Consider the following 72,089-nt stretch of genomic DNA (forward strand, 5'->3'; position numbering starts at 1 on the left):
GAATGAGAACATATAATGTTTGTCCTTCTCCGACTGACTTACTTCGCTCAGCATAATACCCTCCAGTTCCATCCACGTTGAAGCAAATGGTGGGTATTTGTCATTTCTAATAGCTGAGTAATATTCCATTGTATACATAAACCACATCTTCTTTATCCATTCATCTTTCGTTGGACACCGAGGCTCCTTCCACAGTTTGGCTATCGTGGCCATTGCTGCTATAAACATCGGGGTGCAGGTGTCCCGGCGTTTCATTGCATTTGTATCTTTGGGGTAAATCCCCAACAGTGCAATTGCTGGGTCGTAGGGCAGGTATATTTTTAACTGTTTGAGGAACCTCCACACAGTTTTCCAGAGTGGCTGCACCAGTTCACATTCCCACCAACAGTGTAAGAGGGTTCCCTTTTCTCCGCATCCTCTCCAACATTTGTTGTTTCCTGCCTTGTTAATTTTCCCCATTCTCACTGGCGTGAGGTGGTATCTCATTGTGGTTTTGATTTGTATTTCCCTGATGGCAAGTGATGCAGAGCATTTTCTCATATGCATGTTGGCCATGTCTATGTCTTCCTCTGTGAGATTTCTGTTCATGTCTTTTGCCCATTTCATGATTGGATTGTTTGTTTCTTTGGTGTTGAGTTTAAATGGTTTTCTTTTTCAATATTCCGCTGGCTATTCGGGGTCTTTTCTGATTCCACACAAATCTTTTTTTTTTATTTTTATTTATTTATGATAGAGAGAGAGAGAGAGAGAGAGAGAGGCAGAGACATAGGCAGAGGGAGAAGCAGATTCCATGCACCGGGAGCCCGACGTGGGATTCGATCCCGGGTCTCCAGGATCGCACCCTGGGCCAAAGGCAGGCGCCAAACCGCTGCGCCACCCAGGGATCCCCCACACAAATCTTAAGATGATTTGTTCCAACTCTCTGAAGAAAGTCCATGGTATTTTGATAGGGATTGCACTGAACATGTAAATTGCCCTATGGTAGCACTGACATTTTCACAATATTAATTCTTCCATAGAATGGAGTATTCCAGAGCATGGAATGTTTTTCCATCTCTTTGTGTCTTCCTCCATTTCTTTCAGAAGTGTTCTGTAGTTTTTAGGGTATAGATCCTTTACCTCTTTGGTTAGGTTTATTCCTAGGTATCTTATGCTTTTGGGTACAATTGTAAATGGGATTGATACCTTAATTTCTCTTTGTTAGAGTCTCAGTGTATAGAAATGCTACTGACTTCTGGGCATTGATTTTGTATCCTGCCACATTGCCGAATTGCTGTATGAGTTCCAGCAATCTTGGGGGATAGTGAATTGGTAAAAAGATTCCCAACATTTTGAGAAAACTTGCAATAGACATTGAATAGAAAAATATATTGGAAAAATGTACTTGAATATGCCTACCAATCTGCTTTATCTGTCTTGCTTTATCAAAATTGGTGATACCTTGTCAAGAAATAATACGGGATTATCAGAAATCACAGCTTCACTTAGTTCACTGTAGGGTAATGATGTCAAAACATAGAATGGTGGTGTCAATCACCCTGATTCTATGCCAGCTACGAAAAATTGGTCCCTATAAGGGTTACTAGACTGTCTTTCAGCTTTAATTGGCAACTCTAGTAATCAGTAACTTTTATTTATTTTCTATTTTTTCTCCTGAACTGCCAACTATTCATATATAATTGAGCCTTTATAATTTCTTAAGTAAATTGTACTTGTCCGTCATTTTAGTTCTCTCAATCATATGAAAAATCCTGTACCCACTCTGTCTGTACACCACGTGTCCTGGATCAAGTTTTACAAAAGCCATCTTTAGCTTACTTTTGCTTCCACAGGGGGTTTCTATTCTCAACACTGTTCACTGGCACACCATTTTTTTGTTTGTCTGTTTGTCGATTTGTCAATTAAGAAGACTATGTAAGAGTTTCTAAAACCTAATAACTAAAGATCAGGAATTTAAAAGGAATCTGGAGAACAAATGTCAAAGTGGCCAGAGTTTAAAACCACAACAATGCAGCTTTATCCTCTCTTACTTTACCTAGATATATCATTTCCAGGCCTATGACTCTCTGTATTTGATGGTCTTTATCAGTGGGGATTAGCTGCCCTTTTGTACTTTGTTCTGTGATGTACTTTCAGATGACTTGGATAATTGGACTTCTGCCTTTGACTTCTAGGTTCCTAGCAATTTATTTACTATAGTACAGCTGCATAAATCTCTTAAAATGAATTCACAAGAAGGCAGGGGACACTCTTAGTGTTTCTCTGTCTTAGAAGTTGTCTTTTAAGATGTACTTGAAGAGGGAACAACATTTATCTTCATCAGTCAATTAACACATCATCAGAATCTTGGGACTACACCAAGAATTACAGCTCCTAGAAGTGAGACAACATGGCTTAGAACTCCTGAGCCTAGGGATCCCTGGGTGGCGCAGCGGTTTAGCGCCTGCCTTTGGCCCAGGGCACGATCCTGGAGACCCGGGATCGAATCCCACGTCAGGCTCCCGGTGCATGGAGCCTGCTTCTGTCTCTGCCTCTCTCTCTCATTCTCTCTCTCTCTCTCTATCATAAATAAATAAAAATTAAAAAAAAAAAGAACTCCTGAGCCTAGAATACACTGATGTCAAATAAGGTTGACAATGCTGACTAATCATCGCCAATGGCACCAAACTCAGTGATGATTAGAGCCAGCTGAGAGGTGGGTAGGAATGAAACACCATTCACCTGGGCAGCCGGTAATGCATTGAAGGGTAGGGCATAAACTGGTGAATTTTCATCTGCCTAGCAGCTGCTTTGATAACACTGCTTGTAGAAGTTGAGCCCTGAGAGGCCTGAGAAGATGTAGATCATATGTTTCTTGAACACTTGTACACGAATCACTATGGATGCCATTAAACTACAGCCTTTGATTCAGTAGGTCTGAGGAGAGGCCAGGGTTCCGTGCTTCTAGTCAACTCCCCGGTGATTCCAGCCCTGGTGGCATCCTTGGATCACACTTCAAGTAGCAAGGATTAAGAGCACTGGAGATGGAATCTACTGAATAAGGAGACAGGGAGACGAGGGGGGGATGGAACCCACATAGACATGGGACAGATGCGGATCTGCTGAGGCAAGCAAGACATGGAAGGCTTTACCCTCCATAGTGGAACACCGCTTCCTTTTGACTTCTCAAGTAGTCCAAAAGGGTAATAATTCAAAACTATACAGAGCAGTGCTATTTGATGTATTCTTCCTGGAAATGGATGAATACGTTGGCATTTTCACCTAGCTTGGTTAGGGATAGAATTAAGGATCCGTTAGATGTAGAACCAGATACAGAGAAGAACAGAAGCAAGGATTGAGGAAAGGGTTTTGGGTCTAAAAGATCATAAAATTAGAGATTCAAACAAAGTTTGTCTAAATCTCCCAGGGACCAGAGGGTGCTAGCTGACATCTGGATTATAATAATATAATAATTATGATTAGTGCTTACCATATGGCAGACCTTTTACATTATATAAATCACCTCACTAATTCTTACAGCAACTCAATGACATAGGTATCACACCATCTTATAAAAGAGGGAACTGAGGTTAATGGTATATCCAAATCCATACAGTCAGTAGTATCTTAACCTTGGTCTGCCTAAATCAAAAGCAATTCCCATTCTAGTTTGCTGAGGACCAAAAAGCTTAAAAGGAGTGTGTGGGTGGGGGGGGGGGGAGAGAAGGCTGAAAAAGGTAGGCTAAGGAAAAGCTGAAAAAAATGAGTCAGAGAATGACAAAAAAGCAATGATCTTCATATTGTTCTGATATTTCCATCTATATTTGTTTGAACCTGAATGAGCTGACATTTTGAATTTTGACAGACTGCTGACAAATCACGCAGTACTACTCAGTCACTTCAGAGACAAATTTTGAAAGGTGAAATCTAGAGGTGAGAGCTACACTGAAATAAAATTCCTAAGAGAATCTGTTTTCCACTAGCCTCAATCCCCTAGCATTGCTGACATTTAAGACCACCTTTGGGAAATTCCAGAGAGAAATACCTCAGCTGCATTCTTCTTCTTGGAAGTATGAGTATAAATTGCTCCAGGTATCCTTTCTACTTAATCTTTTTTAAATTTCAGCCTTACCTTCAATTAACTTTGAGCCAACGCTAGAGATTTACGAATGTTGGGTTAATTTTTTCCCCCCGATTGCAGATATGAGTTCTTCCAGCCACAGAGAAGAGGATGGATCCATACTTTCTAACGAAAGAGAACTTTCTTATACTATAGATATAGTCTCTATCAGGAGAAGACTTGGGAAGGGCTCCCAGCTACAATTTTGAGACTGCCAATACAAAAAAATAAACACAAGATAAATAATGCAACAGTGCAAATCATCACATCACTGGATGAAACTATTTGTGAGATGAGAAACTGACACTATTGCAGACCAATTTGGGAAGGTGGAGGTCGGGTGGGTTCCTAACCAGGCATTTCTTAGAATTTTCCCATTAGTCTCAACGGTCTTCATTCAAATGTCTAAGGGTAAAAGGCCTCTATGAAAATTCACAAAGAAGTGCACAAAGATGACTTTAGCCTGAAATCTAAAATCACAGAGGAAGATGAGCTAACAAGTTCCAGAGAGCAATGGAAAGGGTGATCAATTTCTCAGGGTGATTCCTGATGTTGATGATTCCATCTCTACTCAACTTCGCACCAAGAGAGATGTAGAATTAATATATCATGCTGGCAGTGGCCAAGGAAAAGTGAAATTCCACCAGGATGGGAATTTGTTGGTAGGCATGCACTTGCTTTAGGGTCACCAAAAGTTTCAACTTGTAGAAACAAAGAGAGAAACAAAAGTATAAAAATGCCGTCATGAGGCACACCTGTCCGTTTATCCACAAAGCTAAAAGTCAATACAAATAAAATATATAGAGGAAGTTTTGTGCCTATAGGTGATTGCTATTAAGGAAATTAATGCTTGAAAAGGATGGAAAAGGCATTTAGAATTAGTCCCACCGGGAGTATTCTAATTTTCCATGTATTCCTACCTCCTGGGCATCTGACTCATGCTTCTTTCATTATAACAAACATTTATTTTAAAACTAATCATCCTTCAACTCCAGTGGCCTCTTGTGTTTTCACTTCCAAGATTTATTTCCTGTATTTGTGGAGGAGTAAATTATTATGGTCACAGGTACCATTATGAAACAACAATTAACTTGAAATCAAAACATCAACACATAATGTGAATAGCCAATGTTCTATTAATGACTTAAATCTAACTGATTCAACAATATCACACATTTTTAAATTGTTAAAGACCTTAGCAAATGATGGTATTTAGGTTTTTGGGATGTGCAATTCCTTATCTTCATCAATGTTCTTTTTTATGAAAGCAGAAATAAGCAATTATTAGTAACAATCTTTTCTGATAACGCTAAGCCAAGAACTTCGCCGCAACGCAAGAAGAAATCTCAGTCATGCAATACAGAATACACCATATAACCTGGAACTCTCTTGGACCTTATTAATTATCATAAAGAGCAGCCGGGCCTCATTATATCATAGTTTCACTCCCAACAGAATCCTTCTGGCATGGAAGTCAAGAATGGATTTAGAGTAAAATGAATAAACCACAGACGCACCCTTTGTTTCTGATTTTTAAAATATTTTGCCAACATTATCATCCGTGACACTGGAAAAACAGTTGGTGTGTATTTTTAATCTTTTAATGATTGCTTCATCACTTTCCCCCTCCTTTCTATTTCTTCTTCTCTAGGAGCAAACAGGTCTAACCAGTAGGCATCTGGATGTGATCCCAGTGCTGAAAGAGCCTTGGTAGCTGCACTTTAGTAGTTGTACATTTCAAATGCCAAGCAAATGCAGAGATGTGCCTTTGCGGATAGACTGTGAGCAGATGACGTGACATTTACTCCTCTTTATTCTCTTAAGACACATTCAAAGTCTGGAATGTGCTCCTCCTCCCCATCTCTTCCATACCCTCTACCTCCCACCACGACACTTTTCTATTTTTCTGATGAACTTCCCAATCTCTTCCATCTGACCTCATCTCTCACATCACTGCCCCATTTTTCTGGCCTGATTCAAGCAAGGGGTTCATCTTTTCTTTTTCTTCAGGGTCCAGGGAACGACTCCTCCCTGCCTTTCCCTGGCTATACATCTCACACAAAGTCACACATTGCAGTTCTGTGACTCCAATTTTCATGGAGTTCTTCCACCGTGGGATAGAGTTAGGGCCTCCAGCCTTGGCCCCCCTGAGGTTGAGGGCGAGGGGTGACTACAGTACCATGGTGTTCCAGGCTAGGCTCAGGTGAAAGAGCAGGCCTCCGGCCTTGGAGTAACACTATATAATACAGGGCCAACAAAGTCATTCTTCTAAGAGATTTCAAATAAATTCTTTTGAGCTAGGAACTCTTTCTTCACTGTTCAGTGTTGGTCCATATCATTTCTCAGATATAAGTTCATTTCAATCTTCATTTCTACCTCTCTCCTACACAAACACACACTCACTCCTTAGTTGTCACCTCCTATCCTACTTCCAGTCAGTTGACTTATTTTTTTTTTTGTAGTTTTCATTTAGTGTTTACTGATTGTTGGAATCCTCCACGAAACTTTTTCCATCTTTAGGGTAAATGTAAGTTCACCATCCCCTAAATAAAATTTTGAAAGAAGTCATATCTGGAGATAATTCATTAAATGGAGTGTTCTTATGAATTTTTCTTTTCCGTTAGGGTAAGATTTTAACCAGATTATAGATATATTACATTATAATCAATGTTGAGGAATTCAGACTTCTTCAGATTTTTTAAGGATACTCTGGTGCATGTGCTGTAAATTTAGACAATACTCAATAGGTTCTGTGGCTGCATATTTATTTATGCTAAGTGGGAATAAACCAAAACCATAAATAGCCTCACATCAGTCTGGAATTGTTTTTTTCCACCAAATGAGTTTGCTACAAACTTATGAAAACAACAAAATACTTTATCTTGAGAGCTTTTCATATTTTAAAAGCGAGGACTAAGGATGGTAGATCTGTATTATGTTGTACAAATTCTAAAAATGATTAACAAAGGAATGGAATATTTCCAGAGAATTTGGGTGTTTGTGGTTAAAATGGCTTATTTTTCTAATTTTGGAGACAGTGCAGAGACAATTTTGTAGGTAGGACAAATTAAGATGTGTTCATTCGAGTAAGCAGTTGAAAACAAGCCAGAAAAACGAAGCAAAATGAGTGTGTGTTGGAGGGGCTGAGCGGAGCAGCTAGGGTAGAGGGAGAGAAGGAAGGAACCTCAAATCACAGGAAACAAAGATAAGAAAAAATAAAACTTACTAAAGGGCAGGTTATAGAATTTGGAGAAAAAAGATGTCTTTATAACTGTGAGGCAAAGTCAGGAAATTTTCTTAGATATTATTTTCAAATGTACATTATAAACCCATGAGCATAAATCCAGGTAAAAGAGGGCACCTGGGTGGCTCAGTCAGTTAAGCGTCTGCCTTCAACTTAGGTCAGGATCCCGGATTCTGGGACCAAGTCCCAGCCAGAGCTCTCTGCTCAGCGAGGAGCCTGCTTCTCCCTCCTCCCTGCTCCTTTCTCTGTCTCAAATAAATAAATAAAATCTTTTCTAAAAAAGTCCAGGTAAAAGAAAAATATCACATCCCTGTTAATCATCCTGGTTTTTAATTTTTCAGTGTTTCATTTGTTTTCATAGAGAAGCTTGAGGCTTCTTTCTGCTTGAAAGGTCGAAGACCAAGAAACTTACTGGAAGTTAGAGGTTAAGGAGCTCAGCCTGGTCTAGCATTCCTTTGTGAGGACGGTACATATCACAATTGAGAGGTAAGGGGAAGTTGCCAATTTCCTAATTTCCAAGTGTAAGAAAACCACGGGTTTTTATTTCACATTGGATTGACTCTTATTCTCAAGTCATTTTGACGCTAACTCGATGGTTTCTTCCATTCAAAATATTGCTTCGGCCAAAATGCCGTCCGCTCTATGGAAAGATGTGCTTACAGGAAAAAAAAAATTGTTATCAACAAAAAGTATGAAATCCCAGAGTGCCGAGGACAATGTTTCAATAGAGGAGCGAAAGCATTTCTTTCATTCTTCCGATCTGAACCACTATTTTGGGTTTCTACCAAATTTTCCAGATGGTGAAAGATCTGGGAACATCCCCATCCCCAATGATCTATTCAATAAATTGCTTCTTTTATAGGAAAAGTGGAAAGTAGTCAGAGTTACAATAGAGAACCCGCCAAGCCCAAGCTGCACTAGTCAATTACAGAACCACAAAGTCAATTTCGAGGGGCGTTTATTCCTCACAGATAAACAAACAAAAGAGCGAGTCTCCTTAAGAACAGAGGCTAGGGGGATCCCTGGGTGGCGCAGCGGTTTGGCACCTGCCTTTGGCCCAGGGCGCGATCCCGATCCCGGAGACCCGGGATCGAATCCCACGTCGGGCTCCCGGTGCATGGAGCCTGCTTCTCCCTCTGCCTATGTCTCTGCCTCTCTCTGTGTGTGACTATCATAAATTAAAAAAAAAAAAAAAAAAAAAAAAAAAAAAAAAAAGGACAGAGGCTAGGTTGTATTGGGCTGATTCCTCAGCTTGGAGCGCACAGTAGGTGCTCCATAAATGTGTGTAGATTAATTACTTAAAAATATGCCACTTTTCCTACGTCAGGCTCTGGGCTAGGTCTTGTGGGGCGCAAGAATAAGTTAATGCCCTGGGAGGAATTCGGATCTCACTTGGCACAGCGTAAAACCGAATGAATAAAGGTTTTAGTCAACGCGCAATCCAAGAACGGAGCCGCAGAGAAGCCAAGGAAGGATTACTTCACATTTTGCAGGAGCTCTCATACCCATTTTAGCGCTTGCGTTCCCTGAGCAATTGCCCTTTATAGGGGGCGCAAAAGGAGGCGAGTCCAGAGAACCGAAGCGATAGCCGGATTGGGGGAAAGTTAGGAAACAGGAAAAACCGCGGGGTTCCAAAGGGCCAAGACTTCAGTGTGTGCTGGGTTTGAAAAGAGGACTATGCCTTTTGTCACTCTTCTTCCTCCAAATCCCCCGGGAGGAGAAACTGGCTGGGGGGGCGGGGGCGGGGTTTACATCAGAGAGACACAGCAGGAGTACCGCTCTTTGCTTTAACGGCCACAGCCCCAGAAACCTATGAATCCACAGCTGACGCCTTCCAGAAAAGGACCCACCCAGGCTCGCTAAGAAAAGGAAGCCCACGTGACCGCGGAGGGTGGGGGTGGGAAGTGAGGCGACCCCGGAGCGCGAGAGGCCAGGGGCGGGGCCGGAGACCAAGCGGTACAAGGAGCCGCCCCGCGCAGACGGTCCGGGGCGAAGGGCTCGCTCTGGGCTAGGCGCTGGTCGGACGCTGTGCAGGAGACAAGTCGTCGGAGCGCCCCGCGCACGGCGATCAGAGCAGAGGGACCCGTTTCGCGCACGGGCACGGGGCGGGGCGCGCGCTAGCCTCTCGCGCCGGGAGCGGGGACCCGAGCTTGGCGCCGCCCGGGTGCGGACCCGCCGCCCCTCCCCGCTCGGCACCGCCTCCCGCAGCCCGGGGCGGGGCCGGGGCGGAGCTAGCTGAGCCGCGCCGGGGCGGAGCGGGCGCCGGCAGAGCGCGGCTCGGGGCTGGCGGCGAAGGTCCGCGGCGGGCTCGGCGTGGCTGCGGCTGCCCAAGCCCCCCCAGCCCGGCCGGGAGCTCCCGCAGACCCACCTTCGCGGCGCGCGCTTCCCTCCAGAGGAGGTCGGGCTCCCGGCTCTGCGGACCCGCCTGGCGACCTCGCCTCCGGCGGCGGGGCGCGCGGCTGCGGCGCCCGGGGCATGGCTTCGGCGGGCAGCGGCATGGAGGAGGTGCGCGTGTCGGTGCTGACGCCGCTGAAGCTGGTGGGGCTGGTGTGCATCTTCCTGGCGCTGTGCCTGGACCTGGGGGCCGTGCTGAGCCCGGCCTGGGTCACGGCCGACCACCAGTACTACCTGTCCCTGTGGGAGTCCTGCCGGAAACCCGCCAGCTTGGACATCTGGCACTGCGAGTCCACGCTCAGCAGCGGTGAGGGCCCGGCGCGCCGCGACCCCTGCCTCCCGGAGCCCGGGACCGCCCCGCGGCCCGGACGGCCACCGCCTCTCGCCCCCACCCACCCACCCACCCACCCCTGCCGCGTCCCCGACCCGCCCGCCCGGGGCCGCCCCGCTCCGCTCCGCTCCGCTCCGTCCTGGCCCTCCGCGGGCCCCTGGGCTACGTGGGGCCGCCTCCCTGACCCGCGCCCCTCCCCACCCGGCCCCCCCCCCGCTCCCCCCCCCCCCCCCCGCTCCTGGCCGCCGACGCCAGTGCCACGGGCGCCCCACGCCCCCACGCCCTCTCCGCCCTCCCGTGGCCGTTCCGTGGGCTCCGGAGTAACGCGTATGCTGTTTGCGGTAATTGATCCCCTTTAAGGCGAGAACCGTGCGGTGGTGTTCAAAATGCAACGCCTTCCACACTCTCGTTAAAAAGGACAAGCAAAACCGCCCCAACTGCACCAGGACGCCCCGCGTTCTCTGCTCCGTCTTCCCCCTCCTCTCTCAAGGAGCAATTTGCCTGACTTTACCTCGTAGTGCCCACGTTTCTGGCAGCTCTACTCCACTTTGTCTCGGTTTTCCCTGGGGAGTTTCGGTTTGGCTTTTATTTCCTTAAATTTTTGAGGGGTATGGAGAATTGGAAGAGACAGGCGTAATTTCCTTTCCTTTTTTGGTGACACGTCGTTGGTTGTGAGTTGCCCTTTCTCTCCTCTCCCGAGATCTCCTCTCTCCTCCGTCAGCTACTTACTCGCAGACGCCGGGAAAGTTGTGGCTTATTCAGCTCGCACTGGAAGCTGCAGATGGACGGGGTGGAGGGTGGAGAAGAAGGTAGTCACTGGGGCTGCCGAGCCCCGGCTGGGGCTTACTCTCTCCTTGACCCCCAGTTGCCTTGCCCTGCGCCCCACTTAACGCCGTTAGCAGAAATCGGCCAACTTCCGATTTCTTGCAGTAGAAACCCCTTTCCTTGCTAATCTTGATTCTTCGGCTGCTGGTGTCAGTGCAGAGAAAGGGGAATAAAGGAAGACGACCTGCCCGTGATTTTACACTTACCCACGCGTTACCCCCTAAGAAACTGATTAAATTCCTTCGTGACAGTTTGTCTTCTCTGGGACTATTTATGAAGCTTTACTGGAGACGTTTCAAGTTCCAAGAAAGTTGAAATAGCACAAATGCCACACAAATCTGATTTACTTTTGTGTTTGGTTTCTTGTTTCAAGAAAGATTAGTTCACTTGGTTAAGTTTCTTCCATAAATTTGATTTTCTGTTTACAAAAGGCTTTTTCTTTGATTTTACTTCAAAATTCCCATTGACGGGGGCTTTGCCTTTGTTGCTTAATTCACTGTGGCGAGGACTGGTTGGCAGCAGGAGGTCAACATTTAGGTCTTTCAATTCTTTCAGGGTTGGTTGTTTACAACTAAAGATAAAATAAATTGGTAAAATGCCTTTCTTCAGTAACCAGGGGATCCAAATAAACTTTGGAGAAAATATCTTTTCTTTCCCCTCTCCAATAGAAATGGAAATTTATGTAGGAATGCCAGCTTCAGCATGTCTCCTTAGCAACGGGAATCTTTTGCCCCTTTCTCCTGTCTCCTGAAATAATAGCCCCCTGATTGCATAAAGACTTTTCAGATTGGTTAGAGAAACCAGCCTCTACCCCTCTTTTCTTTTCAGACCGTATCCTTTTCTCTTGGCCAGGAATGTGGGGAATGGGGAGAAGCCAGCCCCAGTTTGTTGAGCAGTATGCAGTGTTTGCTAATCTTTCATTAATTGCCTGCATACCCATTTATCTCAGTCCCCCCCCCCCTCCAGGCAAGGAAATAGAGAGACTCAAGCTTAATGCAAATGTAGTGATAAGAGGTCTCTATGAGGTAGAAATTGGAGGCAGGTACGGGTTTCTGATTGTCTCCCCCCCCCCCCCCCACCGCAGCCCGTTGTTTTACCCTTCTGCTGGAACTCATACCACAGCATTTATTTCTATTTGGGTTCCTGAAAATCAGCTTCAGTTTTCTTTTGCTTAAAATAGTTTTCATCCCAGAAAAAAAAAAAAAAGTGTAGTTGGTGAGCAAATGATGTGGGAGGCATAGAGATGGTTTTGTTTGAGGCTAACTGGAACAAGTTCTTGACTTTCTTTATGTAGTAGTGGTTCATTTTTCCTCTCCAAGGCGGTGGGTGGGGGGGGGGTGCAGGAGGAAAGGAAACAAAATATGGAAAATTGCTCTATCTCCCCCACTCCACAAAATGTGCTTTCTTAAAACGTTCTGTGAACTTGAAGCTTCTATCCACAAATGTTTTGAAACGAAGAGGGAAGCTTAAACTGAAACGAGCAATGCTTTTCTTGCCTGTTCCAGAGGGCAGGCAGCTTTTCTCAGTCTGTTTGCTGTGTGGAGGAGCAGAAAGCAGGGAGGGAAATGTCTTCTCTGAAGATTTTAAGAGATCCACTTGCTTGTCTCTTGAAATGAATTACCTTGGGAGGAACCACCAAGGACAGTTTTACTGAAGGCCCTGCACCAGGATCTTCGGGGCTTAATTAAAAACCTTTGTCTTAATTAGAATTAAAACTGCTATGAAGAGGCAAGCTTGTGATTTACAGAAGGGAAATTCAGGAATGTTTCTACTGACGGCAGTATGTCCTACTTAGGCCCAGTTCCTACGGAAACTTTCCCCATAGCCATTATTTTTAAAGCTGCATTTTAATTTTGGTATCAAATACGCGTCGTTTGCGGCATATAGCCCGTTCTGTGGTTTTAAGCAAAAGCAGAACCATGCCTTTTGTGTCCTGGTGTATTGAAGGTTGCGTCAGCACTTCTAGTACGAACCAGTAATCCGGGTGTCAGTCAACTGTAATGCTTTTCTCTGGTGTCCCAATTCAGTGTAGGGGGACAGTCCAGGCATTCATCTAAAGCTCTAAGTTTTCCAAAAGGACAAATGGGCAAAACAGCTAATAGACTGCCATTCACGGTGGAAACAAAAAATAATAATAAGGTGTGCTTCTTAGGAAGTTTTGAATAGGTAGTACTCATGGCTGCCGGCCACAGAATTTCTAAGGATAGTTTTCCCCACTACTGATTTTGGCAGCCTTTTAATAAATCTCTAATCATATTTTTAAATGGTAGTAATGTTTTTGGCTTTTGCTTACTCACACTTACTTTTCATAACTTTTGTTTAGAATATAGTTGTTAGGATTTCATAGCCATTACAAAAGAATTCTTAGTGCAAATAGGATTGCTCAAGCAGATACAGAATGCTGATGCCCTAAACTTGACGTCAAATATGTTGTGTAACCTCTAGGGTGGTTTGATGTTTCTTCTTTACAGTTTATCAATATGTAGCTATTTCATGTAAGGCAGATTCCTTTTTTTGATGTCTATGTGATTTATTGACTAAGCGAAAAGCAAGGACATGCAGATGGCCAAATGAACACGTTTAACTAAGAGTCATTTTAGGATATAAAAAGTGCATTTATCCATCTTGCCATCCACAAAATCTATCCATCTTTTCCATCCATGAAATACTTGATCAAATAATGGCTTTTTCAAGGAATTTTGTTAACATCATTCGTGCACTGTCCTAAAAATAGCTTCATTTGTAACATGAGTCACTGGCAGTTTTGAAATGGCAGTGCGCACCGTATGCTAATAACAGGTGAATATTATTATTTTCAGTCGACAAGACGTTCTCTTAAGAGTGCTTTATATGTAGCTTATTTTCCTAGAACTAGCCAAAAATTCCACTTTAAAAGGCATTATAAGAAAACCCACATTAGGTCTTAGTTTAGGATAAACCAAACTACCTAGACAACTGCAAATCTTAGAAAATCTGAGGTTTAGTGCTTCTGAATTGAGATGTATATCCTCTGTGCATATTTTGAATCCATACCTTCATTGAGAAACAGAATTTCTCTGGGAAACCTCACAATGTGATTTACACCGGGAAGGTTCAGCTTGTTGCTTGAAATGAGTTGGTATTGTTGTGTGTTTACAAATAGCTCTGCAAGCCTGGAGGTCATGACAGACCCTCTTTTGGCTTCCTGAAAAAGAACAGAAGTAGAACAAATGCAGTTTTATTTAACCTACACAGCATAGGTGGGTGGAAAAAGTACACAAAGCGTAGCACTCGGCACCAAAACTTTCTCAATAAACCAGAGAAAGCCAAGTATGACTTATTTCACAATCTTCACGATCATTTTCTTTTAGCATCTCCTAAGATTTCCAAGCTCCCAAGATTGACTTTTACAAAGGACGTTTTAATTTGTGGGCAGATATAATTCCTCTTTTGCTCACATTTATAGAATGATTGTAATCTCCAGGGAACCATTTAGATCAGTCTTTGTCAGCAAAGGGATTTGATGGGTGTGTGAGAAGCCTGGCCTTTCATACAACATTTCACAATAAAACCAAGACAAACAAAAGTGTATCTCAAGCAATAGATTTTGCCTGCTGTCAGGAATATATTTTAGGAATTTCTTTCAAGTTTCTGTTAATGATAAGACCATTTAGTGAAACCAAAGATAAATCTAGTAAAACTAGATATTTAGTGAAAAGGATTGTAGATGCTTCAAAATAAGTTCCTGGAAAACATTACCTAAATACCACAGTAATTTTTTATATGGACGATGCTAAATTGTAATGTAATCCTGTAGGAGGGCAGAGTAGTGTGGCGGAGAATACACGAGGCTTTAGATTCAACCTGCCCTGAACTTGGCCACTTACCAATCATGTGACCTCATACAGTTTAATGGCTTCAGATGATTTGGCATTAAGATTAAATATATAAAAGTATCTGCTCCTTAGGGTTGTGCTCCTTCCTTATTATATATTCAGAAAAACAAGCCCAAAGTGAGGTGGTTTTTTTTTTTTTGATAGTTGAGGACTCCCCCCACCCTCCTTAAAAGGTAAACTCTTTGCATTGAGTAATGAGATATGCTGTTGGTTTCAAATTTAAACTTTGCCATGCATCACCAAGCATTTAACAATGCCCTTGGTAGATCATGATCACAAAACTATTACCAAAAGCTACCTTTTTTGTCAGCACTATTACAGGGCAGACATCTCAGTTATTCCCAATGTCACAGTAAACTTGCAAGGTAGCTAACGTTATCCCTATATGTTATTGAAGAGACCAGGCATTTTTGTGAGTTTACCAAGTTTTCAGTCAGCGGTAGAGACAGATTTTAATCAAGAGAGTACCAGTTACTAATACTGGGAAACAGACCACCTCAAAAGTTATTGTTATAAAACAACAGTCATGTTATACTCATGACTTCTGTGGGTCAAGAATTCAGATAGGGCATAATGAGGATGGTATATCTGATGCTCCAGGATGTTTGGGGACACAGCTGAGGGTGGGACATAATGGAATGGTTGAGGACTGGAACATCTGGAACTGCAGGATCTTCCAAGTAGTTTCACTGGGTTTGGCACCTTGGTGGAAATGGCTGGGAGACCAGACTCCGCTGGCCTTACTAGCACGGTGGCCCCAGGATAGTCAAACTTACTACAGGATAAGTGGTTTTCCCCAGAATTAGGGTCCTTAGAGAATCAAGCTCTGTCTTAACTAGCCTGGGAAGTCACAGAGGAGCCATAAGGCAGCCCAGATTCCAGGGGAGGAAAGTTGGAAGCCACCTCTTAATGGAACAGCAGCAAGGTCCCATTATGGAAAGAACATGCAGGATAGGAGATGCTGTTGGGCTACTTTTGAGGCATATAGTCTGATGCTGGAGTCTAACTGCCAATCTGCATTCTTACTTTATTGCCTCTGAAGAACAAAGACAACTGACATAGCTTCTTTCTTAAGAACTTTGAATAATAAAAAAAAAAAGGTGAGGGATGCCTGGGTGGCTCAGTGGTTGGCTCAGGGTGTGACTCCCGGTCAGGACTCCCTGTGAAGAGCCTGCTTCTTCCTCTGCCTGTGTCTCTGCTGCTTTCTCTGTGTGTCTCATGAATAAATACATAAAATCTTTTAAAAAAATAAAAACTTTGAGTCAATTATCAAAGTAAAATTTGGCTAGGGCAAAACTGCCCTCAATACATGGCTTTAACGATTGGTCACTTGTATGGGGTTACCTTGGATTTGGAATCAAATGAACTCAAAAAACTAACCTCTCTACAAAGAGAGACCTTTTACCTCTCTCTTAGCTAGGTGACCTTAAGCCATTTTGGTTTAGAGTCTCAAATGACCAAGGCTCAAACTGATTAAGAATCTGGAGTATAATCTACTTCATGTTGCTGATAAAATTTTATTGTCTTTTTTTTTAAAGAAAGTTTTGTAGGAGTCTGATGCAATAGATGCTTTGTACACGAACCCTAAAATGTTAAAATTTCAGACAGGAGCCAAGTTTTGTAGCACAGAAAGGTGTTGGAGTTGCAGAATTGTTTCTTGTTTGCTTGTTTTTCCCTTGTTTTAATAACATAATTCTTTTTTTAAAGATTTTATTTATTTATTCGTGAGAGATAGAGAGGCAGAGACACAGGCAGAGGGAGAAGCAGGCTCCATGCAGGGAGCCTGATGTGGGACTTGATCCCGGGACTGCGGGATCATGCACGCCCTGAGTCGAAGACAGGCACTCAACTGCTGAGCCACCCAGGGGTCCCTAATAACATAATTCTTTTCCTGACATTTGCTCGTGTGTGTTGAATTGCAGAATAATAGCACATTTGAAGTAGAAAAGATTTTAAAAGTATTCGTGCCCCATCCAATTTCTTACATGGATAGCAAAGAATGAGGAAGATGCAATGGTAGTTACTCAGTAGGGATTGAACTTCGCTGTAGTATTTTTGCAGGGTGCATTTTCAGACTTTCCTGTCATATTGCAGGTAACTAACTATCTTTTGGTGTTTGAAAGTTTGTTGAATACTCTCAGGTATGGAACTTTGGATGCAGAGATAAAGTGCCACACATGAAATAGATGTCTAGTTTTTATAATCATCCAAGATTTGGTTTCACATAGAATTTAAGATCTTCAGATAGACTCCTCTGTCGGTAAGTCCGTGAAATTTTAGATGTTTCTTGTCATCAAATTTACATTGTTGGCATGACTAGTCCTTAAAAATCAACAAAATTTCTTCAAGTTTTGCCGTGAAAGGACGCTTTAAAACATCTGTTTAATTTTAGGTTGAATCATAATTGCAAAAGTATGTGGAAGGCAGCCATGTGAGTTTCTTAAATTGATTAAATGAATATAAATTTCACTAGATCGAGTAATTACTGCATCCTGGCTTTATTTTTAAAAAGATACATTTATTTATCAAAAGAGACTGATTTTTCCCTAAACAGAATTTCATCCTTTTATGTCAAAGACACTGACAGTTAAATCTTACCAGTCTTTTCAGAGTATTAGATCATCTCCCTTAAAAATTAGACAAGAACATCTTTCCTTGCCCTTTTTTATTTATGTGTTTATGTGGGATTTTGAGACACTAGTAGACCATCAATCTTCTATTCTACTGTAGTCTTCTTGCCTTTGCCACCAAAGACTCCCATTAAAAAACAAAACAAAACAAAACAAAAAAATCTACAAAAAAACAAGACAAAAATACCTAGATCATTTCTGTCTCTATCAGCTTATATTGACTGTTGGGAGATTTTTAAAAAAATCTTTTAAAGATTTTATCTATGAGCGTGTGAGAGAGAGAGAGAGAGAGATCATGAGCAGGCGGGAGATGGGCAGAGGGATAAGCAGACACCCGGCTGAGCAGGGAGCCCAATTGGGGACTTGATCCCAGGACCCTGGGATCATGACCTGAGCTGAAGGCAGATGCTTAACCAACTGAGCCACCCAGGCACCTTGTTGGGAGATTCTAAATGATAGCTTAATGAGCCATGTTTCCACATAATGTTACGTATTGATTCTCTTTTCAAAATATATGTTTATTAGCAAAAAGGTGTTAAAACGTAGAATTTGGGGCACATGAGTGCAATATCCTCAATGTGTAAAAGGACATACCCACAAAAGAACTCAAATTTCCATCAAAGGGGGTTTTATTGCTCTCATGTTTTAAGGTCCCTCAACCAAAAGTTCATCAAAATATTGCCCTAGTGCTTTCTGAATGCAACCCGGTGTCTATTTCTAGCACCACTAGGTGACTTAGAGAAATTATCTTTCCCTTTTCCTGTCTTCTTACATGTACCCAAGGAGTTAACTTCATTAAAAACGTTTTCATTACCTTCATAGCAAGGAGTAGGCCTTGTCTTGGGACAGTTAGTTTGTGTGCCAGCACTGTGCTAGGTGGTGACAGCAAGGTGATGAATGAAACACCTGCTTTTAAACAACGAAATAATATAAATGTACAAAGTAATGTAAAGGAGGAAATAGAAGGTTAAATTCTGCAGGGGATGAAAGATATCTAAAGAAGTTTGCTAACGGGACTGCTATCTTACCGGTTTTATCCCTCCCATATTTACTAAGAGGGTATCTTAATACGAATCGTGGGTGACTGGCTGGCTGGATTCCATCTACTCTTTGATTATTATTAGCAACTGTAAACCTGTCACAGAAGATTTTTAGTTGCTTAGAGGAAGGTCACCCACTCCTAGTCCTGGTGTGGGTTTTCTTCTTCCTGCTTTTCCAGATAATCAAGTTTTCTAAATTGTAACCTTAGGTTTTTTCTTAAGAGTAGGGAAAAGATGATGTTCAGTGTAACAAACTCATTACAACTTTATGGAAATACTATGATTAGAAATTCTTACTGAGATATGCCTGTACCCGTTATATAATATTAGTTACCATCAAATGCTAATGAAATCTTGCTAACATAGTACAGGGTAAGAAACGGCAGTCATTAGCGGTGATGGTATATCTTTTTTGTGTGTGTGCTCTACGTTCTGCAACATGCTTTAATAGCAGGGCTCATTGCTAAGCACTGTATATAATGGTCTGATTTGGTGGGAAAGATACCAGATGCTATGGTATTTAGATGATAAATTGCATTTTCACCAAATTTTCTGAGATAGAATTCTATGAAGCAGCTAAAATGACCCTTGATTTGTTAAAGAGATGTGTATCCTAACACCAACACAAAAGAACTCAAAAGTCTTAAATGAAATTGTCACGGATTGAAAAATCAGCAACCTGGCCAGTACTTTTGGACAACCAGAATTTTGGCAAAATTGACCTGCACTTTGGTCATTAGAGTTGTCACATCTAATTTGCATGGTTACCTAGGGTCATGTATCTGCTTAAAATCACATTGGCACTAAACTCTTAACACATTTTTTTATCTATAAATTGGCCTGAAGAGTAGGACTCTAAGTTGTATCATTGCAACTTGACTAACATGGATATCTAAGGTAAGTGCTTCTCTAATATTCCATTTCACTTTGTGCAACACAGCGTACAGTGTCTATATTGTCATTTTGTAAAATACATAATTTTTTGCCTTAACTCTTTGCCCATGAAGAGTGTTAGATTTGATATTAGTTGCTTGAAAAGACATGATCCTTTTAATTATTGAAATAAGAATCGGAATTCTTCTCTTGCCTGACTTTGTTTGTGTCTGTATCTCATGGAATAGTGGAAATTAATGCAACACTGACGGATTTAGGTCGGAATGCAACTTAGCCAAGAAAACAAAGTTTAAACTCCCTCAGTAAAGGTTTAGGTTTTCAACTTCGTTTGACATATGCAGACTAAAAAAGTGAAGTGAATCATTTGATACCTCTGGGAATATTTTGGCTATAGTTACCATCCCTTTACAAAAAATAACACTATTTTTTTTTTTTGCAGTTTTTAAAAAAAATAACGCTATTTTGATTCATTCTTCATACATGAGGATACGGACTTACTGTCCAAACTCGGAAGTATATAGCATCTATCTCAAATATCTAAATTACAATTGATGAAAATAATTAAATGTCATAATTTCTAGTAAGATGAGATAGGAAAAAGACATGGTCTTTTGTGAAGAGATGGCTGTGTTGGAGAATTTGGGTTTGAAATGTTTTTCTGTAACTGGAGCTCGTTTTCCCCTCGACAAATATAAACTACCCCAGTATTTCCCATTCCTGATAATAAAAGGAAATTGGCGATAGTGAGTTCGCTTTCTGAGTTCTCACCAATATAATTAAAACAAATTTAAGTGTTTTGGTATACATATGCCCTACAAGTGAATAAATGTATTTAGAAGAACTGAAAGTTTGCTGGGGATGAGTGAAAAGATCCAGCTTACGTGGGTGAGTTAGGGAGGATTTATGGATGACCTGTGAGGTAATGTCAAGATGATAGGAAATCTCTTCAAGGTGGAACAGTAAACGATTTTGATTACAGTTATAGATATCATTTTGGTTAATATAACTGTATTTTAGGGAACTCAAAGATGAAAATAAAAGTGGCAAATTTGAATGTGATTATAAAAGTTATTTAAAAATCAATATTTCAGTTTGTGATGAGAATTCTAGAACAGTGATACTCCTGTATTAAAACATTGAAATATGTTTAGGAAAATCCTACCTACCCAAACTGTGATAGTTGAATTTATAAGGTTAAAAATCTGTTTCTTTGTTGCTTTTTAATTTTATCTAATTTCTTAGAAGTGGCAATTGTGTGCTCAGGGATTTATATACAGTAGAACTAATTTCAGAGTATAAACAATACCTACTGGGGTAAATAAATTAGCCAGTGTTTGACAAGTTAAAGATTTTGAAATAAGATGGGTGGAGGAAAGCTTTGGGCACTGGTGTGGTGCATTTCACCTTGGTTCAAAAGTGCGGAAAGTGTATTGTCATTAAGATTTTTGCCTTTCCTGGAAATTGGAAGGAAATTTTGACCACGAATTCCCTAAAGGAATGTGAATTCTCCAATTTGGCAATTATAATGTGGCTCATAGAATTTTCATAATGCAGTGGCAATTTCAGACCAGTCTCATGTATTAGACTGTAAAGTAAGTCAGCACAATTCTGCAGAATACTAAAGCATTTATAGACATTGGAAACTCTGGCGCCAGCTAATAAAGATACCTTGAAAGAGGGCTTGAATTTAGTTCCTGAGTTGCATATTAATGCTGGACTTGATGTTCTGGCATAAGGACTGCCCAATTTTGATTCTGTAACTGCAGGGGGAAGTATAACATTATATATATATTCATTCCTGTTATTTTTTTCCCCTTTTTTTTTTTTTTTTTTGAGAAAGCACTAGCAGAGAAGCACACACTTAAACCTTGAGCCTTGGCTTCCACAGGTGCACGTTCAGTGCCAACTGTGTGTCATTGTGTCAGTTTTGCCCCAAAACAGTTGTCCCCCCCATACTATCTGTGAGGGATGCATTCCAACACCCCCAGAACTGTGGGTAATACTGAACCCTACACACACACACACACACACAGACACACACACACACACACTATGTTTTTTCTTATTCACACATACCTGTGATAAAGTTTCATTTTTAAATTAGGCATAGTAAGAGAGCAACAACAATAACTAAGATTATAAAATTGAAGAGTTATAACAATATACTATAATAAAAGCTAGGTAAATGTGATCTCTCTCTCAGAAAATTGTATTGTGCTGTACTCCTCCTTCTTGGGATGATGTGAGATAAAAGGCTTGTACGATGAGACGAAGTGAGGTGCATGATACAGGCATTGGGATGTGGCCTTTGGCTACTACTATTGACCTTCTTGATGATCCATCAGGAGGAGTATCCTCTACTTCCAGACTGAACTGCGTTGGGCCGTGGGTCAGCGAAAGCATGGAAAGGGAAACTGCAGATGAGGTGAGGACTGCTAGACTCCTCAGCAGAACTTGACAGATACTATGGCAGCCTCATTTCAGGTTTGAGTTCCAGATCTGAAACATTCTTCTCAGCCCATTTGAGCCCTTACTGGTTCATGGACCAACGATGTACATTTTTTCATCAAACCTGATTATCACTTGTTTTCTGAGCTCTTGGAAACCAAACTCAGATTTCAGATCAACTGGCCTGACATTGAACAATGACCAGTTTTAATTGTGCAGAGCACTGCAATTTGTAAAATAGCACTGTGGCCCTTGATGTTCTGCAGAGCTGGTTTATGTTCACTGCTCCACTACGGTGTCAGTTTATCATTTATAGAAATGTGTAAAACTAATGCAGAGTAATAAATCTCTAAGGGCTCTTAACACTTCATCTGACTAAATACTGTGAGGGCTATAAAATTGTGGGACTAAGATTGATGTAGAAATTAACCAATTATGGGAACTTAAAATAGATGATTTTTTAAAGAAATGGGCCTGAAAATTGAGAATTTTATGACATTTTAATTTGTTTTGCAAACAGTGAATGTGGGATAGCGAGTATTTGTGATATGCGAACCTTCTGATGGAAAAGCCAGACAAGTTGTTTGGTCATTTATTATAATATTACTGTAAAATTGTTCAAGTTCTACAGTATATAACAAAACATTGTCTACGTATATTTTGTTAAATCTACATTTGGTAGGTAAGTAAGTATGTGTGTATACGTGAAGCCCAGCATAAATTATTTTAATGGCCATCACTAGATATCTATAAAACTGTTTTTCACGTTCTGAAATTTCTCCATATTCTAGTCTTGTTCTAGTCTTGTTCAGCAAGAAACAGGAAATGGTATCAGGCCAATCTACATAGTCACTGACTTTAGCTCACCTCTAAGGCAGGCGGGCCCCAATATTCAGACAGGAATAGATTCTGCTTGTCAACTGAAAGAGGCACCATGCCACAAGACTGTTCTCAGCTTCAGAGTACCTAGTGCTGAACCGTGAAGAGTGCCCTGCGTCTCACTGACGATGGTAGCCTTATCGAACCACTTTTCTCGCTTCCTGATTGATGATCAACCGATCAGCATGTTAAAGCTTTGGTCCTGGGCAACCTGCCTGAGTGAATCATTCCAAATAGACGTAATGACAACAATCTCAAAACTTGGCACTGTCTACCGGAGATATGGGCTCCGAACTTCAGTCCAAGCCCTGAACTTCTGGCCGGGACAATGGCAGACATGGCCCAGTTCTAGGCTCCTGTAAAATGAAATGGCTTCTGTGTATGAACAGGCATTATCTATGGTTCAGGACCAAAGGGAAGGGTAGCAATAGGACGGTGTGATACTGGTCACATGCCTTTTTGACTTTATGTCTAGGAGGACTTTCTCATTAGCCACAACCCTCAGTACTAAAAATAAATACAGGACCTTAAGAAGAAAATAAGGAGGCACCCAGGTGGCACAGTTGGTTGAGTGACTGACTCTTCTTGCTTTTGGTTCAAGTCGTGATCTCAGGGTCATGAGGTGGAGCCCCAAGGTGGGCTCTGTGCCCAGCGTGGAGTCCACTTGAGAGTGTCTTTTCCTCTGCCCTGCCTCCTCTCAAATAAATATTTAAAAAAGCGGGGGTGGGAGGGTGGGGATCAGAATCAGTTGTATCCACTTACTTTTTAGAACCACTTACTGTGCCATAAGACATTCCCTTCCTAATTAGCTTCTAGTCCCTTTTAGTAAGTATTATTCTGGTGGCTCTTACTGCACTTTATTGGTCTTCCATATGAAAGAGAGTATTTTAAGGAAGTTCAACATTTTGTGAGATTTGGGTTTTTTATGTCCTTTTTTTTTAAAAAAAAAAAAGATTTTATTTATTCATGAGAGACGCAGAGAGAGAGGCGGAGACATAGACAGAGGGAGAAGCAGGTTCCTCGCTCCCTGGACTCAGGATCACGCCCTGAGCCAAAGGCAGACGCTCAACCACTGAGCCACCCAGGCATCCCGTTTTTTTTGTACTTTTTGATTGCCAAATTGGATAAGCATCACTTTGTACTCCTATATAACTCATTTATCAACTTGACTTTATTATGAAATAATTATTTCCTGAGACACCTTTACCTAGAAAAAAGTTCAACATTTCTAAGTGGTACATAAAGTACAGACCATGGGTCAGTAAATTTTAGCTGGAGGGTTAAAACCAGTCCACCACCTGTTTTTGTAGATAAAGTTTGGGACATAGCCATGCTCATTCATTTACATGTTGTCTATGGCTGTTTTCACACCACACAGCAGAGGTTGAGTAGTTGCAGCACCCATGACCATGACCCATAAAACTGAAAATACCCTTTGGCCCTTTATAGGGAAATTTTGCCCAGTTTGTCTGCCTTAGTTTGTTTTTACAAAATGCAAACAAACACATGTATTTTAGCTATTCTTTGAGGATATTTAAATAGAGAAAAGCAATCAAAAATCCTTTTTTTTTTGGATTAAAAGTGGAAATAGTCAAAGTATGTGGCATTTTATGCATTTATATTGGGCTGTGTGAAAGAGCTTATTAGAAAATAAAGCTATCTTTTAAGTTATTTTTTTAAATAAGTCAATATTTACTTGTGTCTAGACTTAAAATTGATTCTTTAAAAATTCTTATTGAAATAATTTGGAGAGAGTTGCTAAAAGTAGTAATCATTTTATAAAAATAATGGTCCAACTAAAAAGTATTCAGCATAGACTCTCTTAAAGAATTTGATGAATTTGACGGATGAATGGATGGTATTTTTTTTTTTACCTCAAACGCTTTGATACAATGAAAATTTTACTTATTCAGAAATTTCAAACTTAAACGTTTTCAGAAGGATTTCTGTTATGTTAAAGTGAAAAATAATTGTGCTTTGTATAAACTTTTTCAAAGAAATTTAGAGACTTCCAAATGTAAGGATTATTCTTTTGGTTTTTTTTTTTTTTTAATTCAAAGCTACATGCTGTTATGGAATAAAAAAAATCCATACTATGGCTATCCTTTTAAACTCTAGTTGAAAGCCAGATATACTTTTGTTTGAAGTTATATGTCTTTGTTACAAGTAGATGGCATAAAAAATACTCTCCATTTCTTTGCAATTCACCTTTATATTTTAAAAAGTGTGGATTTTTTCTGTTTTCCCCTTGTTTGTTTCCTGAATGCAGTGTGAGTTCTGCTTCAGTGCCAGTTATGAATCCAGAATTTATTAGAAAGCAAGAATGTGGAAGAGGACACTTGAGGCAGAGACATAATATAAATAAAAGAAGAAAATCCTAGGGTTTTGTAGGTTCTTCCATTCATCCCTTATCCTACAGTGGTAAAGAGTGCACTATGGAATCTTTCTGGAGGGATAATTTCAGAGTGCAGCATCAAAATACCATGAGTTCTTGACTTTGGATAGACTACATTGCAATTTAACTATGGATTAAGGTCTGTTTTCATTTTCTACACATACATTAAAGTGAAGGCCAGAAGAGGCAGCCTGGGACTTCCAAAGGACCCCCACAGAAGAGAGAGTTCTGCACAGCATCATTTTTTTTTTTTTTTTGTGATGCTTCCTAACCTGGATAGTGCTTTCATAAATTCACTTTGCTGCTGCTTAGAGAACATTCTACTCTTCTTATGGAATGGGAAATGGGCCAAGTTTCTGTCACCCTATTTCTACATTTTTATAAGAAATGACATGCCCTTCAGTGAGGTTTATGTTTAAGTACATGGGAGACTCAAAATATCCACATACAGAGACCTGTACATAGCATGTGGTCAGTATATGCTTGCTGTTTCCATGTATGAATGAAGAAAGGGGCCCAGTGGCTATTTAGAGTACATTCTGGCTCCCTGGGAATACTTACTTTCACAAACCATCTCTGTAGTAAATACCACAGCGAGATTAGAATGAAATGAAAGGAGGGAAAGACAAACAGCAGCAGATCTCCTGATGCCACTTTGCTGGGGGAATTGTTCTAGAGAAGGGGAGGAAGAGAGAGGAAGAGACAGGCAAATAAAAACTTGGTTTTTCTTTTCTTTCTTTTTGTTTTGGTATGGAGAAAGAAGGCTTTACAAGAAAGGATGGGGGGGGGGTGAAAGAATGTGTTACTGCCACACAACAACATGGGTGGATATCAGAGACCTAAAAGCCAGACACAAAATCAATATCACAGACTTAAAAGCTGGACACAAAAGAGTTCATGCCGTTTACATAAAGTTTAAGAACATGCAAAAATGAATCCATGGTGATAGCTGACCATTACTAGCCTGGGTGGGAGGATGATTATTGGCTGGGGAGGGGCATGAGGGAACTCTGGTGGAGAGAATGTTCTAGATCGTAATCTGGATGGTGGTTATTATATGGGGGTATGAATATATATAACATTTCATCATGTTTTTGACTTTCATATTTAAGATTTGTAAACTTCATAGCTCAATAGAAAAAGAAAGAAATAATAATGAAAATAGGTTATGGAAAGGACACCACATTTACCATATGGGCTTAATAAGAGTCTTCGGAAAGCATGGCAAATCCCTGGTCTAAAAACGCTGCTGAGCTTAGCATAAGAGACTTCCCTGAATAAGGACATTTATACAAATTTTTGTTGCAAAAAAATTTCGATGCTTAGCATGCAGTAAGATCACATGTATTTAGCTGCAGCTAGACACAGGCTGCTGAACATCATTCTGTTGATTCTTTGAGGACTGCCTGCTTAAAAGCAATACTTTTCTTTTTTTTTTTCCTTCCAGATTGGCAGATTGCTACTCTGGCTTTACTCTTGGGCGGTGCTGCCATCATTCTTATTGCATTCCTGGTGGGTTTGATTTCTATCTGCGTGGGATCTCGAAGGCGCTTCTACAGACCTGTTGCTGTCATGCTTTTTGCAGCAGGTAAATATATACTTAATTATTTTCACACTGGTATTCAAGTTTCAGGAACCTTCTACCATCCCTCCGTTCTCATGCAAAAGCAGCATGTGGTTGCTGTATTATATACAAATGGAGAGGCTTTTGTTATATCTTAAGGTAAATTGACTAAGGGTTTGTCATATTACTAGTTTTCAGTGTGTTAAGTATTTCACGGAGCACAGTGGCAGTTTTTTTTTTTTTAAGATTTTATTTACTTTTTTGACAGAGCACAAGTAGGCAGAGCTGCTGGCAGAGGGAGAGGGAGAAGCAAGCCCTCCCACTCCCGCTGAGCAGGGAGCCTGATATGGGGCTCGATTCCAGGACCTGGAGACCAGGACCTGAGACCCTGACCCGAGCTGAAGGCAGATGCATAACTGACTAAGCCACCTAGGCGCCCTGTACAGTGGCAGTTTTTAAACTTCTAAAACATGGATAAGTAATAGTGCTTGACAGGGCTATTGCCTTAAAAATTGCTGCAGATATATTTACCAACAGTCTTTCTTTACATTTAGCTTCCCCCCAGCCCTTTTACTGCCCCTGTGGTGCTTTTAAGGCAACGTTATTTTTTTCTGACCTGAAACTGGAAAAAATTCCAATATACACAGCCTTAAAGGTGTAAATCTGTGTGGAAACAAACATGCTTATAATGAAAAATGATCATCTAGAACTTGAACCATCAGACAATTCAGTTGCATGTGGTCAGCGGCATAGTTAGTAATTTAACAACCATTATTCTATAAGGCACAGCCTGGATGAAAATATCAAGCAAGGTAAGGTGGAGCTTTTGCTAAAATCGGGGAAGTATTTAGAAAGAGGGTTTACAAGACTAAAAACTCAGCACATTACTTTATGTGTTTTAATTTTCATTTATAAGAATAGCCTTGCAAAAAAAAAAGAATAGCCTTGAATATATTGTTCTTTTTTATTCAAACTGAAATATTCTTGTAGTGCCTTCAATTTCCCGTCAGTTACATCTGATTTGAAGACTGCAAAATAAGCCCCTGTGACTGTCAATAATGGAGACACTGACAGAACCATCTCGGCTGTTAGACGGATTTTTTTCTAAAGCTGTTTAAAGATGGGAACAGATGAAGTTTCTCAGGATTTGAAGGATAGTTTGATCTAAAAATAGAAGATCAGAAGTATTCTGCTGCCCCCTGCTGTTTGTATTCATTTTTTATATCCACAGACTGATCAGAATGTAGGTGTCATAAAAACAAAGGTCCAGAGGGCTGAAGGAATCTAGAAGTGCATCTAATTCAGATCTCTTAAGTGACTTGCTCAAGATTGCATAGTAGTTACCAGCAGAGCCGGGGCCAGGAGGCTACTGACTTTTGAACTAGTGGCTCATTCACTACTGACTCATTCATTCATTCATTCAGCTGTTTATTAGGTACCTCTTACAGACAGAACATTGCATTAAGAGACCCAGAAGACTAGCTAAATAGCACCACAGTTACTTTCTAATAGAGTAGAGAACCGTATTACAAAAAATATTTTGAAGTCTTGAGCAGTGGCCACACTATCATTTTTTTGTTGATCTAATGTATAATAAAGACCTCTATTGTGAATCATTTAGTACAATATGAAGATTCTCCTAAAGATTCCATCACAGTTTTCTAGTTTATATCTTGGTTCATGGATTTATCACGTATCTTTCTATCCTTAGGATGAAATAACTTAGATATTTTAATTTTAATATACATTTGTCTTTGCAGCTAGGATTTATTAACATAGTGATTAGATAATTAATTGTGGTAGAATTTCTTGATAAATTATTTTGGAATGGCATACCATTCTTTAAAACTGGAATTATGTTCTGAAAAATTTTTAGAAGACTCAGATATTCCTGATTTTAGGAGAGTTAGAGGTACTCTAAGACATTCTCTTATAAATATCCAATATTATTGTGCTACCTAGTTACTATCTCATTTAGACTTTAACTTACCACATAATAGCATATGCAGAATCTATAAAGAAATTCATTTTCTATAGCAGCTATTATAAACATGCTTAGAAAAACAGGAGTTTCTAGTTCTTTCCTAAAAAGCTCTGTATGTTTTCCCAAGTATAGCAAAATTTATGAAAATGTGAAAATAAGTACTGGTTGTAACAGAAAACATACCATAAATGAGCACAAGTTAAAGGTAATGGATTTGGTCAAAATAAAGATTTTGATTTAGCTCTAGCTACTTACAAGTATTAGTAAATTCTAAAATAATGAAAAGAATCCCTACAGCAATATTCATATATTCATATTTTACCCACTGAGACCTAAAGCAAGCATTATACTGTTGAATTTTAAAAATGTACATGTGCTGTGATTTAATTTTACTCATTCTCTTTGACACTGTGCTTATGGAAGCTTTTTTTGAAATAACCATTAGTTTAGTGTTCACAGTGCATATAAGCAAGGTAAAACTTACTGGTTATTTGAAATGTGTCATGAAAAGGTTTCTCTCTCCCATCTGAAAAACCATTAAAGAGTTGCCTGAAGCTGATTTCTAGAAAAGATACTCATTACACATAATAATCCATTATTGATTTGAGCGTAAGATTAACAAATTTGGAAAATCTGCCCACTTGATACAATGCTAGTGAAAATCATGGCTGTTTATTTTGTTTTGCTTCATAGTAAACATACTTATTCTCTTGGTTGGCTTGTCTCACTTGTAATTCAGTTTAGTGATTCTTTGTAAATATGTATTTGGGCCATTTCCCCTTCTTGCTCATCTCGGTCTGCTTGAAAATGGTCTGTGTTTCTCCTCTTTTCTCAAAATGTTTTTTTCAAATAATACCAAGCCTTATCTTGGTGCTCACACAGAGAATGTTATCTTTCTCAGCAAATAAATATTATTTTCTTCTGCTGAAACATACAGTACATAAAATCAAAACAAACACAGCACTACCACTTGGAAACATCTCTACACAGGACTACATAATTAATTCAGTACCATGTGCAATGCCTGGTACAATGAGGTGCTCAGTAGATAGTTGAATGAATGATGGAAAAATAACTAAGGTGTATGGCTTATAATTTGACAGGGAAAAGCAGGCATGTAAATAACTATAATTCAATTTTTCTTAAATCATTTATCTTTTTGCAGTTTACAAAACAGCAAGTTTTATGTGAACACAAAGCTCAAACCAAAACAGCTCATAAAAGTAATAGTTACAAAAATGATTTTTTCATTTATTCATGTTTTCCTTCACTTATTTAATGAATACATGTAGGGTACCTCTAGTATGTAGCTATATTGCCTTGGTGTTAGATTATATACTCCAAGGATATTTACTAAAAGCTGATGACTAACCGGCTGTCATAAAGACAGCCAAACGTATCTTAAAGGTTTTTCATCTTCCCTTTTTCTCTGAAGTCCCTAATTTAGTGTGGGCTTGTCACCTGCCTGATTAGTTGCTAAGAGCGAGTCATCACTGCAGCCCATCTAAAACACTGTCTCACAACTCTCTCACTCACTGATTATAGAAGTTTGGACTTCAGAATAACATATTATCTGTAATAATAAGGTGGACAATAATCAGTTGAGCACCTACCATGTGCAACATTGCTAGACCCTTCACATATACTATCTCTAATATAGCAATTAGATTGGACCCAATATAAGATTGGGTATTTATTTTCCCCATATTATCAATGAAGAAATAGGTTCAGGAAGGTTAAGTGATTTTCTAGGGTTATCCAACTAATAAGTTGCAGAGCCAGGGTTTCAAGTCCTCTTTACTTGGGTGTGTATAACACAGGAGAAAACAAGACCAGAATCAGCCTTGAATTTTGAATTCAGCTGCCAACTGTGTACTGCAGTTGGGAGTCCATCCTGTAGCTCGTTATTCCACCTCTTGAGGGCAACACTTGAAGGTAGTAAGCAATTTGAGATGTCATGAAGACCACACATTGATCAGTGCAGCATGACTGAATCATTGCCTATCATGAAAATGTGCATGTTTCCAATACACATGACTATAGCATATTTCTTATTGTGTAACTGACAATGATAGGTAATAGATGATGGGATCATAACTGGCATCTAGTTCTCCCTAAAAACTTGATGAAATTAAAAGGACTGCCTCTCTCTGGGTTCTCTTTTATCATCTGGTTTTGCAGATCTTTTTTATGCCGCACTGGGACTTAGGATGATTGTTTCCATTTTTTAAATGCCTTTAATAAAAATTGCAGAAGATTCTCAGTCTTGTAATTCAGATTTTAAATAACAGAATCCCCCTAATTTTATTAATGATATTTCCTTTGTGTTCTATCTGCAAAAATCTTTCTGTAAATGAATGTTTGCACAGAATGGTGATTTTTTTTTTTCTCCCCAGGATCCTGCAACTCCGCCTCTGAGCTATCTTTGATTAGAGGCTTGTGTTTTGCAGCCCTTCACCATCCTGTTGTACAGTGAGGTGGCTGGAAGTATTTTGAGTCTAGATTTTGCAGAAAAACCAGTGTCCAACTTAGATTTCATACTGAAAAGGAGGGTTTTTTTTTAAATAAAGATTTTATTTATTCATGAGAGACACAGAGAGGCAGAGACCTAGGCAGAGAGAGAAGCAGCCTCCCCTCTGGGAGCCCGATGTGGGACTTGATTCCAGGACCCCGGGATCATGCCCTGAGCCGAAGGCAGACACTCAACCACTGAGCTGCTCAGGTGTCCCTTGAAAAGGAGTTCTATTCACAGATTTTTATCAGTATCGAACTACCCTTTGGCTAGAACAATTTGTGGTATCAATACTGATAATTTCATATGTACTACAACTCTTGGTAGTTACAGATTAAATTTAAAAAGGAAAAGGAGGCACCTGGGTGCTTGAGTTGGTTAAGCATCTGCCTCCCGCTCAGGTCATGAGCCTCACGTCACACAGGGCTCTGGCATTCAGTGGGGAGTCTGCTTTTCCCTCTCCCTCTGCCCCTCCTCCTGCCCGTGGGCTCGCTCACTCTGTCTCTCTCAAATAAATAAAATCTTCAAAAAGAAAAAGGAAAAGAAGATCGCTTCATTTAATCCTTCATGGGCAAATGTTTTTTTCTCCAAATTACCATTTTCTTTTTGTAAATTCCATATTTAGAGACTTGACTGGCAAGTCCCATCAATTCTATCTCTAAATTATCTTCTCAGTCTATAGCTTTTCACGAGCCCCCATTACTGCCTTAGTCAAGGGCATAACTCTTCTGTAAGTGGAACATCTCTGTTCCCAGATTTGAACTTCCCCTACTTTCTTTCAATGGTAATATCTGACTTAAAATATCTACATGACTCCTTCCTTTCCCTTTCCTAGAATTCAGCTACTGAGGTTTTCTTTTCATCCTCTGTGCAGTGTCTTTCCTGCTGGTGTCACCTTAGTCCTCACTGCACACAGGTAGCCATTGCATTGACTGGTGTCCTAGGGGCCTTCCTTCTCTCGTCTCCTTCCTGTTTATAGTCTGTCTTGCGCACAAACACATGAGGTGTAGCTCTCAAATGCACATTGGGTCTTGCCACTCATCCCTTTGGTTTTCCCAGAGGCAGATTAAGACAAGGAAATCAGTACAAGTACTTAATCTGGGAGTCAAAAGAAGGGATACATAAAGTGAGAGAAGGGAAGGTAGGCAATAAAGACCTTAAACTTCCTGGAAAAATTCTGGAAACCAGCTTACAACACACACCTCAAAGTTATTTCAATGGAAGAACTAGGGAACTGGGTGTTTGGAAACCGAGTTCTGAGAGTCATCGTTGAGGGCTGAGGGGATGCTGGGGAGACAACAGTGTTAATGTTCCAGAGCACCAGTCCTGCCCCACAGTCAGGCAAAGTAGCTTTAGTGGCCAGAGGAAAAGTCAGGTGAAGAAGTGCAGGCGCTGCTGACAGCTGGAAGTCAGGCTGACCTATATCGGAGTGATGAAGATGAAAGCAAATGGATAGGGCACCAACAGGATCTACAATTAAAATAAGCTCTGAGATGTCTCCCTGTAGAAACCAGTCTCATTTTTATGGCACACTACGCCTTTTAGAGTGTGAGCCAAACATTTCCATGTGAATGTACCCTTTATTCCAACCATGTGAATTTTCTATAGGTTACACCCTCTTAATACTGCTAAGCTCTCTACAAGCTGCTGCTTTTTCCCAGAGGTCTTTTCATTTTTGTCTTCTGACCAAGTCCTATCTATCCTTCAAGAACCAGTTCGAGTGGTGCTTCCTCTCTGAAGCCCTCCCTTCTTTCTCCAGGCAGAAATGGTGTTTGGAATATTGGAGTTCAGTAAACATGTAATGAATGGATCAGTGAACATGCTTCTGCTATTACTGTTGAACACATTCATTTGTAATTATCTATGAGTCTGTTTTCACCATAAAGTATGAAATATGACAGGTCAAGGGCTATGTCCTGTATCATCCCTTCCACCTACCACAGAGTCAACGTCCAATAAATGTTGAACTATCCACTTCAAAGAAAATATTGAATATTTCAATATTGAATGTTTTCAATGTTTCAACATTGAAAGCACTGAAAAATATCCTCCTAAAGAAAACTACACATAAGACAAAAATTAGTACCTCTAAGTTCTTGTCATGCCTCTCTATCCATGCAATTTCATGGTTAGTAGTTTTGTTGCCTCTTTTCAAAAAAGTGGAGAGAGGTATAAAATGAACTTCAAATTCCCTTCAAATTCTAAAAGGCTACACGACTTTACTTATGTTGCCTCTGCAGCCAATGTCTATTATGTTTCATTGATTGGTGGTAAAGTAGAAATATAAGTGTGATAATGTTTTTCTTGAGTTCTGGACTCTTCAGGTTTGTTTGTTTTTTCCCTTCACAGCATCTAAACAAGGCAAGGAGGCATCTTTACCTGCTTCTGTGTATTTTTATTAAATAGAAAAAGTTATTTATAAATGCAGGCTTATATATCTTTTTTTTCTCAGTTTTGCTATTACGTGCATTTCTCTCAGTGATTCTAAAGAGAGTAAAATAATTCAGAGGCATAAAGCGTTTTAGGGTAATTTTCATCTGGCTACAACACAATAAAGCTTTATCTCTAAGAAAGCTGCTCAGGAGAATATGCCAGTGGAGCCTAATGGAGTTGTATTTCCACTTTTCCACTAGAGGGAAATTATGTCATTGTATTATACCATGGAGGCCAAATATTTACTAAATAAAACACATCGAAATGAATATTAAAAGCAGTCTAGGTAAACAACTCACCCTAGGGACTGGCTGTTTCACAAAAGAACCCATATAATCCTTCTAGAATAGAATTCAGATCAGTTACTACTTCTCTGCTCAAGCTCCTTTAACAGCTGTTCATCACCCCTGGAATAAAATGCAGAGCCCCGCCCGTGGCTCACAGGGCCATCCCTGGATGGGCCCCCTGGTTCTTTTTGCTGTCTCATCTCAAGCCACCTCATCTCATGCTGCTTCTTGCCTTGTTCTCTGTGCTGCCTTCCTGAAGTCCTGAATTGAGAGTTTTGTACTGCCTGTGCCCTCCACCCAGACGGCTCTCTCCCCACTATACTGACCTGACCTGCATCCTTCACTTTGTTCAGGTCTGTGCTCAAATGACTCCTCCTCCTCAGCTTTGGATCTGAAAGAGTAGCCTCCATTCCTCTATCTTAGGTTCTTGTGTTTTCATGTTTCTTTGCAGTTCCTGCCACAATCTGCATTTGTTCCCTAATGGCCTGCCTTCTCAGGAGAGTGGCAACTTTTATTACCAGTGTCTTAAACTGTATCAAACATTTATTGAATGAATGAATTTGAATTTGAAGGAGTAAATGAATTACTATTCCTAATTCACATTTATATTTCAGTCATATACCAGCAGGATCAGTCATGCTTTAAGTATAAAAACCTGAGGAGAAATGCTGTTGTTTTTTAAACATACATACTAACTTTGTAATTTTTTTCTGTAGTTCATGGTTGATAGTAATTGACTTCTTATAAGTTTTAAGACATTTAATACATGAAAGCACCCTTCCCCTCACAAAGTCACAGAGCCAGCTGAATTTTTTTTTTAATTGATACACATTTAGCATTTACTGGCTGGAAGTAGAGGAAGTGTGGGTTATATAATGAGGTATTAATCCTAACAATGACTTAAAACCTTTTCTGAGATTTTTAAACTATAAACAAGGTGTGATGTCGATTTTAGATGCCAAGAGATTCTCCTTTCATATGGACCTATTCATCCACTCTCTATAGCATGGAACTGTGGTAGGCCAGTGCTGGCCTGGAGCAGTGTTGAACTGCATGGCAGAGGTGTTTCAAATTCTTCTATCTGGCTCCAGAAAGGTCACCTGACACTTAGTCAGAACCTTTTAGAAAATAATGATTTTGCGGAATCACACCCTCATGAATTTTCTGGAGTTCATCAGTTTTATGCTAGAGAGAGGACCATTAATGTAGACTTTCTAGGAACATTAATCATATTGGTAATAAGGATCTTTTATAGGTACTGAGAATACATGAGCATAGACTTTAAAGCACAAAACTCTAGTTTAATTAAACACACTATCCATCCTACTAATCTTTTTAAAAAATGTAATAAACTGTTATCTTTTTTACTATATCAGATTTTATTCTTGTCTCTTTAATTGTTACATTTTTTGTTGTACTTTTGGAATTCACAGTATTTTAAAGAGAAGTTAAATGATAATCATTTTGACTAAACATTTATGTACCAGGGGTTGGCCAAATTTTTTATATAAAGGGCCAGATAGTAAGCACCTCTGGCTTTATGAGCCACATGGTTTTTCCATTGCAGCTACTCAGCTTTGCTATTGTAGTGCAGACAGTACATAAATAAATGAGCCTGGCCGTGTTCCAATAAAACTTTTTTTTCAAAAACAAACAACAGACCAGATTTGGTAGCTTGCCAGTCCCTGTCCCATATTACATAGTACCCCAGATTTTTAAAGATTGTTTCTTGAGGGTAGAAGCTGTCATATAGTAGAGAATGAGGCAGATCCATCCCATAAATTCTAGTTAAGTTGATTTAAATAAAGTAGAAATTATATAATAGTTGATGCAATATGAAGTCACGATTTTGGATGGAAGACATCATCTCATGTAATCTAGTGTCTCCTATATAGAAATACCCACAGGATAAATACCACTTTAATTTTAGATACTAAAAAAAAAAAACCCTTTCCTTATTAATTGGCTTGTTTTATTTCATTAGGCATGACTCATCACAGTTTCCTGTTAGCCCTGACAACTGACTTAAGAACTAAGATTTAGCTAACAAGAACTGAGTTTTGTGCTCAATTGTTGGAGTCATCATTAGCTTATGTTTTCAGTACCATTATCTCCCATGCCTTCATTGATTTACTTCATTTTTGAAAGTAGGTGAAGAACAAATATATCAACATCATCTGTTATATCTATTACAAAAGTAGAGTTGGATGTGGCTTCTTGACAAAGATGACTTTTGAGCCCCTTCTTAAGGATGAGAGGAAAGGAATGAAAACTGTTTTTGATCAGAAGAATTTAAGCGAAGATATCATGGTAGGAGTTGCTGGAATAGTCAGCTAAGTTATGTGGTTTTGAGAAGCAGTGGGAAGAAAAGCCTGTCTTAAATCATAGCTTGACCAGTTTCATCAGTACAAATGAATTTGAATTCCTCACTTCCTCAAGAGCATAAATAGCAAGGGTTTGGGGTGTTTGGGGCCACTGTTCTCGGGGAATTATTTACAGGTTTTGTATAGTGGAACAGTTTAGCTTATAGTGCTACTTGCATAATAGTGATGATTATATATGCATGTCTGTAAAGTGAGAATCACTACTTTGTATGCTCATGTAAATTATTATATTGTACTAATTATTTCATCGAATACTGTTATAGTGAGTTACTAGTTATTAGTAGACTAATTCTTACTCTGTTGTGAAACTGTTAAAAAATTATTAATGTTTTAAGGTATACCACCTAGAATAAGCAGTGCTTCAAATTTTTTGGCTGTTATGTTTGATTAAAAAGTAATTCTCATATATATTTGTATGTTGTATCATTTTATTTCCTGCAAATAACATGTTTCTAATTTCTACTTACTTTTCTTTCAGTTGTTTTACAGGTTTGCAGCCTGGTCCTTTACCCAATCAAGTTCATTGAAACTGTGAGCTTGAAAATTTACCATGAGTTCAACTGGGGTTATGGCCTGGCCTGGGGTGCAACTATATTTTCGTTTGGGGGTGCCATCCTTTATTGCCTGAACCCTAAGAACTACGAAGACTACTACTAGAACCAACAGTCTCAGATTTTAAAAACAACCAACCATCCAACAAAAGGATTACTTCTGTATCTTTTCTAACTCACTGTTTTCTAAAACACTTGTGGAGTATCAAGCAGTTTGCTCAGTTGATTTAATATCTTTTGCCTTTTGGCTGTCAGTATCATAACCAGCTTTTACATCCATTTTAGGGACCTGCACAAATTAAGAGAGCTGATTAGACATAGGCAAATGCTGCAAACTTCCAATATGTTCATGTCATTTTTCTTGACAAGTGAAAGGGTCTGTATGACAGCAACCATTGTGAGATACTAGTTGGAATGAGAAATGCCTGAATCTCCTATTGCCTGCAGGGGAGCAGCTGGCATAAGAAACATTTAGAAGTTCCTTTGCTCTGACAAGGATTCCACTGCTATAGAGTCCTTATTACCTGCTTATCCCACCCAATGACTAAATTGGCCATTGGTTATTTGCTTGAGTAAGCTTTTGAAAGGTGAACTGCCCTTCAGCACCTAATGGGAGTTCTGAGTGTAATGGGTTAAAGGTATATAGATTCTACCTTCAAGAATAGTCTTTTTGAATGGGAGGCAATGCTTTGGCAGTCAGCATCTCCCTGGGAAAGGAGTCAAGACTTGGAGACATGTGCTTTTCATTATGTGGTTAGAAATTGTGCCTCAGCCATATCTAGAATGAGGACAATTGAGAGTCTCTACTTTCCCTGGGGCAACTAGAAAGAACTATGCATGAGTTGCTTTTGTCCTAAGTACCCTTTAAATCATTTACCAAACATTACCGCAAATAATTGTGCGTATGTAACAAGCTTAAATATTTTTATAGAAGGTGAACCATTAGTATACATGGTAGTAAACTATTCCGTAGCCCTATACATGCATTTGCCTATTACACATAAAAGTAACATTTGCTCTAGTGAAGTGATTTGAACACTAACCTTGTACACGTTAAGAGGCTTAGATTGGTATTCACACTTACTTACTGTACAAAAGTACATATATTTTAAAGCTTTTGCTCTCTGTTCTCTACTGTTTCACTGGAAAGTTTTAATAGAATTGTAAAGAAGAAAAATTGCAATGGTGTTAACCTGAAAATTCATGATTCTTCTGTAAGCACTATAGTTCAAAGAAGAGTAGCAATTAGAATGATCATTTTGTTAAAAATTCAGTAAAATAGAAGGCTGCTTTTTTTTCAAGTACCTTAAATGTCTTTATTAAAAAATAAAAGAATAGTGATAGATTTATAGAAATGTCTTAATGTCTCAGTAGAGGAGTAGAATTCATTGGTGATCACCTGGTCCTCTGAAGTGAACTAATGGGCTAACTGATTTGTGCACACAATTATGATGGATTTATGTTACAGGAATCATTTGTTGGCTGTTCAAATGGAAGGAAATATCAATGATAGGGAATAAGTTTGCCACTAATCTCAGACTGCAAACTTGTGTTAATCCTGTTTACTATACAAATTTGGATAGTTTAATTGTAAACATATTTTTATATCAAATATACAGTTCTAATATAAAAGTTATAAATAATTATTTTTGTTAACAAAGGCACTAAAACAGTATTCCTGGTTTTGGCCCTTTTGCAGAAAGAAGCATTGGAAAAATCATTTAAAACATACTTATGTTCTATTGTATTGCAAAATCCGTTAAGAGCAGGACTACATCAATAGTATTTAATAATTTGGTTTACCTCCCAGAACAGAGTTCTGCTTTCAGCATGTCTTATGAACTGTTTGCCAAAACAACAGAAAAAAAAAATCTATTTTATTATTCAAATGCTTAGAAAAAAAAAAAAAAACCCTCCTATCTTGTGACTTTTCTGTAGGATCACAAAGTAAATATGAAGAACCAGGCTGAATCTTATTTTAGCAATGACAGACAAAAGTAGTTAAATGCATCCTAGAGAGAAACCTTTATGAAAGTATATGATTCTCTCTAGAATCATAAGAAACTATGGGTGAAGTTTTCCAGAAAAATATTAGTATTATATAATCCTTTGAAGCAATTTTCTTGAGAAATAGTAAAATCTGGGCCAGACTGTCTTGCAGTTAATTGCGTATTGTCAGAGCAGCATGAGAAATACGATATTTGTTGGATAGGGATTTCGGTTACTAACCACTCTCTATTGTGAGAGAGTCTCTTTATTCCTGAATAATGGAAGAACAGTACTTTGGTGCTGACATCAATGAGGCACTTTTCTTAGTCCTAGTGGAGGATGCAGTGTGCTGTTAGACCAGTACCACATCTCGAGTCTTTTCAAGTTTTCATTCTCTGTCAATATGACAGGCTGGAAAATGACAATATGTTATAGGCTAAGGCACACATGTTTGCAGTACACTGAAAAGTAGATTTCTTCTATAACTTTTTTCCTCTCCCCAGTGAAGAGCCCTATGTTATATTTCTACCATCACTAATATTTGAAAGTATTTCATGACTAACGAACTCAGTACAACATGAAAGTTGTTGCTCATCCGAAATATGGTATCGTCTATCAAAATAAACACGTGAATTTTCACCTACATTATGTCTTTGCCGCTTTAGGTTTGTTTGATGTTTTCTTACAAGCAAAACTGTTAACTATAAATCCATTGTTTATCTTAGATATATACATGTACACACATAGAGCATAAAATACTCAGCAGGGCTAGTTATTTGGATTTCTTGCACAACTATTTAGCTTTTTGTAAGTTCAACATGTAAATTTTAAAGACAAATATAGAGAGACCTATGTGTTTGAAATATAAATGATATATATGGATTAGCATGTACCTGTATATTATTAAACATGCAATGAACTGACTGGTAAGTGATGTCTAATTGTATGGCTAGCAATGTAATTTATTCAGACTGTATTTTTGTACAGAGCAGCGCACACTAACCTATGCCTCTGTGTCCTCTTTAATGCCTAAAACTGTGCCTAGAAATTTCATCTGTCTTAAGAAATAAAATTATACTTCATGCTGTTTATGCTATAGTTTCTCTACTGCTGTTCTATATTTATTTTTAAATATATGACATGTTTACTACTTAAATATGAATCCATGGTATTCTGGTTATTTTTTTTTAACAGTCCTCTGGGGGGAACCTGTTTCTCACTCCAGTGGTTTTGAGTTTGCAGTTTCACAATCAGTTCTTCATTTCATGATTTTTGTAGCTGACATGAAGTTATCTATGTGGATAAAATAAAAATAAAAGTGGTTTCACTGATGTGGTTTGACTTGTGTCTTCTCTACTGTGTAGACCCATTAACAGATTCCTAAATTACATGTCTTCAATTCCCATCTCCTTTATGATATATATATCACTTAGTAAACAGAACCTACTGTGACATGCTCATTTTATGTAAAACTTTTTAATACTAGTTTTGTTTCATATTCTTTTCCAAGATTCTTTCTGTCCCCTGCAGTTGAGTTATATAAGCAATAAAAGAAAGAATGTTAAATGTCTAAACTTTGTTTTGAAATGCACAGGAGGGAGATACAGTGTAGGCTATCGGTTTTCTACTCTAATGACACAATTAGAAACAGGAGTGGCAAAAGGTTGATACTCTATTTTGGGTTTTGTTTAGTTTACGGCCTTTGCAAGGTATGTTAAAACTGCCCTTCCTGCATTATTTCTAATTCTTAGAGAAGCAGTCTACATTTTCAGTACACATGCACATGTGCGTGTGAAGAAATCCATAAAATTAAAAGTCAAAATTTCTCATCACCTTTGTGTCTATAGATGGTGAGTGTACTTGGAAAGAAATTTAAATAAGGCAATAAAATCCACTTCTATGATTGCCAGAAATTTTTCTTGAAGGTATAAATAGAACCACATATAATTGAATAAACTTTCTTGGGTTGATAAAATCAGTTTGAACACGAAGCACATATTTTTGTTAGAATATCCCTTCATGTCTCATATGAACTCTTAAATGTTGAGAGGTTCACAATTTTTTCTGCCAAAAGATACTGTAAATCATCTACAATCCTATGCTATATTTAATATGAAACTTCCAAAAGTATGTATATTTGACAGCTATAAATTCTATCATTTTTGGAGATTTCCCTTTCAACAGCCTTATTCTAATTTGATGGAGTAGCATCATTCATTTCATGTATTACATTTTCAGTATAAAGTACTTGCATTTGTATACAGAATTCTCATGAGCAAAACACTTTTACAAACATGTCCTGCCTGGTAATTATCCATGACCCACTTTCTCAGAATTTGGAAGACATGGAGACATAACTTCACTCTGATTTGACAAGGGAAAATCCTTTGCCTTCAGAGATTTCATTGTGAACATGAAACAGAAAGGCATTTTCAATTTGCTTTGCCATAAGGGCCATATACCCTGGTAGCTGTTTCTTTTATTAAGTCAGGTCCATCCTATATCAACACAGTGTCTCATTTTGAAGGTTTTCAAATCATTTGGGTTAGAAAATAAATTGGTAGTGAAATTATTTCCTATTCTGTAGGATAATCCACCAAATACCTGAATTTCTGATTTATCAAATTCTCATGACCTTCTGTTAATAGCTTTTCAGAAGCACTACTTTAAATGGGACTAAATGGGATTAAAAGAGCAAATAAAAAATTACAATTATGTGCTTAGTATTTGCACAGGAAGCACTAATTTATTTGAATAACTTAACTTCTATGTCAACTACTGGAACGTGGTATCATAGCTGCTTAATGCCAAAGTTAAAATCAGATTAACAAAACGCCATCTACTAAAATGCAAACAGTTTTTCTTATATGAGGCAGATCTTCAGACTGTTCGGGAAGTCCTCAGATTTTTAACAACCACATGTTGCTATGAGCAAAGAGTCCATATATCTATACTTGGAAAATCTGTTTTCAAAGAGTCACCAGCTGAGTGACTCATACATTTATATTCCAGCAGTAAGTCTAATGGTTCCAAAGTATAACTAAGAGAACAGGAGCTGAACTGTTCAAGTGGGAAGAATAATATGTGGTGTTTCTAAGCCAAGATTAACAGCACACAAAGAATGGTGTTCTTTATAAAACTAAAGCTGTGTTGAGTGGTTCACCAGAGAAACTCAGTTTTGGCAAGCAATTATTTCCAAGTTGAATGACTTCATAGGAATAATGATTATAAAAGAAACTTGGAACAAGTACTGGAAAATCATGTCGTCAAACCAGAAAAACCTTGAATACTTCCATTTTTTGCATGTGACAAGAATTAATGAAGAAAACAGTATCTAAACATCTATATACTAATAAACATATATATACTAATTATATATAATTACACATGATGTATATGTGATGATGGTAACGAAGACTCCCCCCTTGGGTGATTTCGATTTATCATTATGAAGGTAAAATAAGAAATAAAAGGCTATTTTTAAAGATAAAAATTTGGTTCACAGGAAGAGTTCAAAGAAATTGTTTTAAGTCTGAACAGACTTGAGATCATTATGACTGAGGGATTAAATTGTTCAGGGATACATGCAGGAGAAACACTACCTTGCTGGTCTTTGATGCCATGTGTTAGCTGAAAAGACATATGGTCTCATGCTTGGGAACCTCTCCCACACCAACTTCTCTATCAAAGTGTTTTTGGAGAGTAAGTCGTCCTTAGTGGCCGTATCACTGCTCCGTGGCAACTCCTTACAACAAGAACAATTTTCCAATTTTTAACATTTTGGTGATTCTTCTTAAACATTATCTAGTTGTTATGGTTGTGCTAATTATTTGCATAGTGATGTGTCCGAAAGAAGCAAAATCAGAAATTGTAATTGTTAGGAAGGAAACATTTTCCTCTACCATTCAAGCTTTTTTTTTTTTTTCTGGTCTTAAGAATTAAATTAACATGAGACAGATAAACAGGAGAAAATCCAATTTAATTACATACATATGGGGACTCTGTAAGATTATGAGGCCCATAGGCAGTCAGGCAATTGAGGCTTGTATGACATTGGTAGCTAAGGAGAAGGGGGTATGGGTTTGAAAAAGTCAATATTTGGTAAACAAATATTTCCTGATCCATCCAGAAACAATGGGACACAGAGAGGACCTGAATCAAACAGCACTTGCTCGGTTCCTCTCTGTCTACCATGCCTAGTTCATATTATACTATAGTTATCTATGGTGATAGCTCTCTCCTGGAGTAGATCCTGTATCTAAATACTTTCAGGCAGTTATGGAGGAGGCAAAAAAGAAAAACCCCTGAGTCTTCTGTTTCTTAAAAACAATCATCCTGGGATGCCTGGGTGGCTCTGTGGTTAAGTGTCTGCCTTCCACCCAGGGCCTGATCCCGGAAGCCCGGGATCAAGTCCCACATTGGGCTCCCTGCATGGAGCCTGCTTCTCCCTCTGCCTGTGTCTCTTGCCTCTCTCTCTCTGTCTCTCATGAATAAATAAATAAATTTTTTTAAAAAATCATCCTAAAGTAATACACATGCCAAAAGACACATTTTGGGGTGGCAAATTTTGCTCCCCAAAATAATAAAACGTTTAACATTTATGATAATGAAAATTATATTTTTCATTCATCTCCAACCTCTGAGTGCTGTTCACTCTTGGAAAAAAGTTGGCATAAATTTGACATAATACAGAAAACCTTATGGGGGTATAATGTTTCATATAAAATTTCCAGCTATACTTTCTGAAGTCCTTCATATTTTTAAACGCTGCTTAATGAAGCAGAATTTTGTAAAAATCTATTCTTGGGATATTTCTGTGCAAGCCTCAATATTCAGCACATCTTTCTAGCCAATTTTCAAGACAAGGATTACTCTTACTCTCTCCCATTTCTTCAGGCATGTATAAAATTATTTTTTCCCTATCTGTATCAAAAATAAATAAACTTTTATATTTAGCCAGGCAATTGAACTTTAGCAAGTTACAGTATGATCCTAAACACCAGAATCCAACCTCCCCCTGCCAATGACTGGATAGCATTTTGAAATAGAAATGCTCTAGAAGTTGAGGCAAGAACTAAGGCTACTCCTGCCTGTTCAAACCAAAAGCACTGTTTGGCTTCGGTTAGGTTTCTTTGACTTTTGCACTATTTGGACAGGGAAGACACATGTAACATGCTATTTTCTGAAACTAAGGCTGCTTTTGATTTATTAGTATAAATATATACAAATTTCATGCATTTATATGCTTAGAATGGTTTGCATATTATCTATTTTGGAACTGGAGCATTTTTAGATTTCCAATTTAACGGAAATACAAAATTACAGTCAGAGTAAGGATTGGGGAAAAATATCTACTGAAAAATATCTCCTGAAAAGGAAATTAGACAGTTGGACCTTCCAAGTTTTACCATCTAGCCATAACTGTGTGGTATAAGACTGTGTAGGTATAAGAGTAGAAACCTGACAGGCTGGTGTAATTAATTAGCTTTGGAGTCTATGCTCCACCCACCATGATTTTTCTGAAAACAGTAGAGGACTTGGCAGGCAGCCGTATTTGCACCACATGACCCTGCACCCCTGGTCAGAGGTAATTACAGCAGAGATGGTTCCTGCCTTAAGCTAGCCTCTCTGTTTCTCTTGCCCATTAATTTGGAATTGGTCTCTGCATGTAGCTAGTAATAAAATGCATAAACCATGGGGTTTTGGGGGTGTGTGCAGGGATGCAAAGAAAAACTGCAGAGAATACAGGAATGAAATAGATATGCAGAGAGAAGCAGTTAAGAAAGATCATGTAAGACCCAGAGAGTGTGAAAGAGTACCAGTTCCTAGTATAAGGTCAAGCTGCTTGTGTTCCATGAAATACTCCCATGTCCTTCCAATAATTTCCTGTTTTGATTAAACCAGTTTTAGTTGGAACCAAGGGAGCCTTTTGTTAGACAAAGCACTCTTCATTTGAGAGTTCAATATTCAGGTTGTGCTAAATGTCCAAAAAAAGAATTGGGAAGTACATGAAAATTTCTTGACACACTTCCCATCCCAACCCAAGTTGCCCAACATTCCACTTCCCTGTCAAAATTTGTCCCACTTGTCTCATTCATATTACAATGCCTCATTCACAGTACAATGTAGCTCAGCAAAAATATTTTAATGTAAACTCTCCCTTCTCTGAGTATATTTTTTCCAGGATACAAGTCATATTCTAAAGGTGAGAGATCAGTAATTATCAGATGGCACAAAAGCTGCCCGGGAATCTCTGAAGCCACTCACAGTCATTTCTCCCCCATCTTACATCTAGAATGCACTGGCAATCTGCATTAGCCCATAAGAGCTGTTGTACTATGCACAACTCCAGAGAACACCGTACATGTGTTCTCCAAGAGTGCCAGTCTTGCTGATTTCACTTATTCTTTGAATTTATGGCTTATTTTGAGGATATCAGAGCAATATATCACATACACAATATTTTTTAAAGAAGATTTTGTTTATCTACTTGAGAGAGAGAGAACAAGCAGGGCAGAGGGGCAGAGGGAGAGAGAGACAGAGACAGAGACAGAGACAGAGACAGAGAGAGAGAAGCAAACTCTCCGCTGAGTGGGGGAGCCCGAAGTAGGGCTCCATCCCAAGACTTCCAAGACCCAGAGATTATGATCTGAGCCAAAGGCAGACACTTATCCAACTGAGCCACCCAGGCGCCCTTCACATACACAACATTATCAACTAAAGTTTCCATTATGTTCACTCTAGTGCTGCTTTGGACTCAGGTAAATCAAGCTCAAGTATAATCAAGCATGTTGGAACAAACCCATTAACTGCATGTGGTAAGAGTCTACTCATTCAATTTCTCTGGAGATCTGATCTGCATGGCTGCCTTCGCAGGTCAACCAAATGGTTACAGTTATTCAAAAGATCATCCTTTGGCTACACAGTGGCTCCAACACATGAAAAAGTATTGATATACAAACAAAGACAACTAAACCCAAGGCCAAAAGCTTAATCTCCCCCGAACTTGTGTTCCTAACTCAACCAAGGATTAAACAAGGAATGGGAAGTACAACCTCCCCCATTCTTGCTATTGTGTCCTCCTAAACATGTGTGTGTGTGTGTGTGTGTGTGTGTGTGTGTGTGTGTGTGTGTTTTAAGAAAAGAATGTTACTAGAGTGCCTGGGTGGTTCAGTCGGTTAAGCATCTGCCTTCAGCTCAGGTCATGATCTCGGGGGCCTTGGATCGAGCCCCACATCAGGTTTCCAGCTCAGCAGGGAGTCTGCTCCTCCCTCTCCCTCTGCCCTGCTTATTCTCTCTCAAATAAGTAAATAAAATATTTTTAAAAAGAACATTACTTGTTCATGAAAATCCACTGATAAAATATGTATTTCAATATTAGATGCACTATGATATATATAATAACAACTTCAAGAGGAGGATTGATCTTTCTTGCAATGAGACCAAAAATACTTAGGTCTTTACAAGACCTACTAGGATGAATTTTTTAGTTCTTGGTGCAAACTATTACAGGCAGTCAAATTTTTTTTTTATTGGTGTTCAATTTACTAACATACAGAATAACCCCTAGTGCCCGTCACTCATTCACTCCCACCCCCCGCCCTCCTCCCCTTCCAACACCCCTAGTTCGTTTCCCAGAGTTAGCAGTCTTTACGTTCTGTCTCCCTTTCTGATATTTCCCACACATTTCTTCCCCCTTCCCTTATATTCCCTTTCACTATTATTTATATTCCCCAAATGAATGAGAACATATAATGTTTGTCCTTCTCCGACTGGCTTACTTCACTCAGCATAATACCCTCCAGTTCCATCCACGTTGAAGCAAATGGTGGGTATTTGTCATTTCTGATAGCTGAGTAATATTCCATTGTATACATAGACCACATCTTCTTTATCCATTCATCTTTCGTTGGACACTGAGGCTCCTTCCACAGTTTGGCTATCGTGGCCATTGCTGCTATAAACATCGGGGTGCAGGTGTCCCGGCGTTTCACTGCATCTGTATCTTTGGGGTAAATCCCCAGCAGTGCAATTGCTGGGTCGTAGGGCAGGTATATTTTTAACTGTTTGAGGAACCTCCACACAGTTTTCCAGAGTGGCTGCACCAGTTCACATTCCCACCAACAGTGTATGAGGGTTCCCTTTTCTCCACATCCTCTCCAACATTTGTTGTTTCCTGCCTTGTTAATTTTCCCCATTCTCACTGGTGTGAGGTGGTATCTCATTGTGGTTTTGATTTGTATTTCCCTGATGGCAAGTGATGCAGAGCATTTTCTCATGTGCATATTGGCCATGTCTATGTCTTCCTCTGTGAGATTTCTGTTTATGTCTTTTGCCCATTTCATGATTGGATTGTTTGTTTCTTTGGTGTTGAGTTTAATAAGTTCTTTATAGATCTTGGAAACTAGCCCTTTATCTGATATGTCATTTGCAAATATCTTCTCCCATTCTGTAGGTTGTCTTTGAGTTTTGTTGACTGTATCCTTTGCTGTGCAAAAGCTTCTTATCTTGATGAAGTCCCAATAGTTCATTTTTGCTTTTGTTTCTTTTACAGGCAGTCAAATTATCCATCATCTCCACAGCTTTCATCCAGGAGCTAAGTCATCCACTTGAAGAAGTTTTTTGGTGTTTTTTTTTTCTATTTAATTTCAAAATAAAGTTCTATTGTTTGATGTGAATTTCAGCTTTGATGGACATTTTTCTGTGACTCTGGATGACAGCAGATGGCCTCATGCCCTTAAGACAAATTGATTCATCACCATTGATATAATACATGATCCCTTCTTTCTGTGAACAATATTGTCAAATTGTCCAGAGAAGCCACATGTTCGCACAACATGAAACAAAGGAGTGGTTCTGACAAAAGGTACTGCTGAGAAAAGTATCTCCTAGGTCGTAAGTGATAGAAGACTTCAGGGATATGGTGGAACTTTCTCTGGCCCATTTTAGTTCTTCAGTATTTGACATCACTTAATAGTCTGCATCATCATTTTTCTTATTTGTTTAAATTTCTCAGGCCTTCAAAAGATCCTTGAACACATTTAACAAAAAGTCCAATCCTTTAGCACATTCTTTTTTCCTGTGGCCTGAGCAGCAAAAGGCATTTGTTTTTTGAAATACTAGCAACTGTCCCATTTCCTGGGTCAAAGGAAAATGTATGCCTTGTTATTTTCCATTCTTATTTGGATCTAATAATGCAAGGCAAAATAATTTCGCATTTCTGACTCCTTCATTAGGAAAATGACATAAAAATCCACATAAGAAACATAGCACAAGGCATTTAGGAGTGCTGTATTTTACACACTATATTTAAATGCTTCAGGAATAAGAATAGAGTCTTAAAAATACATCAGGTCAGGGACTTGCTTCCTCCTTTATCCAATCTTTAAATGCAAACACATGCATACTGACAACTCTCCGAAAAATAGCCCTAATGAGAATTTCTCCCTTTCCCAAGGGGTGCCCTCTGCCACCATCTATTTATGGAATAATAGTGGGCTCCCTCCTTCATTCTCACATCCTACATTTAAAAGAGCAATTTCCATTTTTAAAGTATTGCTGAAAGGAAAGAAGTCATCTTTTATCACAGTCAGGAAAGGTCAGCAAGTCAGTAATCCTCCATTCACTCACTGACAGAAATATCCTTTCCTCCCACAGCAGACCAGAAAAGTGATTTATTTGAGATTGGCATTAATACATAAAATGGCCAGTACACCTAGCTATGCCTGGGCAATCCCTTACATGGTCCAGAGGCTTCTTTTATTACCTGCTAAGGCTGTGAATTGAATCTGTTGGAGCAAGCATTGTAGATAGGATTCCCAATCCCCTCCCAAGCACTCTTCCATAATATCTAATCCTGCCAAGGCCAAAATATTTTCATAATGAAGACCAACCAAGAAGCGCTCTGGGACTTTGTGCCCAGGTGTTGACCTTTCCTTTGCATTCGGGTGCCCACACACACAGACAACCCTATTTACAGAAGTTTTCTTTGTTTCTTGCAAACCACATGTTTGTTTTTCAGTCCTCCAAATATTCACTGAGTTTTATTGTGTTTTTAATGTGGGCCCAATGTTGGACAAGGTCACAGGACATTACTAAAGGTATAATCTGACACTTCACAGGTCTTCTAACTCAAGTAGGGAACACAAAGCATTGCACACAGAAGCAATAATTCTGCCCTATATTGTGGAATACTTGCAGTTCTCAAATTAAGTCCACTAATTTTGTTACAACCTGATACTTTAACAATCGAGAGTATATAACAGATTTTGACCAAAATTAATACACCAGCCAACAAAATGATAAATGGAAGAATCAATCTGGGTTTTCCTGTCCAATTGTAGGTTAAGTATTTTTTTTTTTGAAAAAAAAAAAAGGAAAAAAAAGCCAGTCTATACCTGTGACCTATATCTTGTATAATCTAAGACACCACAGATTTTAAGACTTTGTGTACCAATAAGATAGGAAAAATCGGGGACACCTGGGTGGCTCAGTGATTGAGTGTTCGGCCTTTGGCTCAGGTCTTGATCCCAGGGTCCTGGGATTGAGTCCTGCATTGGGCTCACCACAGGAAGTCCCTATGCCTATGTCTCTCCCTCTCTCTCTGTGTCTCTCATGAATGAATAAATAAAATCTTAAAAAAAAAAAAAAAGTAAAAACCAAGATTCCATGGAGGAGTGGCCTAACAGGAGTCCTCTCACTATAACTGGGTTACACCAAAGCCTATAGCTTCAGCATAAAACTACGTGACTCAGTAGAGTGGCCAGAGAGAGGAGCAGCAAGGGAGCCTTAATATTTCAACCTCGACCTTGAGTGGTGAATTTGAACAGCCAGTCAGTAGTCATACAGGTTTGAGGCCTGAAATGACACTTCCAATGTGGTCCAAGAAACCTCAAGCAGAGAATTTAATTTAAAATGGTCTCAGATGGGTAGTGCCTGAAGTTGGCTGGCAAAAGCAAATGAAAATTCTCTCTGAAAGACCTTAGCTTTGATCTAGGCTGACAATGATTGAGGGTGCCATTGATTATAAGATGCATTCTGATTTCATAGGTGTGAGAAAACATATTTTAGGATTAATGAAATATGGTTATTACTTATTTGTATGCGATTAAAAGACATTCACCTCAGAATTAGCAGCTCTTAGTTGTGATTAAAACACCTGAGATTTAGGAAGAGTTGTCATATATCTTATCTTAGTTATTATTTTTCAGTGTCTTTCATTTTAGGAGACTTATCTATTGATCTTCTGTGAGGTTTCTAGCCTAGCAGTCCTAGGCTAATATGTCACTTATTCACAAAATAATAATGTCAACATATTAGGTAAGACTTTAAAGTAGTTCAGTTGAAAGATTTGCTCTCTAAAAGCAACCATTTAAAAACAGCAAGATGCTTAATGGCAGCTTAGGCTAACGGAATTTAAATAAACTGGAAGATAATCATGTAGAGGTGCTTCCATACATGATGTTCTAATTAATATTGTTTGTCTTTAAATCCTTTTTATTGTGAAATAAAACACACACAAAAGTATACAAATGTGTATGCAGAAGTTAGTAATTTTTCACAGAGTGAATATCCATATAACCATAACGAAGATCAAAAAGCTGAAATGTTGAGCTTCTCTCATCCCTGTCCTCCCATTTCCCCCACCCTAGAGATAATCATTTCCTTGTTTCCTTTTTCAAAAAAATAGCTTGGACGTTTAACTATTCATCCTTATACATTACAGTTTTATTTAGTCTGGTTTTTGAACTCAGGAAAATGGACTTATGCAATAGTTGTTTTGTTTCTGTCTTAGTTTGTTCAATATTATGTCCTTGAGATTTATCCATATTGTTGCATGTGAGTTGTAGCTTGTCCATCGCACTGCTCTATAGTATTCCATTTTATGAAGATGCACCATTTTTTACATATCTTTTTATTTATTTAAAGATTTTATTTATTTATTTATGACAGAGAGAGAGAGAGAGAGAGAGAGAGCTAGCGCAAAAGCAGGGAGGAAGGTAAGAGGGAGAGGGAGAAGCAGACTCCCCGTTGACCAGGGAGCCCAATACGAGGCTCGAGCCCAGGACCTTGGGATCATGACCCGAGTGGAAGGCAGATCCGCTTAATTGACTGAGCCACCCAAGTGTCCTGAAGATGCCACAATATATTTATCCATTCTACTGTGGCTGGACATATAGTTTGCTCTCCGTTCGGACTATTATAAATATTGATATGATTATTCTTGTATAGATCCCTTGAAAACTGTACACACAGTTCTGTTGTGTATTTATAATTTGGAATATAATTGATGGTTTCTTGGGGGGAATTCACATGCTCAACCTAGTATTTCCAAACAGCTTTCCAAAGCAGTAGAATCAATTTGTATGCCCATTTCCCATGTATTAGCATGCCAGTTTTTAGGCGGGTTTTTTTGTCTGTTTTTTCAGTCATTTGGCCTGTGGAAAATTTTTTCAACGACTTTTAAGAATACATAAAAATTTGCATATAGCATTGTAGGATGAAACTGTCAAGATCAAAAACTATTGACAGGCTAGGACAATGAAGCAGTGACAATAAGGTAAAATTCAGCAAGAACTACATAAAGCTACATCTGATCAAGTACAATATGAAGAGACTAAGGGTCACAGAATCTCAAAAGAAAAAGATGGTGGGAGGTTATGGAGCTGTAGCTGTCAGGGGGGAAAAAAGTGCTATCTAAATCCGCATTAAGCATGGTCAGTTTTCTCATAGCAGAGCTTGTATACGGCTCACCCCCTAATTAGAAGTTCTCATTTCTCTCAGTAGATGTTTGTTAATGAATAAGTGAATGAAGGGACAATGGACTAGTTTGTGTTCAAAGCTGAGTACTAGAAAAAGATACTCAAGAGCAAAACTCCTCCCTCTTTCCTATTTCAGAGGACAGAGACAATTGTCAGAGGAGAAATGAATGATTAAAATAGGGAACAGTGATGGGGATCCCTGGGTGGCGCAGCGGTTTGGCGCCTGCCTTTGGCCCAGGGCGCGATCCTGGAGACCCGGGATCGAATCCCACATCGGGCTCCCGGTGCATGGAGCCTGCTTCTCCCTCTGCCTATGTCTCTGCCTCTCTCTCTCTCTGTGTGACTATCATAAATAAATAAAATTTTAAAAAAATATTTAAAAAAAATAGGGAACAGTGAAATCAAGGCTAGGATCTTTTGGAGACATGGATGAAACATGGATGAAACAATAGTTTTTTATATAAATCATTTAAGTCTTAGTTATGCTTTCTGGAGAACTCTCTTTTCCTGTTCTAATTTTTTTTTAAGGTTCCTTTTTAGTTTTTCTTCCCTTTTCTTCTGAGTTCACTTTTTTCCCTCTCTTTCTCTCTTTTTGAAAGTGTCAATTCTGTGTTTTATTAAAAAAAAAGTGGGGGGAACTCCTATGGATAAAAACCTCCCAAATCAAGAAGTCCTTCTTCTGGTCATGCCTTGCTTAGCTTAGGAACACCCTTCTACAGAGAGTCCTATTTCTCTTCAGTTCTCTCCGTTATTCATTTCACCCAGTTTAGCATTCTAGTTTTATTTTTTTTTGAAGAAAATAATAAATTTGGGGAGTGTTTAATATATATAAAAATGAAAAATCGAATGGAATTTTAAAAATTCATTCCCATAGAGAATATTCCATGTAAATAAAGTCACACCTCATAAACTTAATGCCTATTAGCATCTCCAGACTTTTCTTTTTTATGTTTATTCCAATTTCCAGGCATAATCAGCTTCTTGTTTTGCACCATTTGTATTTGCATGCCTCCTCAAAGCTGAGGAATAAATGCTTGTTTCATTGCTATTTCCCTAGGTTATTTTGGTTCAGTGGTCTGATGTGTGTAACGCTTCATAAAATTAAGAAATATCTTATTAATGCCTTCATTTCCCCTTCAGGTTTTTTGCCTGTATGATCTATGCTACAGATTACATTTACTGTAAACTTAATCTATTTTTAATGACACTTGCCAAGAAAACCATGGCTTTATTTTTCTGTTTACTTGGTAGTTGCCGAGCAAATAGCAGCGGTCTATCACTGATTCGGAAGGAAGGTGGCATGCTAAATTTCACCATTTATCAGTTTTCCCTATGTAACTGGCATATCAAAGAACAGTGCATTTTAAATCATCTAGTGCTTGCCTGGGGTTTCTTTTTTTATGAGACAAAGAAAAAACTTAGTTGGAATTTTACAGCATCTTTGAAAAGGAGTTGCAGCTTCATAATAATGACTTATATTTTTAGTGTGCTTTAACATTGACAAAGCACTTTCAAAAAAAATAATCTCATTTCATCTTCACAAGAACAAAGCCATTCAGTATACTGGTTATAATATGGCCTCTGAAGCCAGCCTCCCTAATTTCAAACCTTTCCTCTGTCATTTACTGTCTGTTAATATGACCCAGGGCAGTTCACTGAACTTTTCTGGAGTCACAGTATCCTCTTTCATCCAGGGAGGATGATAATAGTGCCTATAGATTTGTTGTGTGTGTGAAATGAGAGAATCATTTATATCTGTTAGTTATTGCCACAATAATATGTGTACTGATATAAATCCTCTAAGGTTCACAACTAAAAGTTTATAGCTGGAGGTTGGCTAGGGGTTGGCTATACTAATCATACTTGGTCTCCTGAACAGGTCTAGGAGTTGGCTGGATGTCAGTTGATCTAGGATGGCCCAGGCTGGAATGACTGGATGTCCATAACTCTCTCTAGATGTGTCTTATTCTCTAGCAGGCTATCCTGGATATATTCTCTTAGCAAAAGAGGACAAGCTCCATTGCTAAAGTTCACTTCAAACCTCTGCACCCGCTCACCCATGCTAACATTCCATTGACCAAAATAAGTCAAGTTGTTGAGTCCAGACTCAAGGGACAGGGTAGGTCAGCCCACTAGTGATGGGAGGATGCTAAAAATGTATTATTGCAAAGGGTACAAATCCAGGAGGAGAGGTAAAAAAATTGAAGCCATCATTGTAATCTACTACAACATGTGGAACATAGCAAAGTGCCTATAAGACGGAAGATTCAACAAATGTGTAGCTCGTACTATTAGATTAATCCAAGTGAAATGATCATTTTTGTAGATAAAAATGATCAAATAGCAGCAATTTTATATGATTCAACCTCAAATTACCATTACAACTTCCTGTAAAAAAGAATTACCATCTACAATTTTCAGTGGAAGAAACTGAAGCCTAATTAATTTTCAAGGTTAGCCAGCTCATAAATTTTAGCCTTTTATTCCAATGTAGTCTTCGGACTCTAAATCCAGTTGTCTTCTCTTATATTACAGCTGCATGATGAGATGCTTGGTGATAGATAAATGATTGTAACTATGACATGATTTTATATATAACACAGAGTCATAATTTTCCGACTCTTTTTTTTCTAACAGGCTTTACTTCACTTTATTTTTCTTATATAAAATTATGTGGTGGCCACATCTGAAGCCTGGGTTCTCTGCCCAGAGATTCTGGTGTGGGTCTTTACAAGATGGTCCATGAATTCCCAATGGAGAGATTTGGTGAACACAGTCTCTTTCCAGATGTCATAGGTGAGATAGCCATAGGTCTTGGAAATGACATCAGAAGTGGCCTTGGTGAAGTTGCCTAGTGGCAGTGCAGCCCCAGGTTCAGGTGTAGCAGGTGTTGATACATCATCAGTAGCTTCTTGGGCAGTGCTTCTGGGGGCAGGGATGAAGTGCACCAGCACAGAGCCACAGGGGCCAGTCACCTTGCATGGAATGGTGCAGAGATTGCTGATCTTGTTCCTCCAGGAGCCTTGTGGCACAGGGAAGATGGAGAGGGACGCTAGAATGCTGGCCCCAGGATGGCAGTGGCTACCTCCTTGGAGCACTTAACACCCAGACCAATGTGTCCATTGTAATCTCCCATGGCAACAAATGTCTTGAACCTGGTTCACTGGCCAGCATGGGTTTGCTTTTGCACAGGTATAACTTTCAAAACCTCATCCTTGAGGGATGCCTCCAGGAAAAAGTCAATGATCTCAGAGTACTTGAGGGGCAGAGGGAAGAGACAGATCTCCTCTGGGGACTTTATCTTCATATCCTTGACCAGGTGGCCCAGCATGGTGACAGGGATCCACTCCACGTGCTTGGCCTTGCCTCCACGAGCCCTGCCCCCGACCACAGCCAGGACCAGGTCTGGTATGCCGCTGCCTCAGCCTCCACTGAAACCTTGGTGGCCTACCATTCCAGGGCCCCTGGGCCCTCCAGACTCTCCCACAGCACCAGCATAGTCACCGTTTGGTGTTTTCCTAGAGAAGCAGCTAATTTCCCAATGCTTTATCCTCATCAAACTCGTGCCCTGCCAGTGAGTACAGACATCTGAAACACCTGGTCTTTTGCCAACACTAACCCTGTAGCATTCCATCTCCTGGTTACTAGCTCCTAGAAATAGAAATGAAGCTGGTAGTAGCTAAATACTATATTAGTACTCTTAGGGAAGCCATCTCAAAAAGCACTTGAGAACTTGAGAGTTATAGCTAAGTACATTATTTCATGCTTATCTCTCTTATATTTTCCTAAACTTGCTGTCTATGGTGTTTTTTCATATTTATTTCCTGTTTATATATCTATTTATATTTTACCCTGTTAGACACATTATTTATAAATATACATTTGGATTATTTTTACATATGTGACTATTTCATATTTAGCATTAAACTATGCATCATAATGTTTCTAGAGATGCTTTGTGTATTGTCTTTCACATGGCCTCTATTCAACAAATTGCTTTATATTGGTAAATAGACATATAGTTACAATACAATTGATTTCCCTATGTGTGGATATGGATGAGTCAATTAAATGAACATCCAAATCCAATTATTCTTACATTTATAAATCATGTTTCATATAGCTCAAGAGAGAATATTTGTAAAGAGCAATAAGCTATTAAAACTCTTCATTATCATGTATTGATGCTGAATTAAGTTTCCTTGTCTGTCAGTATCTTATTTACAATAAATCTGATTTCATTCCCCGCTTTCTACTCTCACTAGGGTCAGGATCATCAAAGGATTCTTCATTCTCTGAAAAACTGGTAATTTTGAGACTCCAGAATTCTCTTACTTAATGCTTTTTAAATTAAATGATTGCACTGATTTATTTTGTTGACATTGTCAGATCAAGAAGGACATATATTTATTACTAGTGTGGAAAGTCACAGCTTCTTACCAGCACTAGACACTCACACTTAAGCATCTTGTTTTCTGCACTGGGCCTGAAAAGGTGTGTATATGGAATACCTGCCATATGCCATTTAAAGGAAGTGTGAGGAGAAGGGGACATGATATCACAGGGTTTCTAGTTGATTCCTATTCCTTTCTTGTACTAGTTGGGTGACTCTGGGAAAGATATTTAAGTTCTATGTTCTCTCTCTAATATTTGTACAAGCTCTAACGCACAGTGTTACTTGGCATCAAATGAGATCTTATGTACACTGAAGCGCGCCACACAGTAGTTGGTCAAGCTCTGAACTGCAGAATCCAGAGAGCCATCTGAGAGATAGATGGTTATAAATCTAGTAAAGGAGAAAATGAAAAACAGCCCACACAGCCTCTAAAGCTGAGGAAGTTACCAATCAAATCTTCCAGTTATGGTACTTTATTTTAAGGGGTTTCTTTTTTTGCATATTATAATTACCACAGATTATTTTGATTTGAGAATGTAGACTGCAGTATTTTTTAAACTTCTTTTTTACTGTGATACAGCAGGAAATGCATTTTTATTTCAGATCATTATACACATGCTGCACACATATACACACACATCTGAAAGAAAAGTTTCATGAACCGTGCTACCTATGTTGCTGTCCAATATTTTCTACTCTGCCTTGTTCTACTGTAATTTTTAAGAAGTTTTTTTAAATGGTTGATCAGTATCCCAGCAGCAATGTGTCATAACACATGTTTTAAAATACTTTGAAGTAGGACAGATCATAATTTAAATCCCAAATCATCTACTTACTAGCATAGTGACTGTGAACAAATTAGTCTCAGATTCCTCATTTGCAGAATAAGAATTATAATAGGGAAAACCTTATCTCATAGAGACATAGTGAGGATTATATTAGATAATTAATATAATGCATAAAGTGTAGTAGATGCTCATTATTGGGGGTTTCAAATCGCTACCTTTAATTTAATTGCATTAGAGATAAAGTTTTAAAAATGTATCTGACTATATTAAATGCAGAAAAGTCAGACAATGATCTGGACAATTCAGATTCTCAAATTTATTACTCCCTTGACTATGTCATGTAGAGAAATCAAGTATTATTTTAGGAGGTTTAATATCCATGAAGACACAAATTTAATATCTAAACACCACTGACCTAGTTTGGTGGGAAAGGCCATGAAAGCTTTGGAAGCATCATTCTGGAACTTGACAACTGCCTCATTGCACAAAACCATTCAGGGCACTGGCCTGGTATAATTTAACTCTGTTCCCGAAAGCTCTAAATCCAGGCCAACATTTGTAAACACCACTGCACGACTGATTGCAATGTCACCCTGTTCTCTCTTTTCCCTCCTTACCCTACTTCATTTCCCCAATGTGAATCAAAGTTTAAATTTATCTGAACCTTCCAAGTGTGTCTAAGAAAAGTGCATCATTGTTAGTCACCTACCTCCCTTTGGGCTTAGAATTATTGGCCAAACCCAAATGTCATATTTCAAAGCAGACCTCTCTCTGTTTACTACAAGTGTGAAAAGCAGGAATTCATCTTAATTTGTATTTTCTCCCTAATTTAGTAATGCAAATTGTTCTATTCTGCCCTGTAGATGTTACAATGAACAACACCACTGAGACCCTCCCTGTTGACTAGCAACCCAGATGAGTGAATCAGTGGAGATGTTTATAGGGAAGCAAATAACATGCTTACTTGAAATTCATTTCTCTTTAATGACAAGAAAATTTAATTTCAAATTGCAATCTACAGGTGTTTGCTAACAGACCTTTTCAACCATGATGGCTTTTCTTATCACCCACCCTCTTTTGCCATGCCTAGTAAATATTGTTGACAATGGGTTTCAAAACATTCTGCTGATATGTTATATTTCTAAGTCTTATGGATTGCTTATCATGTCCTCTTGATGTCATCTGAAACATAATGTGTTTTTATGAGGAAACTGGATGATTACTTAATTGCAGTGTTTCTGTTTTCACTGTATGTGCTACTGAATAAAAATGAGAGGAATATGGTCTCCTAAATAAAATTCCATAGCTAAGCTAGAAATCTGATTTTCACATCTCACTCATCAGGTGAATATAATCCAAAAAATTCCTCCATCCAAATGGAAATATCTCATGCCTAGTCTCTGATGGAAGGAGCAGCTTATTTTGATCCAAACTATTTCAGCCACTTTTCCATTAAAAAATCTTTAAAAATATTTTTGTGACCTGTAAAATGTTCAGACAGTCTTGAAAATGGAACAACTTTAAAGTAGCAGGAAATCTCATTAATAAAATTACTTACGTGCTCTTGTTTAATTACAAGCTCTTTGGAAAAAAAGATCACCATGGAATGAGATCAACTCAGAGATTTCAACAATAGAGATTTTAGGATTTGAAATCTTAATAAATTTAATCTCAGGAAAAAAATGGGAAAGGTTAATCATTAATAAAGTAGCTGTCTTCATTATGTAGAGGCATTCTGTATTTTTTTATTATTTTATTATATACTTGTACCCTTATATAAGGTGCTTAGTTCCAGGGTCTCTAGGTCAATGGCAATGACTGCCTCTGCTTAGGTCTACTCTCTATCGTATCAGGTAAACTTTTGGGTCTGTCCTTTCAGTGAGGCTGTGTGTATGCTGTTGAAACATATGTGTAATCTTAAAATACTCCAGTTTGCCCAAATACAATGAAAATAGTCACATCAAGAGTAAGAACCAGAATTTGGACCAAAGTACCAAACAAACAAAAAGTCCTAAATGGATAAAAGGGATATGACCAGAGTCATGAATTCAAGTACCTACGTGCTTGTAGAAATAACAGAAATGAATGAGACTGTATGCAAGACACATTGGAGAATGGCGGGGTCTCTGTGCAACTGAGACTGTAAGAATTTATTGATCCTAAGCCCAACTGCTAGGCTTATTTGAAAATGTGGGTTCAATGTTTCCATTTTCTATAAGAAGTCAGAAACAGATTTCTTTTTTTTTAAAGATTTTATTCATTTATTTGAGAGACAGAGACAGAGAGTGAGCTGAGCACAAGCAGGGGGAAGAGCAGAAAGAGAGGCAGAGGAGGAAGCAGACTCTCTACTGAGCAGGTAGCCCAATGTAGGGGGTGGGGGGCTCAATCCCAGGACCCTGAGATCATTACCTGAGCCAAAGGCAGATGTTTAACTGACTGAGCCACCCAGGAACCCCCAGAAACACAGATTTCTAAATTGACAATGTTGAGAGCCATTTAAAAAATTTTAAAACATAAATTTATAATTTTTGTTGCCTCTTTAAATTTTATTCTTTTCATTTTGGTAGTTTGATTCAGAATCCAAATAAGGTCCACACTCTGTAGTTGTTTGATAGAGCTCTTAAGACTCCTTTTTTTTTTTTTTTTTTTTAATAGGCTCTACACCCATTGTGGGGCTTAACATAATGACCCTGAGAACAAAAGTCACATGCCAGACCCTGAGATGGAAAGTTACATGCCCTCCTGTCTAAGACAGCCTGGTGCCCCAAATATTGTTAGTCTTTTTAACTTAAGAGTCTTCACTCCTCCACATTTTTAGATATAATTTACATAAAATTAATTACAGAGATTTTAAATATGTACTATAGTAAATTTTGATAAATATATATACTCATGTAACTTTTACCCCAAACAAGTATATATACTCATGTAACTTTTACCCCAAACAAGTTATAGAATGTTTCCATTACCCAAAAATTCCCTTATACTAAGTTCCAGCCAATCACCCACCTAACAGGTAAGAAAATTTTTTATTTCTATCACCATAACTTAGATTGGCCTTTTCAAGAACTTAATATAAATGGAATGACACAGCCAATTTAGGTTTAATTCTTCTTGTGCTATATAATGTTTTTGAGATTCATCTATATTGTTACATTTATTGATAGTTTGTTACTTTGAATTGCTTAGTAGTATTACATTCTATCCATATTAAAGCATTATGTGGATCAAGTCTCAAGATAGACTTGGCCTGCAGGAAAATAGTAGGTTATTTCTGGATTGGAGAGAAGATAATGGGTGAAGGTAAAACAAACAAAAACCTTAAATGCTGAAAGAATGAAAGGATAGATAATTGTGCTAGGAGAGCGTTCAAATAAAACAGTGTAAAATAGTGGACATCGAAGAACCGGAAGGCAGAAGAGAGCAAAGGACCCCTTAGGTAGGCATTTCAAGAATCTGGGTGTGATGGGGCGCCTGGGTGGCTCAGTCAGTTAAGTGTCTGCCTTCAGCTTAGGTTGTGATCTCAGGGTCCTGGGATTGAATCCGTCATTGGGCTCCCGAGAATCTGAGTGTGAGAGGGACACAGATGTGACAAAAGAAGTGAAGAAAATAGCTGATCCTGTGATGTGTAGGAGTTGCTCAGCCAGTTTCCGGATTTCTTTTAGAGAGAAGTGCTCTATGTGTAGCTGTAGGTTCTATGTGTTTATTAGAGGAGGTGAATTCAGGAGCCTCCTATGTCTCCATCTTGTACTGGAATCCTTCTTATGGCTTTAATAGTAATCTTAATATTCTGTTACATGGATGACAAAGAGTGTGCTTTTATTTTCTTTAGGATTTTGTTTCTTTCCCATCTTTCTTTATTCTGATCATTTCACAATAGTTTGACTCTTTAATGATTTACCAATGATTATAATTTTCCTGACTTATGAAGGTTAAGTTCACATTGCAAAATTATCTCTGCATTGATGATAGCTTAAGCACAGGTCATATTTTTCCTATTTCTCACACTTAAGAGAAATAGTCTCCCTTCTATTTTTCATCAGGATCTCATGCTCTGCAATGAAATTGAATAATAATTCCCTAGCAGTACGGAGAACTTCCAAATTGGGCCACAATATATGAACTAAAACGTATTCACTTATTTTCTGTTGCTTAAAATGTAGGCAAGAACCATGAATTACAAGTATCCTATTTTATCCTAAAACTCAGTATGACAACGAAATATTTTACAATGAATCAAGGTCAGGGTAGAGCTAATGATGATGTACTTCCATGATGTTTAGAAGAATATTTTTTGATAAGAAATACTAAATTAAACTTTCCCAAACAAAAAGGAAATATATTTTCTTGCATACTAGGAAGACTAGAGGTAGTGCAAGATCAAGTATAGAAACATCAGTGATTCAACAATTCAGTAAAACACCATCTCTTTCCTTTGTTTTCCTTAACAACTTTTTTTTTAAATAAAGATTTTATTTATTCATTCATGATCCTTAACAACTTCTTTTCAAGAGAATACCAACAGCAACTAGGGTACTTACTTTCTTGTTTAGTAAAACAAATAGAGTAACTTCTCTTCAAAACATGGAATAAAATTTATTCCGATTAGTTCAGGTTAGGTCAAATGACCTTTGTGGAGCAAAAATAACCAGGAGAAATTCTATGTTCTTATTCTTTTGGCAATAGAACTCCTCTGGAGCAGGAAATGGAGTACATACCTAAATGAAACTGAGGTTCCATTAGGGAGGAATAAGTGTGGCTTCAGCTATTCTCCATTCTGCTTTATTTTCTATTTTAATATTTCCTGAAATTTTATTTATAAAACATGAGCATTTAATAGCCATTCATGCTATTTAATGTGTGAAAGGGTGAGTACTGAAAATGCACTGGAGTCTAAGTCCAAAGTGATTCACAAAATGTGGACACTGAATTTTTATACTGAAGAAATTATTCATAACTTTCAGAAACAAAAATCTTTCCAAATCGTTTATTTTAACTGGGTGTGTTTCCTGGCTGCAGAAATAAATAATAAAAACTTATTTTAAATTTGTGCAATATGTCTTCAAACACCAGAGATATGCTGAGTCATTGATAAATAATTCACTTAGCCTGGCAATAGATGAACCAATTTCTGAAAGCTGTAGGCATCTAAGTTTTCCCCTACTTTCCTTGTTGAGATTAGCTAGAACAGATGAATGATGGCATTCTAATCAAGACCCCCCAAAATGGATATCCCCTTTAAATCTTCACCAACCTGCCATGGTGAATCACTAATATCATGCCCAATCATATTATTTGTGTCAAAATTCCTCTGGTCTGCTGCATCTAAGTGCTGCAAATAGTTGCAAATAGTTGATATTTCCTCCAGACACAGTCCCATTTGCAAATTAACACACCTCCTAAAGGAGATGTGATAAGCAGGAAAGTGAGATAATTCTACCCCAAGTAACTTAAAAGTAAGTTTGAACTCATTTTACCCAAACCACTAATGTAGTCCAGGATTTTTCTCTAATTTTTATCCAACACTGCAGATTACCAGGTATTTTAGGGAGCATTTATTCAATCACCTGCTTGGTGTATTCTCCAATATCCCTGAGTAAAATAAATTAATCTCTCCCAACCCCCAATCAAAGCCAATAACTTAGAGTCACAGGAATATGCATCTGACTCTTGATATCAGCTCAGGTCTTGATCTCAGAGTTAGGAGTTCAAGCCCTGTGTTGGGCTCCAAGGTATACATGAAGACTACATAAAATAATAATAATAATAATAATAATAATAATAATAATAATAATAATAATAAAAGCTAATGTTGACTGTGGAATCAATAAATGTGTTTTGGTGACCTTGAATAACTTTTAGGAATAGAGCCACAGAACAGAAGGTTGTTTCACTGAGGTTTCACAGGTACATTTCATAAAATATTTGTAAATTGAACAAACTGGATCAGAAAAGAAAAACAATTACATGATGAGCCAATTTCCCCTTGTGTTATTCAGCCAAAATATCTTTTCTTAAAGAATTAACTTACAGATTTTTAAATTACTGAACTAAATTTATATACAATGAAATAAGCATTATTGTAAGGGCACAATTCAATGACATTTGTTTATGTGCATTATTTTTTATTGCTAAATATTATTTCATTATATGAACACACCAGTTTACTATCTTGCTAATAGACTTTGGGATTATTTCCAGTTTTTAGTTATTATAAATAAGATTACTATAAACATTCTCATCTAAGTATTTGTGTGGCGAAAATTTTTAATTTCATTTAAGTAAATACCAAGGAATGGAATCACTGGATAAGGTGGTATATATTTACTTGTTTAAGAAATTGCCAGAAGTTTTCCAAAGTGGTTGAACCACTGTGGTCTTAACTTTTATTTTCATGATGTCTAATGACATTGAGAAACTTTACATGTATTTATTGGTTATTCACATATCTTCTTTCAAGTAGTATTTGTTCAATTATTTTGTCCATTTTTTATTAGCCATTTTTGAGAGATTTCTATATATTCTGGACACAAGTCCTTAGATATGTGTGTTGCTATTATTTTCAACTTCTCTGTCACTTGCATTTTTATTTTCATAAAGACAACTATTGAAAACCAGAATTCTTTTTTATTTCAAAGTCCAACTTATCATTTTAAGTTCAATGATTTTGTGTGTGGCTACTCTAAGAAATCTTTGCTGACTGCGTATTTGCAAAGATATTCTGCAATCTTTTTTTTAAAAAAGCGTTTATAGGTTTAACTTTTACATTTAGATCTTAATGTATCTCATTAATTTTTTTGTACCATGTAGGGAAGGAGTCAGAGTTCGTTTTTTCCCATATGGTTATTATACTCAACTTGTTGAAGATATTTTCCTTTCTTCTTTGAATTGCATTGGGCTCTTTCTTGAAAATCAGTTGAGTGTATGAGTCTTTTTCTGGGTGATGTGTTCTGTTCTTCTGATGTATTTGTACATGATTTATGATACCATAATATCTGAATAACTGCAGCATTATAGAAAACCTTGAAATTAGGTAGTCTAAGGCCTTTAAAACAAAAATTTAGTCATTGGTTTTAGATCTTATTTCTTTTTTTTTAGATCTTATTTCTAAAATAAACATGTGAAGGTATAAATTTCCATATATGTATTGCTTTAGTAGCACCCCACAAACAGGCATTCTGTTTTAATTTGGCTCAGTTTGATATATTTTCTAATTTCCTTTGTGATCTATTTTACTCATGGATTATTTCAAAGTGTTGATTAGTTTCCAAAGTTTGAGGCATCTTCTAAATATCTTAGTATTATTTAATTCCATTATGCTCCAAGAGCATACTATGCATGTTTTCAAATTTATTGGTGCCTTTTTACTGCCTAATATCTTCTATCTTGATAGAAATTCCATGTGCACGTGAAAAGTATGCTTAGTAATTGTTGAGGTGATCTATAAATGTCAGTAAGGTTGAGTTGGTTGATAGTGTTGTTCAAATAGTTTACAGCACTATGATCTTTTGTCTACCTGTTTTATCAATTACTGAGAGAGGGGTAATGAAATTGTCTACTATGTAGTCTTTTCTGTTTCTTATTTTAGTTCTGTCAGTTTTTACTTCATTTATTTTATTGTTCTGTTTTTTGATCAATTCATTTTTAGGATTGTGATGTCTTCCTAATGAATTGACAAGTTTTTATATGGTTTAATTTAAATCTACCTTCTAAGCTGTTTCTTTTCAATTTGTTCCATACATTGTTTTTTTTTTTTGTCCTTGTTTACTGCTTTTTTGTGTTTTTTGAATATGTTTAATACTTTATTTTACATCCTCCATTGGGTTTTGATTGATATATTTGTCCTACTTTTGCTACTTTTCCTAGGGATTTTAACATATATTCTTAATTTATCAGTCTACTTAGAATTGGTATTATACCACTTCATGTAAAACTCAAAACATTTAAAAGAGTATGATTCATAGGGTACCTCAGTTAAGCATCCAACTCTTGATTTCAGTTCAGGTCATGATCCCAGGGTTGTGAGATCAAGCCCCGTGTTGGGCTCCTCTCTGGGTATGGCACCTGCTTAAGATTCTCTCTCTCCCTCTCTCTCTGCCCCTCCTCCCATTCCTCTCTTTAAAAAAAAAAATAAGAGTATGATTCTATTTTCCTTATATACTTTGTGCTATTTTATTATACATTTAACTTCTACATATGTTAAAAATCCCAAAACAAAATATTTATGCTTTAAATATCAGTTTTTTAAAACAAATCTAGAAAATAAAAGAAAAAAAACCAGCCTTTATATTCACCCAATATTTATCATTTCTATTGCTTTTCATTTTTTTTTGCTATAGATTTGAGTTTTCTTCTAGTGCTATTTCTCTTTAGCCTGAAGAACATTCTTCATAATCTTTCAGAGGTCAGGGCTGCTGGCAACAAATTTCCTAAGCTTTTGTTTATCTTAAAATGGCCATTATACTCTATTGTTTTTCACTTTTAAAGGTACAAATTACATACAGTAAAATTAATCTTTATTTTAAAGATTTTATTTATTTTGTGTGTGTGTGTGTGTGTGTGAGAGAGAGAGAGAGAGAGAGTGTGTGAGTGGAAGGAAGGGAAGAGGGAGAGAGAGAATCCCAAGCCGACTCCACCTGAATCCCAAGCAGACAAAGCCCACCACAGAGCTTGACTCCATGACCCCAAGATCATTGCACAAGCTGAAACCAAGAGTAAGATGCCCAACCAAGCCACCCAGGCACCCCAAATCATTTTTTTCATGTACAGTTCTGCTAGCTCTGACAAACTCATACAGCCAAATATCTCCTTAATCAAGATATAGAACACTGCCATCACCTAAAACATATTCCCAGGTGACCCTTTAAAGTCAACCCAACCTACTACTACCAGTCATAAGCAACCCCTGAACTAATTTCTGTTCTTTCAGTTATTCATTTTCCAGAAGGTCATATAAATAAAATCATGTTCTATGTAGCCACTTGAAGCTAGCTTCTTTCACATAGCATAATACATTTGTGATATATCCAAGTCATTGCATATATCAATAATTCATTCTTTTTATGCTGAGTGTGGACATACCACAATTTGTTTATACATTCCACATTTGAGGAACATTAGTATTGTTTCAAATGTTGGTGATTATGCATGCAGAAAGCCACTATAAACATATGTGAGGGCAGCCCGGGTGGCTCAGCGGTTTAGCACCACCTTCCGCCCAGGGGGTGATCTTGGAGACTCGGGATCGAGTCCCACATCGGGGTCCCTGCATGGAGCCTGCTTCTCCCTCTGCCTGTATCTTTCTCTCTCTCTACTCTCTGTGTCTCTCATGAATAAAGAAAATCTTTAAAAAATATGTGAACAGATTTTTGTGTGAACATATATTTTTATATCGCTTGTGTAAATATCTGGCTTGTACATTTAACTGAATAAGGAACCACTAAACTACTTTCCAAAGTGGCTGTACCATTTAGCATTCACACTAGGGATATATTTCCAGATGTTTCACATCATTGCCAGTATTTATCAGAATTTTTTTTTGCCATTTTAATAGATGGGAGTGATATCTTGTCATGATTTCAATTTGGATTTACCTAATAATTAATAATATTGAGCATCTTTTCATGTACCAATTTGCCACCTGTATATTTTCTTTGGTGAAGTATCTTTTTAAAACTTTTTTTCCATATTACTTATTTTGATTAATATATTCTGGACATAAGTTCTTTGTCAAATATGTGATATGCATATATTTTACTACTCTTTGGTTTGCCATTTCATTATGTCAACAGTGTCTTCTGAAGAGCAGACATTCCAATAACGACAACACCACACACACACACACACCATCTTTTCTTCTGAAAATACCTAGTCTAGAGTTTCACTTAAATTGCTCATTGAAACAACTTCGATGCTCTCCCTTCAGCAACACTTCTTCTTATAAATATTTAAATTATCATATATAAAAAAGGACATAAAGAGAGGTAGAGAAAGTGTGTGCAGTAAAAAAAAAAAAAATTGAAGTGGAGGGGCACCTGGATGGCTCAGTCAGTTAAGCATCTGCCTTCAGCTCAGGTCATGATCCTGGGGTCCTGGGATGGAGCCCCATGTCAGGCTCCCTGCTCAGCGGGGAGTCTACTTCTCCCTCTCCCTTCTCCTATGCTCTCTTTCTCTCTCTCATTCACTCTCTCTCTCAAATAATAAAATCTTAAAAAATTGAAGTGAATACTTATGAACCCATTCCAATATTATGCACTACCTTGATATAAGGTAAAAATTGGAGAGCTTCAAATGGCCTGACTGTGAGTTCTCCTTCCCACTCTGCTCCCATGGAAAAGATTTCCTAGGCAAATAGCACCCCCTATCAGATGAATCAAGTGCAGTTCCCATTTATTTCAGCAACAAGGTTCAGTTCACTGCAAAGTCACAGAATTATTCAAATAAGCCAATGGCAACCAAGAGGCAGTCTACCCTTTTGATACTACAAACCCTGTCTCCCACAGCCTCTGGTTTCTCACTCTATTTACAAATGCAACCTCTTTGTGGCTCTGCATATGAAATCCTCCCCTCCTAGCCTGTGAGTACATGTGATAGTAATAAAGTGTTGCTCTCAATCTAAAAAAAAAAAAGCAGACATTCCTAATTTTGATAAAGTTCAATTTATTAGTTTTCCCTGTCGTGTACCAAGCTTTTGATGTTATATCTGAGAAATCTTTGCCTAACCCAGAGTCACAAATATTTTTCTTATGTTTTCTTCTATCACCCTCTCTTTTGAAAGATATTTTCCTTTTTGTAAAAAAAGTTTTTATTTATTTATTTGAGAGAGAGAGAGTATAAGTGCAGTGGGGGGAGGAGGAGCAGAGAGAGATGGAAAAGCAGATTACCCACGGAGTAGGAAGGCTGAAGCATGGCTTGATCCCAGGACCCTGGGATCATGACCTGAGCCCAAGGCAGATACTTAATCGACTAAGCCACCAGGTGCTCATTGAAGGATATTTTCAATAGATATAGAATTCTGAATTTACAGGGTTTCTTTCTTCTCTTTTTCTTCCAGCTATTTATTTATTTATTTATTTATTTATTTATTTATTTATTTTTTATCTTTGATTGAACTCTACCTCTGATATGGGGCTCAAACTCATGACTCTGAGATCAATAGTCACCTGCTGTAGTGACTGAGCCAGCCAGGAGATCCCAATCCAGCATTTTAAAGATGTTGTTCCATAATGTTGTGGTATCCACTGCTTTTGGTGTGAGGTCAACCACCATTTGTGTTGTTTCCCCCGTTACTTAGATTCCACCTCCCTGTTCTACTTCCTGAAAAGTGGCCCCAGACAAAAGGCCAGATTGAAAAGTGACTCACCTCATGTGTTTCCCTTCTCTTAAATATCAAGATTTTGAGCTACCTGTGCTCAATGCCCAGACACAGTTACCTCAAATAATTTGTGAAATGTTACAGTACTTCATGATAAGAGGTTAAGTCTGAGACCAGGGATCCCTGGGTGGCGCAGCGGTTTGGCGCCTGCCTTTGGCCCAGGGCGCGATCCTGGAGACCTGGGATCGAATCCCACGTCGGGCTCCCGGTGCATGGAGCCTGCTTCTCTCTCTGCCTGTGTCTCTGCCTCTCTCTCTCTCTCTGTGACTATCATAAATAAATAAAAATTAAAAAAAAAGTCTGAGACCAGTTACTCCATAATGGCTGTATGGAGAATTCTAGCTTGCTTAGTATTCTTACTCTTATTTCTCCCATCCATATATGAAGCAATCAACAATATATTTTTGGATACCTACTATGAAAGTGTGAAAGTATTATTAAAGAGGTAAAGGCATGGTCCCAACCCTTAATTAGTTTATAATTTTGTAGGCTAATATATATATAAACATAAATATTTTAAAATTAACTTATGGGATCCCTGGGTGGCGCAGCGGTTTGGCGCCTGCCTTTGGCCCAGGGTGCGATCCTGGAGACCCGGGATCGAATCCCACATCGGGCTCCCAGTGCATGGGGCCTGCTTCTCCCTCTGCCTGTGTCTCTGCCTCTCTCTCTCTCTGTGACTATCATAAATAAATTAAAAAAAAATTAACTTATTTCAGTTTTTCTTTTTTTAATTGAAGTATACTTGACACACAATGTTATATTAGTTTCAAGTGTACAACACAGTAATTCAACAACTCTACACATTATGCTGTGGTCATCACAAATGTAACTACCATCTGTCACCACACAATGCTATTACAATACCATTGACTAGATTCCCTATGCTCCTTCACCCCTGTGACTTATTCATTCCATATTGTAGGCTTATACTGAAGGAGAAATAGGACAGAAAGTATGAGTTTTTACAAATTGTTGTTGAAACTCAAATATATCAAGATTTCCAGATATATAAAAAAATGCATGATTCCAAACCTCATTGTTGCTCAGCATTATTTTCTATTATCCTCAATTGAAACTTTCACCCATTTTTCACAGTAATAATTCTAAAGTTTATCTCTCTAATACTGGAACAATTAAAGGTCCCTACTATAGATCCAATCATGAGTAGTATGACTGAACACCTTCATAGCTCTCTTCTCTTACTCAAATTCAACCCAAATGTGTATATTCAGACCTGCATGAACCTGGCCAATTGGGACCATTCTCCAGTTCATAAATATCAATGGAAGGAATGTACTTATTTCTATTAGGTTGAAGTCTTGCTAAAAAGATCTTCAGAATTTGTTGATATTTGTCTTCCTCCTGCTTTAGTCTTTGAAAATCTGTTTGAGCTTGGAAATAATTCTTGAACACTTATTTGACCTTGGTAACAAATATTTCAAAGGAATTAACACTTGTATTTATAACTTGAATCATTCAAACAGAATAATTAGGAAAACTTTATTCTAGGTCATGTGCTAGACCCAAGGGGGCAGAGCACAAACATGCAAAAGACTCAATTTTTACCCAGGAGGAGTACACAGTTTAGGATGAGAGAAGGATACATTAACAAATTATGTGAATATAATTAAATTATAGTGTGATTATGTGTTCTTGTGTGAGAGAGAGGGGGAAAAACAGGAAGTGTCAGGGGTTTGGAAACGTAGGAACACATTCTCTATCTTCGTGATAAAGGCCTTTTGGTTCAAAAAAAAAAAACATGTAGGAGAGCTCAACCCAACTCATTTAATTTAGGAAAAACTGTGGGCTGGGCACAAAAACTTGATAAAACCTCTTCAGGTCAACAGTGGAACTTATAATATTGACTGGGACAGTTGCTCTGAAGTTCTGGAGCCAGAGTATATAAATCTTCGTGCCAGCAGAATGCAGTCTTCAGTCTGACATGTGAGCACCTCCATCTCACGGCAGGGAGTGATTAATGCAAATTGCCTGATCTAGACTCAGATGTGGCCCAATGCAAACGGACCAGAGACGTGACATGGATGTGCCATATACCAAGAAATATGTGATTTGGAGTAAGATTTTTAAAGCAACCAAAAGCTGAAGTTGGCAGGTGCTTTGTCAAACAAACCTGAGCTGAAAACCAGAAAACTCCAAGGCAAAGGTGGTAACCAGGCAGCAAGGCAGGTTTGAGGCAGAAATACCAGTGGGTTTTAAGTGAGGGGTGCCTTATTGAGTGTGACACTAAGGGAAGCTGGAGGCCTGATGTGTCAGTCAGGGAAGGGAAGGACAGTCATGTCACTGAATAAGACTGATACAACATTGTCAGTGTAAATACCAGTATTTTGTAGGTTTAAGATGATTGTGTCCACAGGGAAAACCTCCAATCCTGACAGCTATGTTGCAGGGTTTGTTTTTTAAAAAGATTTTATTTATTTATTTATTTATTTATTTATTTATTTATTTATTTATGAGAGAGAGAGAGAGAGAACAAGCAGTGGAAGCAGCAGAGGGAGAGGGAGAAGCAGACTCCCCACTGAGCAGGGAGCCTGATGTGGGGCTTGATCCCTGGATCCTGAGATCAGGACCTGACCCAGCAGATGCTTCACTGACTGAGCCACCCAGGTGCCCAGCTGTGTTGCATTTTTAACGGAAGCAGGCCTTCCACCACTGTTCCTAAAGAAAAGGCAAATCTTATTAAAAATTCAACTTCCTTCAGAAGAATGACCAGTGCTAAGATAGGAAGGTAATACAAGGCCACACATTTTCAATGCAGATTGTATCACAACTTTGGATGCTTAAAAGAAAGCACTTAGTTTCTCAAATTACTGCACAAAGTAATCCATGAAATGAAAATCCTTGCAAATACCAAGTGCACTCTGAGAGCCCTTGAAATACTTGGCAATCATTCTGAAGCTCTTTATTAAAACCTTAAAGCTCACTAAACCCAGCACTGTTAGATGGAAAAAAAAAAGTCATTTTGAATTATTTGTGGAGGGCACAGGGATTACTTCAGTTGATACTTTTAAAGTTTTCCTCTCTTCTCCACTGCATTAATGATTATACTTGACAAAGATGTTATTGCCCATAGATTTGTGTAAATTATTTGGTTTTAGCAAAATATTTCAGCTAAAGTAGTCTCATAGAATGCATGAACTTCTCGAACATGTAGGCAAAGTTTTTGCTATCTTTCCAAGCTTCAATGCCCTTCATATGTAAAATGAGGATACTACGGGAGGCCTGGGTGGCACAGCGGTTAAGCATCTGCCTTTGGCTCAGGGCATGATCCTAGAGTTCCAGGATTGAGTCCCACATTGGGCTTCCTGCATGGAGCCTGCTTCTCCCTCTGCCTGTGTCTCTGCCTCTCTCTGTGTGTATCTCTCATGAGTAAATAAATAAAATCTTTAAAAAAATAAAAAATAAAATAAAATGAGGATACTGAGCAAAAAATCAGAAATCTATTTTAGTGACATAATCCTAGACATGGGCGAATGATTATACACTAAAATTTCAATTGTCACATAATATAAAATATTAGTATTTAGAAAAAAATTAAATATCCCAAACCAAATTAATTATAACTGTTGAATGCATTATCATGCAACTATATAGAATCATAATCACAAAGGGCTTTACTGGCATGTGAAAGTGCCTGTGATACTGTGTGATTATTTTTTAAAAAAGATTTTATTTATTTATTCATGAGAGACGCATAGAGAGAGTGGCAGAGACACAGGCAGAGGGAGAAGCAGACTCTGTGCAAGGAGCCCAATGTGGGACTCGATCCTGGATCCCAGGATCACGCCCCAAGTCGCAGGTCGACTCTCAACCACTGAGCCACCCAGGTGTCCCAAGTGTGATTATTTTTAATTAGGAAAGAATATTGTGTTAACAGTGTCATGTTAATTTTTTTTAAAATATTTTATTTATTAGAGAGAGACAGAGAGTTTTTGAGAGAAAGCGAGCACAAGCAGGGGCTAGGGGAAGGGCAGAGGGGAGGGAGAAGCAG

The 72,089-nt window shown here is 38.3% G+C and overlaps 1 protein-coding gene and 1 pseudogene across 1 annotated transcript; one reads left to right on the forward strand and one right to left on the reverse strand.

The window, feature by feature from the left end:
• The first annotated feature begins 9,682 nt into the window (after positions 1-9,682).
• On the forward strand, positions 9,683-40,089 carry TMEM47 (transmembrane protein 47). Its single transcript, XM_077889363.1, has 3 exons — positions 9,683-10,044; positions 26,502-26,642; positions 36,697-40,089. The coding sequence occupies exons 1-3, from the start codon at positions 9,819-9,821 to the stop codon at positions 36,873-36,875; spliced, it is 546 nt and encodes a 181-aa protein (XP_077745489.1). The 5' UTR covers positions 9,683-9,818; the 3' UTR covers positions 36,876-40,089.
• A 14,099-nt stretch (positions 40,090-54,188) lies between these two features.
• On the reverse strand, positions 54,189-55,017 carry LOC144308944 (small ribosomal subunit protein uS5 pseudogene; annotated as a pseudogene).
• Positions 55,018-72,089: the final 17,072 nt, after the last annotated feature.

This window comes from Canis aureus, chromosome X (genome assembly GCF_053574225.1).
Source record: "Canis aureus isolate CA01 chromosome X, VMU_Caureus_v.1.0, whole genome shotgun sequence".
Lineage (NCBI taxonomy): Eukaryota > Metazoa > Chordata > Mammalia > Carnivora > Canidae > Canis > Canis aureus.

Coding starts and splice junctions, on each gene's coding strand:
- TMEM47 (XM_077889363.1), top strand. CDS start 9,819: ATGGCTTCGGCGGGCAGCGGCATGGAGGAGGTGCGCGTGTCGGTGCTG. Junction 10,045..26,501: donor CGAGTCCACGCTCAGCAGCG/GTGAGGGCCCGG, acceptor TTTTCCTTCCAG/ATTGGCAGATTGCTACTCTG. Junction 26,643..36,696: donor TGTCATGCTTTTTGCAGCAG/GTAAATATATAC, acceptor CTTTTCTTTCAG/TTGTTTTACAGGTTTGCAGC.